The following is a 72,089-nucleotide window of genomic DNA, read 5'->3' as shown; positions in this document are numbered from 1 at the left end:
CTATGACGCCACGCTAGGGATTTAGCCAATGCACGAGCTACACGCAACACATTACACTACACAAGGCATTGTTTTTTATGCTTTGGTGTGGATGCAAGGATTCTGGCTGACACTTCCCCTACTAAAGCGTCACTTTTCCTACTAAAGTTTTATTTTTTCCAATGCACTGTGTGTGTTAAACACAACCCATGACAAAGTACAATGCATTGTTTTTGAGGTCTTTGGGGGTCATTCTGACCCCCGCCGGCGGCGGAAGCCGACGGCCTGCCGGGAACCGCCAGAAGACCGTACCGCGGTCAAAAGACCGCGGCGGTCATTCTGACTTTCCCGCTGGGCTGGCGGGCGACCGCCAAAAGGCCGCCCGCTTTCCCAGCGGGAAAGCAACGAGGATACCGGCTCTGAATGGAGCCGGCGGAGTTGCTGTTGTGCGACGGGTGCAGTTGCACCCGTCGCGATTTTCAGTGTCTGCCAAACAGACACTGAAAATCTCAATGGGGCCCTGTTAGGGGGCCCCTGCAGTGCCCATGCCAGTGGCATGGGCACTGCAGGGGCCCCCAGGGGCCCCACAACACCCATTCCCGCCATCCTGTTTCTGGTGGTGAAAACCGCCAGAAACAGGATGGCGTGAAGGGGGTCGGAATCCCCATGGCGGCGCTGCTTGCAGCGCCGCCGTGGAGGATTCCCTGGGGCAGCGGGAAACCGTCGGGAAACCGCCGGTTTCCCTTTTCTGACCGCGGCCTTACCGCCGCGGTCAGAATTGCCCCAGAAGCATCGCCAGCCTGTTGGCGGTGCTTCCGCGGCACTCTGCCCTGGCGGTTTTCAACCGCCAGGGTCAGAATGACCGCCTTAATCTTGATGGGTGACCTTCGAACTACGTTCCTTGTGTAATCCATTACACAATGGGCCAATGCATGTTTTTTCCTTGATGCAATTAGCCCTTTGTGTATGGTACAGTGGGGTGATTGGTGGAATTCAGTAAAAAAATATCCCTGGGTTCAGTTTTCTTGCTGAAAATCTCTCTGCTGACATGCATGTAGAATTGGAATGTGTGACATGTGTACGTTAACAGTGTGCATATGTGTAACTCTGTGCGCTCATGGTGTGGACAGTAAGGTAGGCAACATATTGCTATGAGTAACACAGACTTATTGTCAAGTGTGCACATCTTGACATTATTAACATGAATGCTAGCATTGATGAAGTTATCTGCGTAGCTGACATTTTGTGCTCCCAGATGCAGCACTTCTATACAAATGATGTCCACATTGTCAGACATAGTTGTGGGTATACTTATAGTTCATGCTATCTGTATGTACTTCTTACAAAGGATGCGCTGTGGGAATAAAACACATTTAGGAATGTACATACACTGGCTGCTTCAGCCTGTGTACATTGTTTGTGGCATCCAGCTCACAGACTGAATTTCTAGATGCGTATAGTATTTTGCTATGACAATAGGTAACTTGCTCATATGTGCATTACATCATATAGCAGACTATATTGTCCAACGACTTCCATATGATATACTGATCCACGCACATTTACTGTCTGGGCTTGGTGTCTAGCATTATATGTGTCCCACATGTAAATTAAACTTGCAGAAAAGGGTCAGCCAAGACTGTCACCCATTATCTTGTTCTTCAAAAGGCCTGTTTAATTGGGCCTAGCAAGTGTGATGTCTTCCAAGTAGAGATATGTTCGGCATTTCCATGCAGCACAGTTTTGTCAAACAGAGAGGGCTAACGTGAACTTAGAATGTGGGTTGCCATTCACACCAAATGGACACATGTGCAGTCACTGACAAGTTACACCACTATGACCTGAGATATGTCAGTTCATGCTACTTTGCCAGGAGTTACAGCACATGTAGTTAGACCTCGACATCAATTTGTCTATACGATTTGATGTGTGTCCTGGACTATTTGGACCACAAATATGGAGCTGTAGAAGCCACAGCATTGTTTGTTGAGTAAAGAGTGACATGGTCACATCTATCCCTGCATATGACAGGTGCCTCCTTCCCTACTGGGTCAAGTGTGGCTGCCTTGTGGCTAGGTAGCCAATTTAACACTGACACAGGTTAGGAATCCACATTTGTGTGTGGCATGTGAGATGAGACACTGGAATATACGATGGAACAACGCATGCTGAAAACACACATGCCTGAACAACGCGGTCTGAACAACAACCGTGTTGTTACCACGAATGACTTTACCACACATCCCTTAACAATGATTTTTTGTTGTAAATGCATGCCCTGTAAAGGCATGCATGGAATGGCATGAGTTGTTCCAGCATGTGACCCTCACCCCGCCCTTAAACCAATCCTACCCCTACCCCACCCTGCCCCTAAAACAATCCTACCCTGACCCATCACCCCGCCCCTAAAAACTAAAACTACCCCATCTCCCCACCCCACCCCTAAAACTACAGCTACCCTTCGCCCCACCCCTAAAACTTAAACTACCCTGACCCCTGCCCCTAAAACTACCGCTACCCCTCACCCTGCCCCTAAAAACTACAACTACCCCGACTCCCCACCTCCAACCCGAAAAACTAGAACTACCACAACCCACCATCCCGCCCCTAAAAACTAAAACTACCCTGACCTCCCGCCCAGCCCCAAAAACTAAAACTACCCTGACCCCTCCACCCCTGCCCCTAAAACTACCATGACCCTCCACCCCACCCCCTGAACCCCCACCCTGCCCCTAAAAACAATCCTACCCTGACCCCCCCACCCTGCCCCTAAAAACTGAAACTACCCCAACCCCCCATCCTTGCCCCTAAAACTACTGTGACCCCCACCCTGCCCTTAAAAGTGAAACTACCCCGACCTCCCACTCCCGCCCCTAAAACCACTGCAACCCCCCACCCTGCCCTTAAAACTTAAACTGCCCGACGCCCCACCCCGCCCCTAAAAACTAAAATTACCCTGACCCCCCACCCCATTCCTAAAAACTAAAACTACCCCAATCTCCCACCCCGCCCCTAAAAATAAAACTACCCTGACCCTCCACCCCGCCCCTAAAACTACTGTGACCTACCACCCTGCCCCTAAAACTTAAACTACTGCAACCCCTGCCCCTAAAAACTGAAATTACTTCAACCCCCACTGCTAAAAAACAAAAACTACCCCGACTCCGCCCCTAAAACTAAACCCCCACCCTATCTCAACCCCAATTACTTGACCACGTCCTCTCCTGATCTTGAGTCTGTTTTCTTCTGCCTTAACCACGCATGTTCATTGTTCAAGACATGTGTGGTTAAGGCATTGAAAAACAGAATCGTTGTTCACGAAAGGGTTGTTCCACTTTCGTGGACAACGCACCTCATTGTTTAGGAGTCGTTCTTTAGACTGTTTCCCGTGACACTGATGTAGGTATGTGTTGGCAAATGTTTGAGTAGCATATGTGGACTAAATGGGTTGCACTTTGTGCCCATGTACATCATATGGACCTCTGTTCACAGTAATGGGACAATCAGGTCACTATACTGCCCTCTGCGAGTATGATACAGTAAAGATATGTAAATATGGACAATACACACACATTCCGTCATTGCACACTGTTGGTGTTTACCCTCCCTTTGAATTGTGATGGGATATCTGGCAGTAAGCACACAATTGCACCACACATACTTGGTACATGTGCACAATGTCATACATTTCTTCCTTCATTTATTGTGATTGTTCCACCCACATGTATTTGGCACATGTTGTTAATATGGACACATGTTTTGGAACAAATAAGAATGGGAATGACACCTAGCTATAGAACTTTGTGATAGTCCAAATTCACATGGGTAAGATGTCAATGATTGGATGTTTACAATGACTGTTAAATCAAAATCTGACACAAAGGAAGTCTTCATTAATTTATTTACATTTGTTAAGCCTTTTATTGGATAAGAATTTAGGACTGGCATTTTGGGCCATCAAACAAAATCAGTCTTCCGTGAAGAAATTTTGCACTATGGTTCCTGCAGCTGTGCCAATATTTACCACTCTGTCCTCATATTCATTGACATCCTCCTGGTTTCTGCTCCTCATGGGTCATTTGTTTGAACAGATATATTGTGCAAAATACAGCACACAAGTTTGATTTTGCAAACGGCTGGTGGGGAATATAGAAGTCGGGCACTTGACATATCCGGGCAGCAGAAGCGTGACTTTAGTAGGCTGAAGGTAGGTTCTACAATACCCCTGGTCTTGCACAGTGCATTGTTGAAGGTGCACTAGGATTCGGTCTGGGGATGTGCATATGGGATCATTACTCAGGTCCGCAGACCATATCTTTGGTCAGCTGAAAGACAGACAGTGCTCATTGTGGATGATTGTTAGAAATGGGGTCTTTGGTTGACAGTCAGGTTGCCCCCTGTTCAAGCAAGGACCCTCACTCTAGTCAGGGTAAAAGAGAATCACCCTCAGCTAATCCCTGCTTACCCCCTTGGTAGCTTGGCAGAGCAGTAGGCTTAACTTCAGAGTGCTAGTTGTAAAGTATTTGTACCAACACACACAGTAACTTAATGAAAACACTACAAAATGACACAACACAGTTTAAAAAAAATATAGAATATTTATCTAAACAAAACAAGACCAAAACAAAAATCCACAATACACAAGTCAAGTTATCAATTAAAAAGCAAAAACAGTCTTTATGTAGGTTAAAATACACGCTGTTAGCGTGAAAAAGTACCTTGGGTGCATCAAAAATAACTCCACACGGGCGAGTGTGCGTCAAAAAGGGCTTGTGATGCGTCAATTTCACTCACAAGCAAGACCTTTCATTGGCTCGGGCGCGTCGTTTCCTCTCTCCGCAGGAGAGCAATGCGTCGATCCAGTCAGCACTCTCAGGTCCGGGCAGGCCTTGAGTTGTTTTTACATGCCCAGCGGTACTTGCGTCGGAAATCCAGCCGCACAATGATTCAAAAACCACGCAGCGCGGGTTTCGATCTCCGAGTCTCCGTCAGCGATGCTGTGCATCGTTTCTCCAGCTCCGTGCGTCGATTCTTCGGTTGCGTTTCCGGCGAGCGTCGATTTTCAGTCGCAAAGCCGGTGGCGCGTCGATTTCCCAGCTGCAGATCGGAGTCGCATCAATCTTTTCCCCACACGGAGCTCCCTGCGTGGATTTCCTCCTCTTAGGCTGCCAGCTTCTCCTTTCAGGGTCCCAGGAACTGGATGAGCACCACAGGGCAGAGTAGGAGTCTCCCCAGAGACTCCAGGTGCTGTCAGAGAGAAGTCTTTGCTGTCCCTGAGACTTCAAACAATAAGAGGCAAGCTCTAAATCAAGCCCTTGGAGATTTCTTCTCAAGATGGAAGGCACACAAAGTCCAGTCTTTGCCCTCTTACTCTGGCAGAAGCAGCAACTGCAGGATAGCTCCACAAAGCACAGTCACAGGCAGGGCAGCTTTTGTTCCTCAGCTCTTCAGTTCTTCTCCAGGCAGAGATTCCTCTTGGTTAACAGAAGTGTTCTAAAGTCTGTGGTTTTGGGTTCCCTTGTTATACCCAGTTTCTCCTTTGAAGTAGGCCTACTTCAAAGTAAAGTCTCTTTTGAATGTGAAATCCCACCTTGCCCAGGCCAGGCCCCAGACACTCACCAGGGGGTTGGAGACTGCATTGTGTGAAGGCAGGCACAGCCCTTTCAGGTGTGAGTGACCACTCCTCCCCACCCTCCTAGCACAGATGACTCATCAGGAAATGCAGACTACACCCCAGGTCCCTTTGTGTCACTGTCTAGTGTGAGGTGCATCCAGGCCAACTGTCAAACTGACCCAGACAGGGAATCCACAAACAGGCAGAGTCACAGAAATAGTATAAGCAAGAAAATGCTCACTTTCTAAAAGTGGCATTTTCAAACACACAATCTTAAAATCAACTTTACTAAAAGATGTATTTTTAAATTGTGAGCTCAGAGACCCCAAACTCCACATGTCCATCCGCTCCCAAAGGGAATCTACACTTCAATCAGATTTAAACATAGCCCCCATGTTAACCTATGAGGAGGACTGGTCTTGCAACAGTGAAAAACGAATTTAGCAATCTTTCACTGTTAAGACATATAAAACACATTACTAAATGTCCTACCTTAACCATACACTGCACCCTGCCCTTGGGGCTACCTAGGGTCTACCTTAGGGGTGTCTTACATGTACGAAAAGGGAAGGTTTAGGCCTGGCAAGTGGGTACACTTGCCAAGTCGAATTTACAGTTAAAACTGCACACACAGACATTGCAGTGGCAGGTCTGAGACATGATTACAGAGCTACTTATGTGGGTGGTCCAACCAGTGCTGCAGGCCCACTAGTAGCAATTGATTTTCAGGCCCTGGCACCTTTAGTGCACTTTACTAGGGACTCACTAGTAAATCAAATATGCCAATCATGGATACACCAATTACATAAAATTTACACAGAGATCATATGCACTTTAGCACTGGTTAGCAGTGGTAAAGTGCTCAGAGTTCAAAAGCCAACAGCAACAGGTCATACAAAATAGGAGGCAGGAGGCAAAAAGATTGAGGATGACCCTGCATAAGCAAAAAAGTCCAACTATGATCAACCCATTTTCCAGTTCATGTCCTAAAAGCAAAAAAGTCCAACAATGATCAACCCATTTTCCAGTTCATGTCCTAAAATGTGTACTGAAGGACTCGTACACATTTCTCCCACTATTGTACACTGTCAACAACAGTATGACTGGCACATTTCATTCCACCTGTGTAGTATTGTCTGTGTCAGATTGGAACATGTGCATGTCTTGCTAATTTTGTCAGTATGCTGATCACAAATTGAGGTTTGTTGTCATCTATAGGCAGTCTGTACCAGTATGAACCTGTTTCACATGCACATATATATGAGTCTCTGTGGAACCACTGATGTACTAGCTGTAGTACCTACCAAGGACATAGACTTATATTTGTTTACTTTCTATAGGATGTGTAATCTAGTGAGTGCATGTGGTGCATTCCACACAGGCATCCTTGTATGGGTATCATGACATACCTCACGTACCAAGGGGATTACATTTGGTCACACAGATAAGATCCATGGCTGACATTCCTTGTGCACAGTGTTGCATTATGGATTTTATTACAAGCATAGCCTTGCACTATTGATAGACAAACAGAGTGGCTTAGCATGTCTCAAAATGTGTGACTTTGAGGTTTGCATTGCAGATGTGCCCAGATGAATGGTGCAAGTGTGAGGTACACTCCTCCTGCATATGCACTGTCTTAGGTACCACACACTGATATACCCATTGGGTCTTTCTTCATTGTCTGGTATTAGGTTTGTCATGTACTTCAGTTATACTTTCCAACCAGTAGGCCTTTCCCTTATTGGCCTTACTGAAATCTCTTTTTTATGATGAGTGGTGGAAGATGTATGCGTCATGCACACTCCCAAGATATTTAGAAAGGACATTGGTGAACATGCCCCAATGTTCCACAATGGGCTGGACATATATGGAGTGCATGTGTTTCTGGTTCCTGTAGAGTGGGGATGTAAATGCGTGCGAAAACAGTTGCACATGTGTGCAGTCCATGGCACTCAGCACATGTGGAAACCTGGTGATGGCATCGATGCCTTTCTTGATCTTCAGCTGCAGCTGTTGTGTGTTAGGAAAGAGGAGGTACTGCAGTGTTAGGCGCATGATGGTATCTAGAACAGTGTTGAGGTAAGCCGAGAAAGATGGCTGGGAGATACCAGTCACTCTGGCTGTTGCAATCTGGAGTGACCATGACACCTACATGTGGAGTACAGCCATAAGCTTTACCTATGGTGGGATGTTGGTGGACCTCACAGTTGGTGGCTGGAACCATGGCGCTATCTGGTGCAGCAGTTGGACAACTGATTCCCTCCGCAGCCAGAGGTGTATGATGATCTCATCCTCCTTGAGGTCAATGAGGGTAATCCGCTGCCAATAAATGCACTCCCTTCTCCTATGCTGCCTTTGCCAAGGTGAGTGGGGGAGGTTTGTGTGGTTGATGTGGTGGTGGTTGTGGTCTTGTCCTTGCAACTCCCAGCTGCAAAATGAGAAGATCCATGTTGTAGTTGAGCTTATCAGACTGTACTGTCTGGCTTCTCTTTATATGCCAAAGTCAATTTGTTATTTCCTACGCGTGGGTTACCTATACGCAGAAATTTTTATGCATTTGGAAACTTGTACAACATTTACCAGTGATGTGTCACTTTTCCATTGACTTGTAAATATCTCGGAGTCGGTTTTGCAGTGGAACTTATGCAGGAATATCTCCCTTGCATACATTAATGCTTATGTGACACAGTCAGTTCAAATACAGGAACGTTTGAGGAAAGTCTACTACAAGTGACGCATCTGTCTAGATGAGTCACCATGTAAATGTGGAGTACTGACTGAGGCGCCAATGTGTCAAACATTTTGTTGCATTGGCGGTGCAAGCTCCTTGTAAATAAGTCCCTCAAATTCTTTCTGAATTGCTGAAGGGTAGGAGCAGTTTGGAAATCGACTGGGAGGTTGTTTCACATCCTGTGATCTTGTGATGATTTTCTCTGGCTTATTTGCATATACCTAAAGTAAGCCCTGTGTAATAAAGAGTGTGTTTTCACTCTTTTCTACTAGTTAAGAATATGTGGCTAGTGAATCATTGACAGATAGATTGACCAAGGAAACTCAAGAGCTGCTGGGTATATCCAGGAGCACATCCACCGCACCATCAGCATATGATCTTTGAAATGTTAATTTACTTTCAGTTTTCCTGCCTGTAAGTTGAAGGCAATTGGGGAAATCTGTAGACTCTACTCACGTTTTGTTACGGTATCAAAAGGCGGCTTCCTGCAAGAATCAGAAGCTCTGTCAATGTCCTATGGAAGGCATTTCTCATGATCAAATTCATTGAGCTGAAAATGGTCGCCAGAGGCTCCAGCATGATCTATCTAAATGGATATAGAAGAATCTGAAATGAAGAAGTAACATTCTGTAATTTTATGGAGAAGTATTAATTTAACACATTAACAACCAGGTTAAGTTCCACTGGGCAGTATCACAGTCACACCTTCGTGAATCAACTCAAAAAGAGAAGCTGTTCGCTAAGATTGGTGCTATTGAAATTAAAAATCTTTTTCTTTATTTGAAATGTTGCCATCATGAATATAGTATTTCTGATGCCCGTCCAATACATTTTTCAGAAACTGAGCCAGAAAGAAGCAGAAAGAAAGAGAGAGCTCATATAATCACCCCTCCTTCTTCATACAAAGGACATACTCTGAACGAAACAGACGAGCACTGGAAGGGCCCAAAACAGGTGTGTAGCTCCTGGGAGGAAGGGGGAGGATTCTAAACTAAATAGTCAGGTACAAGTGCTTTCAGTTGGGTAACGTGAAGTGCCTCTCAGATTTCACCTCTGATTTTTACATGCCACACTGCCAAAAAACACACACACTCTATCTCCTCTATGTTTTGAAGGCCTTAAAAATATGAATTTAGTTTGAAAATTATTGCATTTTAGGTACCCCTAACAATCCGCACTTGCACTCCTCTCTCTTCCCACTCCCCCTTAATCCCCTTCATGTCCTGCTTCTCATATGTTTTTTAATAAGATGTCCCAGGGAGATTGTTGGAAAATCTCAAACTCACATCCCTCCAATTATACAGACCAAGCTATGCCCCTGCTCCAAATAGTAAAGCTGAAGGCTGTCCTTCTTTTGGGGGGACTGAGAGTAACACCACTGTGACCCCAGAAAGACCCTGTATGGACACAAGTTCATGAAACGTGGTAGTTCTAGAAAACTCCATTCACTCTGTTTATTGATTAAGGGTGTGTGAAATGTCATATTTTGCCGAGAGGTATAAATAAATTATACTGGGTTCACATTGGGCTATCTTGAGTCAAAATTGAAATCAATGGCACAGCTCCCTGTAAAAAAACACCTGAGATGTTGCCAAGGTAACTGGTAAGTAGAGTTAGTGGACTGTAATGACACATTTTTCTGCTTGAACCTTTCTCTCACAAAACATTTTCTACACGAACAAGTCAGCCGTGGGGTAATTTCCATTATCTCTCGTACCTTGTGTGACATGAAATGCCATGACTTATGGATCTTACATAAGCACAATGTAGAATTTTGACTGGGCTTCGCATTGACGTGGTCTCTATTTCCTCAATTAGCTTCAATAAAAATGTTGATTGTGCAAAAGATTATGGGGGTCATTCTGACTTCCGCCGGCCGCGGTATCCGCGGGGCCGGCGGGAGCCGCCAGAATACCGCTGCGCGGTCACAAGACCGCCGCGGGTATTCTGGGTTTCCCGCTGGGCTGGCGGGCGACCGCCAGGAGGCCGCCCGCCAGCCCAGCGGGAAACACCCTTCCACAAGGATGCCGGCTCCGAATGGAGCCGGCGGAGTGGAAGGGGTGCGAAGGGTGCAGTTGCACCCGTCGCGATTTTCAGTGTCAGCATGGCAGACACTGAAAATCTTGGTGGGGCCCTGTTACGGGGGCCCCTGCAGTGCCCATGCCATTGGCATGGGCACTGCAGGGGCCCCCAGGGGCCCCACGACACCCCATACCGCCATCCTGTTCCTGGCGGCCGAAACCGCCAGGAACAGGATGGCGGTATGGGGGTCGGAATCCCCATGGCGGCGCAGCAAGCTGCGCCGCCATGGAGGATTCCCGAGGGCAGCGGAAAACCGGCGGTACACCGCCGGTTTTCCATTTCTGACCGCGGCTGTACCGCCGCGGTCAGAATGCCCTTGGGAGCACCGCCAGCCTGTTGGCGGTGCTCCCGCGGTCCCCGGCCCTGGCGGTCCATGACCACCAGGGTCGGAATGACCGCCTATATGTATGTGTTTTGGGGTGACAACTTTCAATATTGTAGACATTTGAGAGTACAGTAACTCTATATTCCATGTCATTTAAGGGTGTCAAGATGATGTGCTCAGAGAAGAGTGGAGAGTCAATAGTGCATTGAGTGACTGGAGGGTCTGGAGTAGGCATTAGAAGAGTCTGTTCTGATTGTTAGTACCTCAAGTGGCCTGATAGCCTCCATTCTTATCGAGGCACCAGCAGTGAACTTGAAGTTTGAAGAAATCTAGTCAACTAGATAAATCAAGTCAGAGTTAAAAATTGAAGCATGCCACTGAGTGTAGGGACATTTATTTGCTAATGTCTCACAAGTGATTAGGAACGAGAGTGATGATTCCCTCTTGGACCACAGCCTGGGACGAGACATCATCAAAGATGAGGCCTGACATGTGCAAACCTCCTCTTCTGCCAGGCAGTTCCAGATCCCTAGGTTATATCTGAAACACTAGCCAGGCCTGGAGAACCGAACAGTACCATTTTGATTCATCTGATTCCTGCAAGTCTGTAAGCATGTGAATCATTAGCAGACCTGCCAACTCACACTGTGCCATTGTGTGACATACGACATTGGCTTCCCTCACAGTCTCCCCTAAGGATCCAATATCACACAGAGGCATTAAAAACAAGCTGTAAACAGTGGTTTTCAGCTCGTTTTCCGAGACTTTTAACTGCTGATGTCCATTAAAGGGCGTGAAAATACCCCAGGGCCAGGATGGGGGCAAAAGTGCCTCTGAGATGCTTCTTGGAACAAGGCCATGCACCCCTCAAAGCCCTGCACCCTCATCATACTGCGAGGTTTTTAGTGAAGTTGGCAGGTCTGCATTAGGGATCACTACCATAGTTGAACCATCCCAAATGGGTGAGACAAAATGTAGTTGGGATCCCACTGCAAGTTCTAATTGATTGTACCAGCCCACACTTTGCACACAGCTAGGCATAAAGACAATATTTCCCTAAAAGGATGTTACTTCTTCCAAATGCATTGCAATAATTCAGAAAAGGGCCTATGAAGGCCAACCCCTCATAACCACTCATATGACTTTTTGTTGACAATTGACTGCATTGTAAGCAACTTGGAAAGGTGAGTGAAACCCTTGAGTATCTTTGGTTGGTGAAGTGGAGGAACCCTGGTCTCAGTGATTTTCACGGGACTTTGATCTCTTTGTTGGTAGATTGTTGCTAATATAAGGCACGATTTACTGAAATATATTCTAGTATGTGTGTTATATGTTCTTGTAACCAAGCTAACCAGATAACTGTCAACCTTTCCCGTGATGTAAGTATATAGATTTATTCCATTTAGCCAGTGGGATGGCCTATGCTGGCTGCCTCTGTATCAAAGAGTGTGTTCCACAATGAACCCGAGTGTGGCACATTGCCTTCCATGTGGGAGTACTTATTAGTTTATGAGAACATCGTGAAACTGAAACATCTGGGTGGAAGTACTAATAAATTGTTGCATTTCGAAGATGAACGCTAGTAGAAAGACCTAGGAGGCAGGTAGGTATAGCTTCAGGTACTTTATTAAGGAACAAGTTACACTTAAGGGAATCCCATCATGAGTTAGTATGCAACCAGATCAGCCTCTATTTGTAGAAAGAAACTGCAAATGACAGGGATGGAACACTCACAATAATGATGGTACAAATTCCACTTGACTCCATACATTCTACACCAGACAATAGCGTGGCGCAGGCATATATTTTAGAGCCCCTAGTGCCATTCCTATGTCACATTAGCATCATTTGTTTACGCTAATGTGGCGCTTGAAGGCCAAAAACGCTGCACAATATTTACAGAGTGGCACAATGCCTGCATTGCACCACTTTGTAACCCTTTGCGCTACATTATGCCTGTGCTAGGCATAATGTATGCAAAGGAGACGTTCCTCCATTGGGGGGACCGAAAAAATGGTGCAAGGAAATCTAAGAGATTTCCCTGCGCCATTTCTTTTGGCACTTTTAACGCTTGCTCAGAGCAGAGGAGCACATTAATATGGGCTTGAAGACTGAGGATCTTGTCAAGTATAAAGTCCGAAGATTATGCACATAAAACAATGGATTACTTATAGATGAGCAGATTAGTTGCAGTTAGCCAGGAGCATGCTGGCATAAAGCACGGAGTGGAAAAGATCAGAAGGAATTTTGTTTTGATTGGATTTAGTTTGAAATGATGGAGTATCGTACGGGCGTGGAGGTCAGGAAGAGCATTTGCCAAGGAAATTAGGTCTTTCAGTGAAGAGACTTTTTTTTTGTAAAAATATTTTTAATTGAGATTTTCTTAACATCAGCAGGACAACAGCAATTGCAATATAGCAACACATCGGTTATCGCTATTATCGGAGGCTAATAATAATTACATTGTCAAAAAGAGAGGTTAGCCAAGTTGCATAGAAAACAGTAGTAAGGGTGAAAAGAAAAGAAAGAAAGAACTGGAAATAAGAAGAGATACAGTGCAACAATAAGCATTTATAGAGTCCACATTGTCAACCTTTACACTATTCACATAGTTTTGTATTATCACAAATTATCACGAGGGGATGATGTGATACTCTAAACCCATTCAGGGAGAGTGCCAGGGGCGGGCACGAGCGGGGGTAGAGAGTGTCATCCTTGGTAGGAGGAGGACATGTCTGCTTGTAAGCTTCAGCAGAAGCGAATAGGCCCAAAAGGGGGAAGAGCTCTCAGATCTTAAAGAGGTGTAGCGATCTAGACTGAGTAGGGCAAGAAAAAAGTGGGAGTCCCCTAGACACGTAGGAAATGTGGGCCCCAAATGTACTCAAAACTGGTCATAGTATCCGAGAGAATGTCTGATATGATTTCCATAGTTAGGGTGTGCCACAAGCAAGCTTTCCATTGTGAGGTAGCCTTCTTTGCCTTGCAAGCATTGCCAGGTAACAGACCTTTCTCCCAAGGTTTAAAGTTTAAGAGAAGGATCTCGCAGTCCCAGTAGCGCAAACTGAGGAATGGAGGGAATGGGGCAGCTAAGATGGATTTAATTTGGGCCAAGATTTCACTCCAGTAGGGTCTAATAGTGGGACAGTCCCACCAGATATGGCGAAAGTCCCCCTGAAGCCCAGACCCCCTCCAGCCTAGGTCAGAGGTTTTGGGGGGTAATTTCTTTAGTTTAACTGGGTACAAGTAGCATTCACAGAGCACTTGATAGTGCTCTTCGCAAACCCCTTGGGAACGGTTGAATTTGGTAATGCCCCTCCACAGTGACTGCCATTGTTTATCTGTAATCGTGGGACCGAGTACGTGTTCCCTGAAGGTATTATGGTGAGGAATGTGGTTGTGTTGCGTGGATAACAGTAGTGTGTATAGGAAGGAGATGTTCCCTGTAGGGGAGCCTGCATGTTGCACAAATGGTTCTATAGGCAGGAGGTCTCCAGAGGCTGCCAGCTTCACAAAAGGTTGTGAGAACCAATGTCTTAATTGGGTGTAGTAACAGTATTCAGAGGGGGTAGGTTGAAGTTGCGACAGCAATTATCAAAATTGAGAATTTCCTCCTCTTGAAATAGGTCAGAGATCATCAGGCATCTGCCTTCACGCCACCGATCAAAGGGCTCTAATTGGAGTGCCAGAGGAAAATCCACGTTGTAGTGAATTGGCGTATACGGAGAGGGGAGGGGAAAGTTGTAATGGAATGTGATGTCGTTATCTGGCTCCATGTTTTACGGATAGTCACAGTTTGGGGTGCTTAAATAGGTGTTGGGCAGTTGGGCATGTCTGAGTCCCCACAAAACACCCTATATTGTCCTACCTACCACTGCTCTATCCATATGGAGCCAAAATCTGTCCGATTCTTTAAGGAACTATTCAGATATCACTCTGAGTTGAGTCGTTCTATAATAGGTAATCAAGTCTGGTAATGTCTGACCAATGGCCTCCTTGGAAAGTGTCAACAATTTGTGGGAGAGACGAGCTCTTCCATTTTGCCAAATAAAGTTGGTTAGCATCGCACAGGTAGTGGAAAAGAAATCTATAGGTATTTCTACAGGTAGGCCCTGAAAAAGATATTGCAGACATGGAAGCACTTTAATTTTGATTGTGTTAATATGCCTTGCCTCACCCCCGAAATATATAGTGGGGCCCAGTGTTTGAGATCTAAACGTAATTGCTTAAGTAGGAGTTGGTAATTTGCTTTATATAGATCGGATATATTTGGGGTAATCTGTATGTCCAAAATGTAATTTTCGTTCATTGCCCATTGAAAGGGGAAGGAGGTAGCCAGCTGCTCCATCTGCGCAGTGCGACTTCTAAGGTTAAGCACATAGGACTTCTAGAGTTTCACTTTAAAGCAGGCCATTGCTTCAAATAGCTGGAGTATTTCATGCAAAGCAAGTTGAGAAGTCTGGGGAGAGGTCAGAGTCAGAAGGACATCATCTGCAAACAGGGATATCTTGTATAGAACTGAGCCAAACATGAAGCACAAATGAGGATTCATTGCATATCTTAGCTGCCAACCGCTGTATGCTGAGTGCAAAGAGTAACAGCGACAAAGGGCATCTTTGTCGCGTACACTGAGTCAGCTCAGAACTGTGCGAAATAAAACCATTTACCAGCACTCGAGACCAAGGGTGGGCATAGCTTGTCTGGATCATAGATACGGACCGGTCTCCGAATCCATAACAGTGCAGCGCGTGGAACAGGAAGTTCCAATCAACATGGTATAAGGCCTTTTTCGGCAACGAGTGATAGCAGGAGTGACGGGATGTTCTTTTCGGTAGCTTTTTCAATGAAGTGAATTATCCTGAGTAGGATATAGTTGGTCTGTCTACCCTTAACGAAGCCTGATTGATCTGGATGGATGAAGTCAGGCATAGTATCCTCTAATCCATTCGCCAAGATTTTGGTGTGGAATTTGGGATCAAGATGCAACAAAGCTATTGGTCTATATGAGGAGCTCAAATGAGGATCCTTCCCGGCTTGGGAAATACAGTTATGAGTGCCTCCCCCATAGAGGAGTGGTGTCATGGGTACATGAAATGTGGTTAAATAGGGTCATGAGGTAGGGGACAAGGTCAAAACTGAAGGCTCTATAAAACTGGGCAGCCAGTCTGCACAGGCCGGGGGCCTTAAGTGAGTCTATTGTGGGTTGGACATCCTCTCTGTTGATTGGGCTATCTGATGTTTCCTGGGTAGCTAGGGAGACTCATGGAAGTGTAATATCATTTAAGTATGCCAAATGGTCGTCAGTATTAATTGGATCTGAAGTATATAGTTGTTTATAGAAATGTTGAAATGCATCAGCCTTTCCAGTCTCAAGGTCATGTTCTTCTCTTGATGTGTCCCGTATTGGGGGGACATATTCTCACTCTTGTTTGACCCTTAGCTGTCTCGCCAACAGGAAGCCCACTTTAATGCCCTGAACATATGTGGTCTTTTTAAGCCTTATGAGTGCCAATTCAGCTTTATTGGAGTAAATGGCTTTAAGCCTGCTTTGCAGGGAAGTGACTTTCCTTTGCAAGGCAGGAGAGGAATTAGCTCTGTGAGATGTCTCAAGTTGAGAGTATTCACCTTCTAATAGAAGCCGTCCTTAGTTTTGTGCTGCATTAGAGTGGTCTTCAAAGGTATACATTTCCTCCAATTTAAATGCATCCCAATTAGTAGAATTGGGAGTATCTTGAGATTTGTTTAAGGTAAAGTATTCTTTGATTGTTTTGAGTAGTTCATTTCTGGAGGTTTGATCTGGTGTTAGGATGTTAGGGAAGAACTAGCGGGTGGGCCAGAATTTGGAGTATGCCATCGAAGTACTACATGATCAGATATGGCAATCGGATGAATAGTAGCTGAGTGAATATCATGTTGCATCCCTTGACTAACAAATGCGTGGTCGATCCTAGAGTACGTACCATGAACATGGGAGAAAAATATATAGTCTTGTGTATTGGGGTTGGCGGATCTCCAGACATCTTGCAGGCCTAATTGGCAAAGCAGCACCTTTTGTAGATTTATAAAATGTACCTGTTGAGGCCCTATGTTTGTATGAGCTACCCAAGGGGGAGTTCCATATCAGATTGAGGTCTCCCATCAGGATTATCCACCCCTCAGCAAAGCTATCCAAAATTGAGAAGAAGGAGTGGAGGTACTCAGCTTGTCCTGTGTTGGGAGCATTGAGCGTAGCAGTAGGGCATATTTGCCCTTTGATAAATCCCTTGTCCAATACGTAACGCCCCTCCCTGTCGCATTTGTGGCCTGAAATTGCAGTGATGAATGAAACAGTTGGGCCACGCCATTTTGTTTGGTTGTGGCAGATGATTTGTAAATCAAGTGACATATTCTGTGACGTGATTTGTGATCCTCACTTGGTTTTAAGTGAGTCTCTTTTAGGGCTATTATATCCAGGCATCGGTGTAGGATATATCTCCAGAGCTGCTGTTTCTTGTTGGAAGAGTTAAGACCTTTGACATTCCATGTCAAAAGATTAAGTACTGAGGCGTAAAACTACAGGGTTTAAGACAGAATAACCTCCCTCTATTAGACTGGGTAGCAGGATAGGCAGTATTGACAACATGTATGTGTCCCCAAGTCCCCCAATCAACCCAAAGCCCTCCTTCATCTGGCAATCAAATAAATGGCTGTTAAACCGGAACAGAGATTCAAACAAGTATAACAAAGTGTTACAAATTTTTACGGTCCATTGAAAGAATACAATGGATGGGTATGTGAAGACCTTGCCTCATTCAGAGCTGCAACAGCCACCCACCGACGAAAAATTAAGAAAGCTATGAAGGATGTGTTCTGGGAGCGAATCAACACCTCTGCACACAGCTCTAAGGAACTCTTCTCAGTCATCGAGTTCATAGATCCCCCCTCTGAATGCACCAGCATCCCCGTCACAGGACCTCTGCAACAAATTTGCCTCCTATTTCCACCACAAGATCCAGGTCATCAACAACAGCTTCTTATGGAACATCCTGGCACATTAAACCTGTAATCGACCCACCCCCCAAGAACCCAACCAGACCATCCACAGCTGGTCCACACTCACCACAGAGGAAACAGTCAACATCATGAAAAGCACTCACTCCAGAACCCCCTCAAACCCCTGCCTGCACAACATATACATCAGAGCCAGCGCATCCATTGCCCCCATGCTCCGGAAAACAATCAACTGCTCCATCAACATGGGCACCTTCCCCAAGGACTGGAAACAAGCCGAAATACGCCTTCTTCTGAAGAAACCTTCGGCCAACTCATCAGAGCTAAAGAATTTCCGGCCTATCTCACTGCTACCCTACCCCGCCAAAATACTGGAAAAAGCAATCAACGCACAACTACGGAATTTAGTTGAGACCAATAACTCCCTGGACAGCTCCCATTCCGGCTTCCCCAGCAGCCACACCATAGAGACAGCCCTCCTGGCAGCCACTGACAACATCAGATTACTCCTAAACCGTGGCCACACCACAGAACTCATAGTCCTCAACTTCTCAGCAGCATTCAACACGGTCTCCCACAGCACCCGTCAGGTAAACTCTGTCACCTCCTCCTGCTGGCACACAGTCCACAAACTTTGGAAGATCTTCAGATGGATCCCAGCAGACTGTCCCAGGACAGTCACCCACGCCTTAGTCACTAGCAAGCTTGACTACGGCACTGCCCTCTATGCCGGCACCTCAACCAGGAACATCAGAACGCTGTCACCAGACTCATTCTGGATGTCCCTCGCCGAGAGCACCTGAGGACCCTCCTCTGGCTACTGGTCAAGAAGTGAATCACCTTCAAGCTTCTAACCCACTCCAACAAGGCTATACACAACCCGGGACCAGCCTACGTGAACCACTGGGTCTCCTTCCCCACCCGCCACATCCCTCCGCTCAACCCAGATGGCACGGGCCACCATCCCTCGCATCTGCATAACCACCGCCGGAGGACGATCCTTCACCTACACTGCAGCGTAGAGCTGAAATAACCTCCCCTGCACCACAGACAAAGCCTGTTGCTCACCATCTTCAGGAAAAACCTCAAGACGTGACTCTTCCGGTGAGGCCCCTCCCTCCCCCAGCGCCTTGAGTTCCTCATGGGTGAGTTGCTGTGCTTCACAAATACTGATAGATTGATTGATTGATTAAGTCCAACAAACATCCATCCATCCCATCAACTGCCTTTGTATGTTTGGAGTAATCAAAATATCTGGTGCTCATATTCAGCCCACCCCCTCAAAAACCCCGGGTGGGGGGGTGAGGACACCAGAGCTGCCTGCTAATTCAAAATTCGATGACGTCTCATTGTGGGTGTTCCGGAATGCCAGGGTGTAGCCTGGACCTCGTGGGGGTCCTCTGCTGATATTGCCTCAGAATTATAGTCTTAAGCCTTGTTATAGATGGCAGCTGTGAGACGAGAGAGTGAGTGAGTAGTGAGTGGGAGAGATTCATCTCTTGTTGTCTCGGTGTCCCTCTTGCGTGGGACCAAGTTGCCTGGTCTGGGGCCGGCTCCGGTGTCTGTGCAAGGTTCACCTGCCTTTTTTTTGAGACCTGAGGGTGTTGCTAGCTATAGGCCCAGCAAGGATGCTACCTCTTCGAGTGACATGAAATGATGAGGTTTATTATGCCATTTTAATATTATGTCAAATAGGTATGTCCATCTACATTTGACATGTTCTTTGCGTAGAGTTTTTGTTATTGGCTTGAAATGCAGTCATCTCTCCAAGGTGGCAGGTGCTGTATCCTGGTAAAGGGCACAAGTTGCCCCCTGAATGGTGACTGAGTCCTTTCTCCGCACTGCTTGAAGGATCAGCTCATTCATTTTGAAGAAGTATACTTTGGCTAGTATGTCTCTGGGTTGTCTGCCTTCAGTAGTTTGCGGTAGACCAACTCTGTGGCCCTTCTCCAGGCGCACCTCCAGATGGTCATCATCTAAATGGTTTGAAAATAGGCCAACTATGAATGCCTTGAGATCAGATTGGGGCCTTCCGCTCCTTCTGCCAGGCCTCTCACGCAAACCTTGTTTCTTCTAGATCTATTTTGCAGGTCTTCACATTTGAGAAGGGCTGCTTGTAGTTATGATTGTAGCCGTTTCGAGATGAGCTCTATCGGGCTCAGGCAGCCTTCAATCTCCCGGTGTTTTGTTTCTAGATCCAATGTTCGTGCTCACAGAGTCAACATCATCATGGAGGGAACTGAACCTTAAGGTGAATTTCGATTTGGGGTAGTCCAGCAAAGTGGCAATATCAGCTTTCAATTCTGCTCTGATTTAGTTCTTGAAGTCTCTCAATGATGAGAGGAAGTCCTATTTAGTTAGAGCCATCCTTGTGTCCCTGTAGTAGTTTTGCCTGAGTTTTTTGAGTTTTTTGGAGAAAAGTATTTGGCTACTCGATTGTTCTGTGCTTTTTTCAGAGGCATAGAGGTACCCAGAGTATATCGTTTCTAGCATTAAAGGCTGGTGAAATTCAGGGTTATCAAAACTCCCCCCGATCCCAACGTACTTTCCGTTGTCAAAGGTAAACAATTGCAACTCAAATGTCACACTGGAGCATATCCAGGATTTTCCTCTAATTTTTTAGTGATATCACAGTAGACCACTGTCCCAGCCTCTTTCAGTGATTATTCCTCTCCTTGGGGAATATCAGTGTATCCGGCGGATTCATCGTTTGAAGCACAGGAAGGGGCCCTCCCCCGATCAGCTCAGTCTCCTTTCTAAAGTGTCTCATTATGCACAGTTGCTGGTCTATAGAGTTTGTCACATTTAAGTAGGAACATCTCTTTTTAAACTGTTTTGCATTGATCTCATGGCTCAGCAACCGTAGGGTACCTAATAAAGTCAGGCATCTCTTGGGCCGGTGTGTGGTGTTGAATTGCCACCATTCTTCTCCCAGAGCAGAGGTCCTGTTCTCTCTGTTGACAAAAGTGGGGTGCGGACACTGGCCTCCATGTGTGGCCCCAAGTGAGGAGGCAGCAATGTTGTGTCAATTTCTCACCACTTGTAAGGCTCCAGGCCACATCATTCTGAGCATCATAGCGGTCGCTATGTCTGGGTCAGGCACTGCTCCAGGCCAGGCCTCAAAAAGTGTTGGAGTGCTATTCTGACCCCTCCCTCTAGATTCCTCAATAAGTCTGGTTGTGGGTGGTGTGTAAGAAGATGCGGCAGAAGAGTCCGCCAGGTGCTTGTCTGGTCCCCACAGTAGTGGTTGCCCGTCACCCCAGCACTGCCCGATGCAGCGAAAGGCCTTGGCCTCCAAAAGTACCACTTACGGTGCATTCTCCCCTGTCAGTAGTGGCCCGGGAAGTCTATCCGATTTTGTTAGGGGGATCAGGGGAGCATACTCACCTGCAGTCCTCCCACCTCAAATGGTAGGACCGTGCTGCTGCCATGATGTCGAGAAACTTGGGAAGTAGAAACTCAGAATCTCAACTCGTCTCCACCTCCACAGTGGCCACTATTGAGTCACCACTTACTCCCTGGGGTCAGCACTCCTTTACATCCCGCCGGCCATGATGGCTGGCCACGCCCTCAGTGAAGAGAATTTTATGTGACCAGGTCACAGTCTATTTGCAGGGTGGCATCTATTCTTGTTAGCTACAAAGGGAATATCTGTTATTTTCAGTTGACGTGTTATGGAAATAAAGGTTTGCCCCATCTTATTGTTATTTTGTTATTTAAGATTAGGAAGAATATCTTATAGCTTTCAATGGTATTTGGGACATTGATTATGGTTAGTGGGTTAGTGTTTTTGGTATTTGGGACATTGATTATGGTTAGTGGGTTAGTGTTTTTTCTAACAATGTTAAATAGCCCCTTTGGATGATTTTTAGCCTTCTTTATCTAATTTCTGATAGATCCTTATGTAGTTTCTATTCTTTTTTTTTATAGCTTCTACACATTCAGTGTAGATGGTCCTAGTTCTCCTTGGAGAGTGGGAGAGGGGGTGGGTGGTAGTGCCAAATGAGCTCTGTAGGGCAGATTGATTTGCGTCCATCATAGAGATCTTCTGAGAACCAATATGTTGGATTTTTGTTTTTAATTACTTTTAAATTTATCAGAACAAGTTTATCAGACACAGTCTGGATGACTGCATTGTGGTTGGGCTAGAGCCTGTTCATTTATTGGACTGCATCATTTTTCTGTCAGTGAGAGGCGATCATCAATTTCAGATTGTATATATTTCTATTTTTGTAGTCTCTAACTGTTGGAAATTTGCCCTTTCAGAAGGGTAACCCTGCATTTTTTTGCCGTTTTGCTGAACACTATTTTTGTTGGCTAAATAACTCTGCACACTTTACTACTGTTAACCAGTAGTAATGTTTGTGCTCACCATTTTAGCATGTTGAAATTTGTATGCATCTGATCAGCAGATTTAACTTACATATTAAACCCCCTAGTGTATTGGACAGAGTGTACCAAGGACCTGTAACGTAAATGTCAAGATTATGCCAACCCTGCAATGTCCCAGCAAACCTATCGCCAACCCTACTTTTGTAGCCTGGCTACATGTCCTTATGGTGAAAAAGGCCCAAAGGCTAATTTCACTTCAACAAGGTTGGCTGCTGCATATGAACACAATGGGTTATGTTATTAGATCTAATTATCCTGGTTACGGTTTGGAAGCAGCTAAAAAAATAATTCATGGCATCTTTTTAATAGTTATTCAAAATCCAATGTAATTTTAAAATTGAATTTAGTATAACTATTAATAAAATGTACAAAGCTACCATTTCCCTTCCTAGCGTCACTGGGAGCTAATGTGCATTTTTGTTCTGCACTGCTACCCGCTACTAATTAGCAGTTGAATAGGTGTGAATGAGGTGTGAACTTGCCCCAGGACAGGTACATATAGTCTTGGTTGTAGGGAGGTGGTATTATGTCCTTGAGAGAAGGGTCTGTGAGCTTGGCCCAGGAACTTGATTAAGATCAAAGAGGCGTACCCTGTTACAAGTAAATGTAGCTAACACCCAGGCCTGCATCCTTCTTTTATCTCCCCAGCCAGACCAGCCCTAATCACAGTGGAACTCTTGTTGACATCACAGTATCAGATGCTGCTGGGATGTCAAGACCTGCTTGACATGCGTTCTGGGGTTTTACATATCACACTTGGGGTGCATTTCAAATAGCAAGAGCCGGATACTAAAACAATTCTTGTTATCCCACTGTCTGGTTGCTGATGAACCACCCTTGGTTCCAACAGGCTTCTGTGTCTGGGTTTCTTGGGGGAATAAGGGCTGCTTCAACCTGGAATTTGGAGTTAGACATTGGAAGATACTAGAATGCCAGTGTACACTCCCCACACACACACAAGCCCAGGTTTAGAGTGGTGAAGACTGCTACCACCTTGAAAATGTCCAAAGTAAGTAAGGTTAGATCTTTCCGCTTGGTGATTGATTAGTTCTTTGACAAATTTCAAGTTTTACTGGTAGGCAGATAGATACTGTGAAATAAAGTGGGAATTACAACCAGTGTTTTCACGTCAGTTGATACATGTTAAAAGGGAAAAAATTGTCATTCCCTATTTCAGTGCACTTTATGTAGTTCTCTGCTCTACTGCATCTTCTCTACTAATAGTAGCCTCTCTTTGAGGGTGTATAATTGAGTAATTCTATTAGATATCTTGCTTCCACTCATTGAAAGGAAGCAGGAGGTCTAATACTGGGTAAGATATGTCCGTTAGAATGGTTTCAATAACAATTAGCAAATCAAGGTTATCAGCGTGTATTAAATCTGAGAGTTCAGGATGGTGCATAATCACTGGCCTTCAGGTCTTGAGTATACAGTTGAGGGAAGAGTACATGTTTTTAGTACCAGTAGTTGATGAGATTGGGGCCTAAATAAAATTGATACAGTTAATCACTTTTTTGTGTGTTAAGAGTTATTAATTGTTTTATTATTTTGAGTTTTTTGTTTTCTAGTAGTTTTGATGACTGTGATGTGAGATGGGACTGAAGTTTTCACTATACTCATTCTATTGTACAATACTATCACTTCACTGATGTGATCATTTAATAGCCAATCAGAAGCTCTTTGGGACAAAGTTCTGTGTGTTGGGTGTTATGTATCTGTTAGAGATCCATATAATAGAGGAAGGTGTTAGAAATCTGGTTTCTGATTGGCAGACGTGTGCACCCTGTCTAAGCGGAAACCACAATCCTAGCCAGGCTAAGTCACAAACACATCCTAGGCTAACCTGTGCTCACCCTTGGAAAGCTTGACACAGAGCAGGCAGGCTTAACTTTAGAGGCAATGTGTTAAATAATTGTACAACACTTCAAACAGTAAAAGAGCGAAAACACCAAACAAAAAGATACCACACCTGGTTAGAAAAATAAAACAATTTATTAAACAAAACAAGCCCAAGGCGGTCATAATGAATATGGTGGTCCGGACCGCCATGCCGGCGGTGGCGGAAATTACCGGCGCCATATTATGTTCATGGCGAGACCGACAAAGGTGGAACTCGGCCCCTGCCAGGCTACTGCTGCCTGGTAGCCTGACAATGCTGAAGTTCTTTATCCAACAGGGCAGCGCCGCAAGCAGCGCTGCCCGCCGGATAAAGGACCTGTATCCACCAGCCTTTCCCAGTTAGTTTCCCCCACCAGGAAAAGGCTGGGGGAATGGCATGGGCAGTGCAGGGGTCCCCATGCACTGCCCAGTTGTGCATGTCACTGCCCAATTTACGGGCAGTGATATGCAAGACGGGTGCTGCTGTATCCGCCGCACCGCTTCAGTGACGACCGCTCCATGTGGAGCCGTCGGCAATGTCCAGGCCCAGCATTCCATTGGACCAGCTGGTGGAAACACTGATTCCACCCGCTGGCCCAGCAGAATGTTGTTTATTGGGCCGGCGGGGTCCTCAACGGGCTGGTGGTCTGTGTTTAGACCGCCAACCTGAACACAGCGGGAAATCCTGCTGTGTTCATAATGAGGGCCCAAAACAACAAAAATCCATTAGGTAGATCATGAGATATGAACTTTTAAAGAATGAACTGTAACATAGCGCTTAAAAGCAATATGCGCCTACGTGGGTATCTGGTTGTGCTGGACCAGGGCAAAGTCAAATGTTCAGGCTGACTGCAATGGAGCCATGGCCCACTGTACAAAACTACCTTGATCTCGGTTGCATTGCCATCAAGGAGATGCATGGTGCAGTTGCAGTGATGCATTGGTGTTTGGCTACGCAGTGGAGGGCATGCTTCGATGTTCTCTGTGCAATGGTGGCGATGTGTCATGTCAGAGTGCAATGCCTTAGTTCTGAATGTGATGCGCTGCTATGGCTCTTGTATCTGAGGATGCATCAATTCCCAGTGTGAAGGGCTGGTGCTGAGTATGATGCGCTGGATTGGATCCACACAATGGAGTTGATGCACCGGTTCCATATCCAGCAAAAGTGTAGATGCACCGGTTCCGACTCTCGCAATAGCATTGATGCCTGGATTTCTACTGGATCAGCACTTTATACCCACAGGGTAGAGGTCGAGGAGCCCCTATTGATTCCAATAGGGAAAGGATGTTAATAGTTTGGAAAGGTCAACCTTGTGTCACATCTGTAATAAGCTGAGACATTGGATTGGGAATGGCATTTGACTCCAGCTAATAAGTTCCAAAATCTGGGGTTTGTGCTTTCTCAGAATAATAAATCTGCACATATGCAGAATATGCAGAAACTAAAGAGTCAAAATGTTATTGTGCCCCAAGCTCCAGTGATGCAGGTCCCACAACCTCTGATGCCACAGGAGAATGCTGTAGAACCTAGACAAAATCTGAATGAGAGCTATGGCTCTGATCCGTCAGCCTGATGGTGCCTGAGAGGGAATGAAGACTGCGTGCTTGGCGCAGACTTGGATGTAGACCAGAGCGGATCATTCATAGAATGTGAGGTAGATGGCCGCCTTGTAACATTTCTGGTTGACACTGGTACTTCCCGTTCTACTTTAAGAACAGTAGAAGTCCCAAACCTACCCTCCTTGTGAAAAGTAGTCCAAGTTGTAGGTGTAGCAAGCAAACAAATGATGACTCAGGAAACTGCATCAATTTCAACGAAAATGGGGTCTTTTGAGGATCATCATAAGTTTGTGAAAAGTGATTCCAGGCCACTGAACCTCTTAGGCTAGGCAGGGATCTGCTTTGCAAATTAAACTGCATCATCCTTTATACGCCGGCAGGCTTAGAGATGCAAATAATGAGGATGCTACTTTCAAATTCACTAATAATGGTTCAAGCTAACTTTGCTGACAGTTGATGATTTACATCCGCATTTGAAAGAGACAGTTAAAACCGAAGTGTGATTTTTTTTCCAGGAAATGATATCAGAGTGATTAAAGGTGCTGAGTCTGTCCAAATGTCTATCAAGCCAAATGCTAAATTCCCGAAAACATCAAAAAATTAGGCTCCAGAGATGATTTCTAGGATAACTCCTATAATCGAGTCTAGGATTCAACAGGGAATACTAAAAGAAAGGATGGCCAGTCCTTGTAACTCTCCCTTTAAAGGCTTACCGAAACCGAGTGGGAACTACAGGACTGTGCAAGACCTTCAAATGGTAAACAACATTTTTATTGTTTGTTACCCTGTAGTACCAAATCCAACTGTGATATTGTTTCAAATGCAATGTGAGGCTGAGTGGTTCACTGTCCTCAATTTGTGCCAAGCAGTTTTCTTGATACCATTGGACAAGGATAGCCAATTACTGTTTGCATTTTGGTTCAGAAGTCAGGTTTTGGCATGGTGCCGAGTCCCACACAGGTATACTGAGAGCACTTCCATTTTTAATGAGATTCTTAAGAAAAATCTGTAGTCCCTGGTCATGTCTTGTAATTCAGTTTGGATACAATACATCGATGACCTATTAATGGCATTGAATACTCGGGACGCTTGCAGACGACACCATTGCGAACAACTTAGCAGAGAACGGACATAAAATATCCCCAAGAAAATTTCAATATTGTCAGAAAGAGATTCAATACCTTGGACACCACGTTGAGAAAGGAACGAGGAAAGTGCCACAAGAGAGAATTTCAGCCATTTGAGAATGAGTCAGCCAACCACACAGAGAGAAGTCAGGATGTTTCTGGAAATGGTGGGCTACTGTTGTCAGTGGATCCTCAACGTTGCCCTACCGTCCAAGCATTTACAGAAACTGACACAGAAAGATGTGTCCAATCTAGTGCCATAGAGTAACACGTTTCTCATTCCCTTCCGAGACCTGAGAGAAAGTCTCTGTCATGCCCCAGCACTGGGAATACCTGATTATAACAAGTCAATTGCACATTTCTGCAGTGAAAGGGAGGGCTGCATGCTCTCAGTGTTTACACAAACCCATAGAAATGCCAAGAGACTTGTGGCCTATTTCTCAGCTGGGTTAGATCCTGTAGCTTCTGTGCTGTCTGGTTGTCTTAAAGCGGTAGCAGTAGTCAGCACAAGTATCGAGAGATATGAAAATATAGTTATGGGCCACTGATTAACTGTTTATGTTCAACACTCTGTAAAGTCATTGTTAACAAGGACCAGAACCTAGCACTTGACAAGCATCTGTCTTACCAAATATAAACAGGTCACATTGGCTACCTTACTACCCTTACCTGTTCATGAAAGTGACGATGAATATGAAGTAGACCATGATTGTCTCGATGCTACTGGACTATGTACCAATCTGAGACCAGACATTCAAAATGAACCATTACTCGAATCTGATTTTGATCTCTTTGTTGATGGTTCATGTTTATGAGACAGTGAAAGAAGCCTGAGAGTGGCTTATATTGTCCGTACCCTTCTAGTAGTTGTTGAAGCCTCCAGGATTCAAGGAGTATACTCCGCACAAGTGGCTGAATTGATTGCTTTTTCTAGGGCATGCTGTGTGTCTGATCAATTGAAATTGACAATTTTACTGATTGTCAATACAGCTTTGACAAGTTGTTCATGACTTTGGACAACAACAGTCCCAGAGGGGATTTTTGATGTCCTCTGGATTGCTGATTCAGAATGGTGAGCAAGTGAGAACCCTCCTTGATGCATTGCAGTAGCCTGAACAAGTTGCAGTGGTCAAGTGACATGAACATGATTCTTGAAATGAAGATGTGACCTTAGGCAACTATTATGCAGACAAAATTGCTAAGGATTGTGCCCACAATGTCTACACGGTTAATGGGTAATATAATAATGAAGGGATGAAGCAGAGTAGCTACAACCTTTTGTTGACTGGCACTTAGGAGAAGGTGAAGAGGCTTCAAGAGGAAGTGTCGGAGAAGGAACAGCAGAGTTGGGTCAGAGCAGGTTGTGTCAAGAGAGGCAATGACATTTGGGTTTCAATGGATCGAAGACCATCATTGCCAAATAGATTGTTACCCCCTATGGCAAGACATTTTCATGGTTGGGCTCATGTTGGTAGAGACACCGTAGTGAGATTGTACAGACAGACCTGGTTCAATCCTAGTGAAAACTGATGGCCAAACCGTTGTCTCACATGTGCATTGTATGCCAACAAAACAATGTTGGGACAAGAACTGCAGTTACATTGAGTCACATAGGAAGATCAGGAGGGCCTTTTAACAGTATGCAGTTGGATTTCATTGGGATGACTGTGTGCAATGAGGTATGTTTTGTTCGCCGTGTGCATCTTCTCATGTTGGGTTGAAGCATACCCAACCACAAGGAACAATAGTATCACTGTAGCAAAATTGCTGTTGATAGAGCTCATACCCAGATTCGACTTTCCAACTTCTTTGGAATCAGATCGTGGGACTCTTTTTAATATTGAAGTCCTGAAATTGTTGTGTACAGCATTGCAAATGAAACAGAGTTTGCACTGCAGCTATAGACCTGAGGCTTTGGGTCTTGTCTAGCAGGTGAGTGGAACGCTGAAATTTAGACCGGCAAAAGTGTGTGCTTCAATATCTTTGAAATGGCCTGATGCTTTGCCTCTTGTGTTGATGAGTCTAGGAGTGTACTTGATCAAAACACTGGATTGTCACCCCTTGAAATCTCATTGGGGAGTGATGAGGTTGCCAGTGATGCCTGCAAATGTACTTGTGAACCCTACAGATGATAATTGTCCTCAATTATTGCAAAGGAGTATCTGGTGTCGTTCGCTTTGTGTCTCATCAGATTGGAACAGTTACAATCTCTCCACAGCAAGAACAGAGCCATAATCTCAGTCCCGGTGATTGAGTCTTGGTAAAGAAATGCGTAAGGAAAATGTGTCAGGAACCCCGATGGGGTGGGCTGTGCCAAGTCATCCTGGTCACAACGACTGCTGTGAAGTGTGGAGGTCTCCCCAACTGGATTCATGCTTCTCATACTCGCAGAGTCATCTGTTCCCTTGATATAACAGCACCTCTACCAGAAGTACCAGTACTTAGAGAAAGGGAACAGGAAGTCAATCTGAGGGGGGTCTTGAACAAGCCACAAATTAAGCTGAATTAGGAGCCACTGACTCTTGTCCTGTGGTGGTAAATGAATCAAGTTCAGAGTCAGAAGAAAGTGAGTAGAAGAAGGAAGGGCACCAATGGCTGAGAAGACATGAAAGAGAGAAGCTGAGCTTGCCTAAAGAGCGTGTGTCACAGGTAATTCCAGAGCATAATGAGAACTCTGATTTAATTGAAAATGAAGACAAGTATGTAGCCCTAAGGAGGTCAAGGAGAAAGAGAGACCTGTCAGAGATACTCTTCACCTGAATGTACATACTTTACTTCAAATGACAGGGATGCAGAGTTTTGGGAGTATTGGACTGACAATACAAATTTGATTGAACCTCCATGAACTGTGCATCTTGTTTGAATTATATCTTGAATTATTGTTGCCTTTGATGTATTTGAACTGCATAGTTATTAGATACATTCACTTTGACTTTGATAGGGAATTAAGAAGAATACCTAGGCCAGAGTAGAAGAAGAAAAGAGGTTTACTTTTTAGAAGAACAAAAGAGCAGGGCTAAAGAAGTCTCACAAAGATTGTACATACCTGTTATTCATTGCTTGATCTTTGTTTTGCCATTTTGCACAGGTGGAATTTACAGAAAAGAAAAGCTTTGTTGCTGCTAAATTTCACCCTCAGTAGATCTGGTTGTAGAGAAGTCATGGAAGTGAATCAGAAAAGTAGATGCAAATACATGATAGGCACAGTATTGCTTATTTCTTTTTAAAGTCTTGGTAGTGCTATCAATAGGAGCATTTTTATCTCCCCCTGCAGTAGTGGAGACATTATCTTCTAGTGTCCCCCGTACACATTAAGCTCTAGAATTAGCAACACCTACGAGTTAGATGAAAAGACTTTACATGTAGATGATTCAAGAGGTGATTATTCGTAAAATGTATATTTTACGTTACTTTACGAATACGTTGATACTGTGGATGCGAGGTATTGCTATGTGTTTACGCAATTGCCTGCGTCAGCTGTGATTTATGGGATTACCTGTAGTCTTTTGTTGAGTTTGTTTTATTGGACAGGACTTTATCAATGTTATTTCTCAAATTTTTATTTTGTTCTTTCAAAGACTCCTAAATTTGAACACTTAAATCATCGTCCAGTCACTCTGGAGTTGAAAATAGCTGTAATATTATTTAAACATTAGACACAGTTTATGCACACCAACACAGTTTGACATGGATTTTGACAGGGGTTGAGCAGAAATTTCTAAATTAAGTTGAGGACAGAAGAAGAGAATTAGAAGCTAGTTCAAAAAAAGGAAAAAAGCTTTATGAGCCAACATAAATTGACTAAAGAGGAGATTGGACATCAATAGCTGGAAATTTGGCTGTCTTCTGAAGCATAAGAGAAGGTTGTGTATTTTGTTGGGGAGATCTGGGGTGGACAATATATTTATAGGAAAGAGTGAATGTGATAATACTTTTGAGGTGTGAGGAAATTATAAGAGGGACTTGGATGGGGAGGATTCTGTTATTCCTGGAGTTCATTTTATCTGTGGAGAAAGTGATATTTTAAGCTGCCAAGCAATGCTATGGTACATGTTATTTAGGTGCAGTTGTCCACAAGATTTATCATGTAGAACATCTTCATGATCCTGTTTCGACAAAAGGTTCTAGACCTAAGCAAGGTGTTAGTGCTGGAGAAGTAATAGGGGTATATTTGGTGCATTGATTCCATCTGTGGGAGTGATTTTAAATGATCTAAAGATTAGAACGCTGTCTATCAGAGTTGTTGAGTTGGCTACTAGGTTGTATACTCTGAAACGGTCGCTGTAAGATCTATAGTTTTGCAGAATTGTCTTGCATTAGACATCTTACTTGGAAAGGGGGGCGGAATCTGCCAGATGTTGAATGTTCCGCCATGCTGTACTTACATACCAGACGAGAGTAAGGACTTGGAGAACTATATTCAGAATTTTTCTGGGTTGAGGAAAGATTTTAAGAACTTGGAGTCGACTGGTGCATGTAAAGCCATTGAAGATGGATTTGCTGCTATCGGCAGGTGGTTTGGAAAGCTAGGAATTGGAGCTGTGGGGTTTGTTTTAAAGCCTTTGCTGGTTATTGCCCAATGTGCAATAGTCCTGCTAGTAGGATTCTGAACTTTCCAGTGAATGAGGATTGGGAAGTCAAGGAAGAGGAAGAGAGCAGATCTTGAGATGGAGGATAGCCACTGTAAATATCATGATGACATGAAACGTCTGGAGGAATTTAGACGAAAAGCGACCTTGAAAACGGCAAGGTTCTAGAGAGTCTCATTTGAAAAGGAAATAGGTTTATGATGACTTACTACGTCATCTGGAAGGGTTCGGGGAGCATAAGCTGGCTGTGCCATTATGCACTCCAGAAGGAGAAATTAAAATTACTCAATGATATATAATGCCTGCTTAAATGAATTTATGCAAATGAAGAGAGCTGAAAGTCGTGAACTAAAGTGCACTTATGAGTAAAAATGTAGAATGATCATATGCAAATGACATGTCTGCAGTATTATTTGATGTATGAATAACCTAGATAATCGACATTTCCACAGTTATTCCCCATTTATAGCAATTATGTGAAATGCATTTACAACCACATATTTGAATGTAGATTGAGGTCTATGTTAAGTTGGCTGGAGTTAAGGCTAGAAATGTTTTTTCTGTGTTTAACCTTTGAAGGTTTTGGTCTCATGGTGTATTTCTTTATTTACAGGTGCGTCTCCAGAAGTCTTAAATTAATAAAAAGCTTAGGCCCATATTTATACTTTTTGACACAAACCAGCGCCGGCGCTGGTTTCCGTCAAAACATTTACCGCCGGCTAACGCCATTCCAACGTACCAGGCGGGCGCCCTATTTATGGATTGACATTAGCCAACGTTGTGGGCTGGTCAGAGTAAAAAAAATTACTCTAACCAGGCAACGCCGGCGTAGGGGAAAATAGGGGTTGTGCATCAAAAAATGGTCAGGTTACAGTAAAAAATCATGGGTCTAACTGGACTTACGCCATTTTTTGACGCAGAACCCCATTGAAATGACTCCTGTCTTAGCAAAGACAGGAGTCATGCCCCCCTGCCCAATGGCCATGCCCAGGGGACTTCTGTTGTTGTGCCATTGGGCACAGTGGCATGTAGGGGGGCCCAAGTTAGGCCCCCATATGCCACTAAAAAACATTAAAAAAAATACTTACCTCAACTTACCTGTACTTACCTGAGATGGGTTCCCCCATGCATGGGTTTCCTCCAGGGGTGGGTGGGGGTGGCAGGGGGTGCCCCTGGGTGCAGGGAAGGGCACCTGTGGACTGCTTCCGTGGTCAGAGACTATGGAAATGAGCCCACAGGTAACCTTAATGCCTGCCCTCACCCAGGCGTTAAAAAACGGCGCACATCAGGCTGGGCGACGTTTTTTAAGGCCCGCCCCCTCCTGTGCGTCAAAATGACGCAGGAGTATAAATAAGGCGCACAGGCCTTAAAGTCATTTTTTGGATGGGAATGTCTACCTTGCATGTCATTAACGCAAGGAGGTTTCCCGCATCCAGAAAATGACGCACACAGAGGAATTTTGATGTTCGTAGGGTCGGGCGTCATAGTATAAATATGGTGTAAGGTTTGCGCTGAATGTGCATCAAAATTTGTTACGCACATTTGGCGCAAACAGAGTATAAATATGCCCCATATTGTTCGTTGTAAATAAAGAGGTATGGGAAGACAGGTTGCCAAGTACGGGAGTCTTAACGAGGAGCTGTGAAGAAGCACTCCCCTCCAGATTCCTGAAGAGAAGACCGAACCAAGGTCATCCTGATGCTTGGACCATGAGATGAAATTCTAGTGAGAACTTATCTCATTACGCCTCATTATTATTCATGTTCCTGTACAGACTATGGAATGTTACTGGCAGTGGCATCAGCTGTCTGAGTTTCGATGGGATAACAGTGTTTTAGCCAGTTAGAGATTCAGATTCCCTTTGCCTTTTGACTAGAGTTGACTTTTAGAGACTTAGGGATGTATAGACCTGTTTTTCCTTGCTTTGGCTGATGTGGCTTTATGCTACGCACATCTCTCTTACAGGAACGTCTATCGAGTTTTCTGTAGTGCTGACATTCTTCATTAATTACTTATTACCTAGAGCATTCTTGGGGTTCCTACCGTCAATTAAAGTAGTTAGACTTCTATAGATTCAATGGTCAGGCAGGAGAATCAAAGCTTAAATTCTGAGAACCAAACCTTGTTTCTTATCACGTGTATTGCTGCTACTGATGTTTTGGTATGTCTCATGTTAGTACGCTTTAACCTGTAATTCTGTATTTGCATAGTATGTTTTGATACTCGTTTATGTAAGTTTGGCTCTTAACTTATAATAAATGTTTTGAACTTTGATTTCGCCTTCGAAATTAAATTCAATGTACAACCAAATAGGTTGCACTGTAAATTGATTTTATTGGTTTAATATGTTTCTCCTCATCCCTCTGAACTTTCATAAAGATCTAGAAAACTAGTACGAGTGAGCGACAGATGCTAGATCACTGTACTCAAATATTGTGGCATTTATGTACATAAACAAGCCACTGCAATTTCAACTATTTCCACAAAGAACCATCCATGCAGTCAAAGCACCATGAAAGGCCCTAGGTCTGCTGAAAGCATTGATAAGCAGTGTCAGGGTCTAAATTGTGAAGACTAACCAGACTCTTGGTGTACTCTCCTCTCTCCAATACGACAGCTTTGGACCTTTTGGCCAATATTTATACTTTTTTAGCGCTGCATTTGCGCCGCGTTTTGACGCAAAAACGGCGCAAACTTACAAAATACAATTGTATTTTGTAAGTTTGTGCCAATTTTGCGTCAAAAAACATCGCAAAAGCGGTGCTAAAAAAGTATAAATATGGGCCTTTAAATCTGCTAAAGATAAAATGAGGAATTGCCTTGGACTGAGAGGTTCTTATTTCACCAAGCGCTGGGCAGCACTTCAAAATCCGGTCCATAAGCAGCGAGACACTCTAGCACACACAATATATGAATTGTCTCCTTGGCTCTTGGACAGTTTAAATGTTCGCTTTAATGCTTCTGTATTTTATAGGACATGTCTCGGCAACCTCTTTCTACAGGATCCTGACCAATGCCTGCTCTGTTGAGTGTAAAAAGGGACCAGGTACTACCTCAGGCACTACTTACCTTGAGAATGTTTTTGAAAGAATGCACCCTCTGCAGATATTCAGCATGCTGTGGGTCATCAGAGATGAAATGCATTATTCTCTTCCAGAACCATTCCAGACTGATCTAGAAAATATCTATGTATCTTTTTCATTAGACTTCAGTACACTGATAGGATTACAGAACTGCACTGAAGCTACCTTCATCTCGACATTGCATATAGTATCGTTTTTCTTTCTTTTTTTGTAGCGCGTCAGCATTGATTCACAAAATATCAAGGGCAGTAAAAGTGACATCACACCCCCATTACATCCTGATCACGTGACAGGAATGGTCTCTTAACTCTCTCTTAGCACCCCACCAGTCTTCAGTTTGCAACAGAGGAGTTAAAAAAAGAGCAAGGAGTCAAAACAACGGAAAGTAAACAACTCGTTTAGAGCCGTATTCACTTTCTGTTCCTACTACTGTCGCCTTAAATCAGGATACCAGTGTACTAAGGTTTGTTTCATGGGTAAGAAAGGGCAAATCTCTGGTTTCAGAAGCTTCCCTTGGCTCCAGCCACTCAGTGTCAATGTTCTATGGAGCTAGTACTGCGTTGCAGCAGCTAAATTAATCGAGGCGTATTTATCAAAGAGTTGCTTTGTTCTTTCGCCACACAACGGGGAGCGAGAGTGACACAACTCTTGAGTTAGATTTATCAAGCCAGGCAAGTCCACTTGCATAGCCTTGCCTGGCTTGATTAATCCAGAGGAACGCAACTCAGCACAAATCACTGCGTTGCGTTACTCTGCCCTGGGAAGCGTTCTATGGGTGGAGAGTGGGTGTTCCCACACATACCCATTGATTTTGACAAATTTCTGCATTTACCACTACTGGTAGACCTGACAATGCATCAAAATCCTACACCTTCTTATGTGAGACATAACGAGGAGAAATATCTTCATGTCTGTTTCCTCGTTGCTTCCTCTTTCTGGGTGTGCTGTATTCTGCAGCAAAAATAGAAAGAGAAAATGCCTCTCAGGATTGTTTTTGTGCAGGAAGGGGCACAAAAACAATCCTGCCTGCAACGCAGGCACTATTGCACTACAGTGCAAGTTTGCCTGTGTTGGTGCTATGCATCACATTGTGCGCCGGCGCAGTGAATAGATAGGAAAGCACCTTACAATGTGAAGTCTCTATCATGCAGCGAATTTGCTGCGCCTTTTGATTTATTCATAAATATGCCTCATTGTTCGTAATCAAACTTCGAACACTGAATTGTGCTGCTAAAAAACTATTAACTGCAGCCACAAAAAGAATTGGAACATGCTAGCATACTTTTCCAGTGTTTAATATAGTGCTAAATAGCATCTCGATGCCAATAAACTTTACTCGTCTAGTGTAGGAATTTTGCAGTAATCCAGCAATCCAGGAAACGTTTCCTTGAAGCATATTTTTGTGGAGTCAGGCCATTCATTCTTTCTTCTTAAACCCTTCACTACAGTTACTCCCATCCAAATTAATCGCCTCTCCTTTACCTTGTGCCTGCTTCCTTTCTCCCCCTCTTGGATTCCATTTCTTTGTTTTGATTCTATTATTCACTCTCCTCCCACTGATCACTTCGTCAGTTCTACTTCCCATGCACACCTTCCCATGCACTTCTTTCTATTTTTCCTACCTTCTCGCTTTTATCGTCCTCCCTCGATGTTTATTTCAAATCCTCTCTTTTCAGTTTTCCTTTGTTCTCTTATTTTACCACGCCTAGGGGAGTATGTTGTTAATAAGACACTGACTTATACAGAAGCTGCCACGTCTTGATTCGCATTGTAGACAGCCACACAGTCATGCAGAACATGCAGTGCTTAAATTTGAAGAAAAATAAGGACAACATTTTTCTTAGCAGCCTTCCGCTGGTACTGCCAAATGCTAGGTTGCCAAATAACAAGGCTGACTAGTCTTGAATCAAATTCATGTCTCTTTCTTCCATCACGCTACACTTCTTATGTCTTTATCACAATCTTGCAGGTTGTTTTCCATTCCTGCTTTCTGCCCTGTCATAGTTTTGCTCTTTTTCTCTTCTAGCTCCATTGCCTCCAATTATCTTTCACTGGGCCAAATTCTGGTGATGAAAAGTAATTCTGTCCCCAAAAAAGAGTACTAGCGCCCACCCAGGGCCACCACTAGTACAAATTAAGTGCAGAGGCCATCCCACTTTGGTCACATGAGAGGCCTGAGTGTCCAAGCTAATTCTACAACTTTATATATTAAAAATGCCTCTATTTAGTTCTTTGGGTCCAAGAATCTAAGACATCTAAACTTATTTTTCTCAACTAGATACTCTCACTCTACTACTAGGTGGCATATTATGTTTTTCGTTCTCAGGAAAAAGAGGGCCCTTTAAGCAGATAGGGTTCTAAGGCAATCTCATACGCTACACTGAATATGCTGAATAAACTAGTTTCATGAGTAAGACCCTATGGACAGCCTGGTGACAAATAGAATAACCTAGACTGTTAGGGAAACATATAGCATCACATACACTCATCTTGGTCTTTGTGGTCCTGTGTCACTTCTGGTTAATGATAAATGACTTCTGAAGCTCCTCCTCCTTGCTTAGGGACTGGGACACTTCTACCTTGCTAGTTAAATTCTAGGGGTTTCATTCTCTCCATCCAAGATGAGCATTCACTACAAGTATTGTGGTGATAGCAGCAGCTTGTAGGTTGGTCTGAGAGTATTTCCCTTCTTAATCTGCTAGGAGCACAATGAGTGTCAGCGTGAGACAAGTCTCTTGTGGGGAAGTGTGTTCTTGTATGTCACAGAGGGTGAACTATGGAGCAGGGTCATGTCTGGCCAATAGTTCAAGGAGTCATCTATGTCCTGCCTCACCAACCATGGTTGGTAGCCATAAGAGAGGTGACCAGAGTGTATCACCCAATTACTAGTGCTTCGGAGTATTTGTATCTTGGCTTCCCAGCAAAACTTTGTTGCTTTATGTACACCTCTGTGAAGGTGGTCTGGGGCATAAGAAGGTCCAGGGAATCTGCCTGTTGGTGGCTCACACCTAGCCATGTGCTAAGTGTGAGCCCTTTGGTCTCTGTGGATCGGGTTCCACTTCCTGAAGAGACCCACCTATGCTTGGAACCTAACAAAGATCTTATGCTGAGGGCAGAACCAGAGCCACTCATTGATAACTTGCTGGCAATTCACCTGTGAGGTCTTCCTTCTAAAGCACAACTACAACTGACTCAAATTTACTGGAACATATGCCCTTATTACATAATCTGGCATTCTTCTGCAGGCATTCATCAAATGGTGCTCTGGAAAACACAATTACTTTAGTCTCTACTCAGGTGCGCCTCATGACTCATTCTTTCTTCCTGGAAGAGATAGAGGCGGTCATTCTGACCGCGGGGGCGGCGGTAGCCGGCCGCCACGCGGTTACCCCCATATGGCCGCTCCGCGGTCAAAAGACCGCGGCGGCCATTCTGGCTTTCCCGCTGGGCCGGCGGGCGCCCGCCAAAAGAGCGCCCGCCGGCCCAGCGGGAAAGGCCCTGCAACAAGGAAGCCGGCTCCGAATGGAGCCGGCGGAGTTGCAGGGGTGCGACGGGTGCGGTTGTACCTGTCGCGATTTTCACTGTCTGCTAAGCAGACAGTGAAAATCTTTATGGGGCCCTGTTAGGGGGCCCCTGCACTGCCCATGCCAGTGGCATGGGCAGTGCAGGGGCTCCCAGGGGCCCCACGACACCCGTTCCTGCCATCCTGTTCCTGGCGGTAAAAACCGCCAGAAACAGGATGGCGGGAAGGGGGTCGGAATCTCCATGGCGGCGCTGCTTGCAGCGCCGCCATAGAGATTCAGCCCATGCAGGGGAAATCCGGCGGGAAACCGCCGGATCCCCTTTTCTGACCGCGGCTTAACCGCCGCGGTCAGAATGGGCTGGGAAGCACCGCCAGCCTGTTGGCGGTGCTTCCGTGGTCCCCGGCCCTGGCGGTCTTGGACCGCCAGGGTCGGAACGACCCCCAGAATGTTCATCTAAATCTCCTGGGCACATCTCTCTGACAGCTCAGGAGGGATTGCATGAACACCACAAAGACATGTGCAAACATGTCACCTTATCTCTTTCATACCAGTAGAGAAGAAGTCCCTTGAACCCCAAAATAGTCGGATTCCATGACTGTGATGAAAGTGGTTTATTATATGATGTGGTTGTGTGACCTCAATGTGTAATAAAATCACAATCCCATATCAGATCCTGGCAGGATTGTTTGTAAAACCTTAGCTCAGTCTTGAGTAACTTTTGTTCAGAGCAGTCAGGCTTTATCAAAGGAACATGTGTAAAGCATTTAGAAGTACAAAAATAGTTGAATAAAATGAAAATGCAACACAATAAAAACACGAAACCAATTTATAAAAATAGGTTGAATTTTAAAGTTTTAATAGACACCTCAATAACAAAAATCCACTTGAGGTGTCTGGAGATATGAATTTTTAAGGAAACAATAAATTGCAGATTTTTATTTGGCACAATAATTCATTGTAATCTACCAGGACTTGCAGTTCAGTGTTAGCCATGACTAGTAACTTAAAAAACAGCTAGAAAGGCACTCTTGTGGCAACAATCTCTGACAAGGAGACAGTCAAAGGGCCCAATATGATTCAGTGGAGCAGTTACCTTGCAATTAAAGCAGTCTCCAGTCTAGTTCCAGGGTCTATGAGCAAATTGCCATAGGACTCAATGAAGTGGTCCTGATGCAAGTGATGCAGCATGCTGAAGATGCTGAAGGATACTGAGGACACTGAGTCAGTGTCAAGGGTCTTCCTATGGCCACCCTATGGCCACCCTGAGGCTTTAGCCTCATGGATCAATGTCCTTTGATGTCTGTGTGAAATCCAGCCAAAAACCAGTTGTCATTGGTCTACTAGTCTTCAGATATAGTGAAACCAGTGGTTCACTTTAACAGGTGGTAAATTCCTTGTTGGGCAACCAAACTGCACTTCAATTACTCTGTCAGGTCAAGCAGACTTGGGTGCAACTTTTGAGGTCGGGACTCAATCTCCCAGGCTGCACTTCAGTGGTCAGCGGTGATTGTGAATTCTTGGCTACCAACGAGCCAAGGCAGGCTCCTTCAGCTTTCATGGCCCAGTTGCTGTTACAGGGAGTCAGACAACTGACTCTGTACTCAACAATGGACTACTTCCACAGTGAAAACAACAATGTTAGTTTTTTACTGCCTGGATATCTAAAGTTACCAAAGTTTATGTCCATCTTTTTAATATAATGCACCTTGCCCTTAGAGCTCAGTGGCCTCCCATAAGGGTGACTTACGAATATTAAAAAGGAAGGTTTGGGCTTTGCTATTACTTTAAATAGCAAAGTCGCATTCGCAGTGTAACACTGCTCTGCCGGCCATCAATGGTGGGCTCAATGACATGCTTTGCTTTTCTGCACTGGTAGTAGCATAATAAGTGCTGCATTCCACAAGGGTCTCTTCACCTTAGAGGGTATGGGTACTTCTGTACAATACACCAGGAGCTTATAAGTAAGTTATTGTATGCAAATTGTGGGTGAGCCAATTAGACATATCCTTTCAAGGATTAAAGCACTGTCACTGAGGCCTGCTAGGCAGGACTCAGTGCATCTTCATAGTCAAAAAGCAAATAGTATCAGTCCAAATATTTGGGGGTGATCATGCAAAACGAGACATTTCCGTACAATGACCAAATGTAAACTTAGACTTTTTCTATCATGAAAATAAGTATTCTCAGCCCAAAACTCTTCATTATGCACCTAAAGGACTGAATATGCCATGCATGTTGCTGAACACTGACCTAACATTTCTCCAAATATTAAGAATCCATATTAGAAAGAGCACTGTGATGCATCCTTATCACACCACAAAGGAAAAAGGGTATTCCCAATAGTTTAGTAAAAGTTAAACATGTTTCCCAAAATGATATTGGATGCCATGTAAATGGACTCTGAAGCTGAAGGAGGCACAACACTTCTCTTTATGGTACATACTCTCTGTGATTATTTGAACATCCTGACACCTCGTTTTCTAAGAATTCAGCAATTAATTTTGAGCTGCCAGAGGATTAGTAACATCTATTTCAGGAGGATTAACTATATGGCCAGATTGCGTGGGCTCTCCTTCCTAGTGGATTAGACAATGGGCAGCGTTCCCATGGATATATTATTCTTTAGACTAAAGGTCATTAGTGACACAAACATAACAATCAGAAGTACAACCATGTGGTCGAAGGCATGCACATCTGATCAGAGTATGGTCAATGGCTTAGGTAAATACAAATGAGCACAGCTCAACAGTTTACACTGTTGGGATCCAAATGACTGCAGTTTGAACAAAAATGGAGGGGAAGTCCTGAGTTCTGCATATTGAGCATTGGTTTGTGTAATGTATTTTCACACATACACATACATTTCCAGTAACCACCTGTTAGGCTTGGCATCATTGCCATGGTTGCCCCTAACCTTTTGCTTCTACTTCCCAGGTTGTCGTTGTGTGCTGGACTCTGTTTTTGCTGTTTTGTTTGCTCGGGACACATTATTACTGCTCACAAGTGCTAAAGTGTAAGTGTGCCCTGTATAAATTATATGTGTACATCAGCTTATCCATGATTGGCATGTTTGATTTACAAGTAAGTCCCTAGTTAAGTGCCCAGGGCCTGTAAATCAAATGCTACTAGTGGGGCTGCAGCACTTGTTGTGCCACCCACATTAGTGGCCCTGTAAACATGGCTCAGACCTGCCACTACAGTGTAGTCTTAAACTACCAATTCGACTTGGCAAGTGTACCCACTTGCCAGGCCTAAACCTCCACTTTTTATACATGTGAGACACCCCTACGGTAGGCCCTAGGTAGCCCCATGGGCAGGATGCAGTGTATGTTAAAGGCGGGACATTTCTTGACAGTGAAATACTGCCAAATCTGCTTTTCACTGTTGCAAGGCCTATCTCCCTCATAGGTTAACATGGGGGCTGCCTTTAAATGTTATTAAAGCACAGATTCCCTTAGGAGCAGATAGACGTGGAGTTTGGGGTCTCTGAACTCACAATTTAAAAATACATATTTTAGTGAAGTTGGTTTTTAGATTGTGTGTTTAAAAATGTCCCTTTTAAAAAGTAGGACTTTTCTTGCTTAAACCATCCTGTGACTCTGCTTGTTTGTGGATTCCCTGTCTGGGTCAGTTTGCCAGTTGGGCTGTTTGCACCTCTCCTCTAGACAGTGACATAAAAGGAGCTGGGGTGTATCCTGCATATCCTGATGAGCCGCATGGGCTGAGGGGAGGGGAGGAGTGGTCACTCACACCTGAAAGGGCTGTGCCTGCCCTCACACAATGCAGTCTCCAGCCCCCTGGCATGTCTGGGGTCTGGCCTGGGCAAGGCAGGATCTTGAAAACAACAGAGACTTCTCTTTGAAGTAGGCCTACTTCAAAGGAAAAAGGGTATAATAAGAGCATCCAAAACACCTGAAAATCAGATTACTTCTGGAACCAAGAGGAACCTCTGCGAAGGAGAAGAGCTAGAGAAGCTTGAGGAGGAGTCCTGCATCTTTGCCTGTGACTGTGCTTTGCTGGGTTGACCTGCAGTAGCTGCTTCTACCTGAGATAGGACAAAGACTGACTTTTGTGTGACTTCCCACTAGTGAAGAATCTCCAAGGGCTTGAAACTGAGCTTGCCTCCTGTAGTTGAAGTTTCAGGGACAGCAAAGACTTCTCTCTACTAGCACTTGGGCTTTCTGCTGAGAGTCCTGTCTGCCAAGTGGTGCCCTAACCTGTCTCAGGGCCCTTGAAAGGTGCAGCTGGTGGAAATGCACAGAAATCCACGCAACATGGCTGGAGAAACGATGCGCAACACCCGCAGTGGCAGCTGTTAATGACATAAGCCCCCACGCAGTGCAGATTTTGACGCAACATCGCTGGGCACAGAAAATCAATGGAAAGCCTGCCCGGACCCGAGGTGCCCACCTGGATCGAGGGCATCGCTCTCTTGAGGGAGAGAAGAAACGAGGCACGCCATCCCGATCGGAGAAGGAACAACGCACGCTCTCGCTTGCAAGTGAGAAGTCGATGCATCGCTGGCCTTTTTTGACGCACGCTCATCCGTGCGGCATTATTTTGATGCTACACAGGTACTTTTGTTCACTAACAACGTTCTCACTGTTTTCGAAAGGATTTAAGACTCTGTTGCATTTTAACTTTATAACTTGACTTGTGTATGTTGGACTTTTGTCATTTTGGTCTTGTTTCGTTTAGATAAATATTATCTATTTTTCTAAACCTGTGTTGTGTAATTTTGTAGTGTTTTCACTGAATTACTGTGTGTGTTAGGACAAATACTTTACACCTTGGTTTTGAAGTTATGCTTGCTTGCTCGTGCCAAGCTACCAAGGGGGTGAGCGGGGATTAACTGAGGGTGATTCTCCTTTACCCTGACTAGAGTGAGGGTCCTTGCTTGGATAGGGGGGGTAACCTTACTGCCAACCAAAGACCCCATTTCTAACACCACCACAGCCAAAAAAACAACAATGTCCATGGACATCATAGAAATTTTACTTATCTCCATCTTCAAAACTCTTCTGGATGCCACTTTCAGATGGTACGGTATAGTCTGAGACCATTTCTATTAATTGTTCTGCTGAAGGTTTGCTGCTTGATTTTATGATATCGCTGACATAGTCTCTCACTACCTTAGATTCTTCATAAAGGTGGTAACCATGACAGTAGCTCTCACCCAGGTTCTCCTTGCTACCTCTTGACACTGCGATTAATGCAGATGGTGCTTTGATCATCTCACCTTTGTGCAGATAGGCAGCTTGAGTCATCTAGTCTACAGTCTCTGCAATAACCTAAATTTACCTATTTTGCTACTATCATCATCCTCATCATAATCATAATATTTATGTACCACTAACTACCAACGGGTGGCTCTTACCACTGTCTTGGCACTGTAGACATAAAAGGAGTGTGACTTTCATGCTTTTCTAAAAGGAAGATAGCTGAGTGAATACCTTAAAGTATGTGGGCAAGAGTTCTCGATTAAAGACCCATTGACAGAGAAATCTCTACCACCCTTGTATTTCAGTTTTACATATTTTGTCAGAAGCTTCTTTTATCTCGACTATGGCGTAATCACACAGGGTGAAGTAGTGAGACGCAGCTCAACAGATGAAGAGGAGCAAGATGATTCGCAAATTTATGCATCCACTTGGCAATTTTAAAGAAATTTCTGTCACAGACCAGCATCCAGTGGAGTGGAGTGGCTTGACCTAGACTGCAACAAATGTTTTATCCTGCCTAGGCCAGTAAGGAGTCAAAATGACAATTCTGCACTCTATGCAGGTAGAGGTAGCTAAAGTAATGAAATATTCGTTCGATGGGCGAGCCAAACACTCAAGATTTATGTGTGAGGGCAGAAGTGTCAGGCTACTGCTCAGTTTGGCCATTTGATGAAAGCAGCTGTCTAGCACGGAATCCACCTCATGAGAAAATATTCCTAAAACGTGTTAAATGCTGAAATTTGCAATACAAATTTCACATAAATGTACTAAAAATCCAAAAGTTCTGAAGAGGTACTAATTAAAAAAAACAGCACATTTTTATGTACAATGCTTATCATACCTATATTGGCAGCAAAAGAGTGTGTTTTTTAGCATGATTTTCACACAAAATATTTAAGCACATTTTTACGTACAATGCTTATCATACCTATATTGGCAGCAAAAGAGTGTGTTTTTAGCATGATTTTTACACAAAATATTTAAGCAATTGTCTTCAAAAGGCATGTAAAAAGAGTGAGATAGTATATCGCACCTTCACTTTTTCTATTCTGACACTTAGAAGTATATTCTGAAAATCTACCATAGACTGTAGTACAAGACCAACAGAAATGCAACTGCACAGTAGCATACAGCTTACCGGGTCTAAGAGCAGACATGTTACATCTGTCTTACATGCTCAGGCCCTAGACACCAGTAGTGATAGCATAGAAAGTGTTGTCAGTACAGATTACGAAATGCTTTCGGACAACGCAGGACAAAACTGCCATCGCAGTCATCATCTCCCTTTTCTCTTCCTTTCTGCTGTCTCTCCCCTCTTCACTCTCAGTCTCTCTCTTATCTCAACAGTCACTTGCACCCTTCAATGTCTTCTGTCTCTCTAATGGCACCTTCACATCTCAATCACTCTCCTCGACCTCCTGGACCTCACCTCTATAAATCTCAATCCGACCTACAGAGCCTGTGACAGTGATGCAATGTTTTGGCCAAGCATTAACTGCAGCAGTTATTAAAAAGGTGTTGGTGATGTACTCTTCCTCAACTAGGTCCCTTACCCTTTCCTTTGTACCTACAGACGTGTCCGTTACACAATACATTGCTACATTGTAGCAGTAGCTGACATGAGGCCTTAGTCATGCTAGAATCCTGCGATCTGGTGGTCATTACGTTCAATAAATAAGGTGCATTTGATGTGCATGTTTGGTTTGTGTATTCTCAAACTACGATTTAATAGTAACCTTATGACTGCAGAGTCGGCAGTCTGGGTGGAAAACTTTACACCTAAAAAGATAGGACAGGCTATCTTTTTATGTGCAGCGTAACCCCAGCTGAAAAGTCTTCTCAGTCAGAAAGTTACTAACAAGCAATAGTTTGTGAATACTGTTAAAAGAGTTATCTTACACAAAATTGTAAGTTTACCTTTGTGAATTGGACTCAGTCATAAATCATGGTGCTACCCCCACACAAGAAAAGCTCATAGCAGCTCTTGCAGCAACCTTCTACAAGTCACCTTCTCTTAGCTACGGTGCTGGTTTTTAGAATCACACCAAGGTTTCAAATCCAGTACATTTATTTCATGCATTCTTCCTGAATCATGTCCAAAATCCTATTGAATGGTTTGTTAGGATGTAATCTACGCTACCCTTTAGACCCTCACTGGGTGACCATGAACATTGGTAGCATGATGACAAGATCATCCTACCTTACTGCATGTCCAGTAGTGTAACGCTAAATGCCTCCCCCCCTCACTGCAGTTTGTGATGAGGGGCCCCCAAATCTCCCACCTCTCACAGATATTCATAGGTCTTGAGCTCAATAGGCCCCCCTTATAGGTTAGGGTCCTCCTTCACGTGAAGGGCTGCAGGAGCCTACATTATGCCTGTGTAAATGGCCAAGCCTGATTGCAGGTAGGATCTCCTTCATCACTAATGGACTAAAGTGCCCTCTGCACAAAGTTCGCAAACTTCTAGCCCGATACTAGAAATATGGATGTGGCAAGTGCTTAGTCTGTGCCGGTGTTTGCAGCTGGTGAGGCCATATGTAGGAACCATATTTTTCAGGATCAGACTTTGACAGTGCAAAAGAGAGAAAGGCAGAAAGCGAGGAAGTAGTGAGAAAGAGGAAAGCAGTAAATTTGTTACAAAGGTACTACTAGAGTAGGAAGAGAAATGTAAGAAAATAATTACAAAGGAAAAAAGCAAGGATGAAAAAGAAACTGCAAAAGTGATATAAGGATACAAGAAGTGGAAGGTGGTGGAAAAAGAGGCATACAATAAAATTATATGAGGAAGTCTTGGTATTCAGGAACCTCCATAATTGAACTGCGCTCTAGGAGGCTCCAAAAAGAATTAGGATTTTGCCCTTATACCTATCATTTTCTTCTTTTATATATTAGACACTGATAAGGAAAGGTTGAGCAACTGGTGCCCATGCTTTATTTGTTCTGTGTCTTAAGGAACTTTGCTATGCTCTGTCCTCGGTAGCCAGTCTTGAAATTCTCCACCTTCAGCATTCGACAGGCCACACGCCTGTTTGTTTTTCCAAATTAAGCACTGTTTATAGCTGATCCCATCGCTAGCATCACAGTCCTCTTGATTACCCATGGAAAAGAAAGAGATGGAATTCTATCTCATTTTCGGCCTTTAAACTTCTCACTCAAAGCTCTTCAAAAATGCTGACAGGGCCTGCCGGTTCATGAAGTATTCTAGATATGCCCTCTTGACATGCCTTTGTGTTCATAAAATGGCGTGTCTTTCAAGTTCCTGCCAGTTGCCCCTTGGTCAGGTTTCAAATGATAATGTCCAGGGATCTTTGCACATAGCAAGGCAAACAACTCAAGGAGGCAGAAGTGGAGAAAAGTTCAATGTGCATTATTAGATTTTAAAATAAACATGCATGACCATCATAACTCATGACAGCCACATGACCAGCAGCATGCGAATGTGAACATTCAATGCCCATCTACATCATAGATAATAAAAATATATTGTATAAACGCAAAAAGACAAACAAAAAGTAGATCTTATATATTATGCAACTGAAAAACTCAAAATACCTTTGTATTTCAAAGAAAAAATAGATTTACTTTTTAGGGTGGAAAGGAATAAAAAAAAACATTGTGATGTGTTAAACAAATTGATCCCTGCCTTTATTATTTGAATAATTACATTATCTGATGTTTTGAGAATAAAGGAATCCAAATCCCCTTATTTATGGGGAATTGTCACAGAGCAGCACCGCAAGTCTTCTTGCTGCGCTGCACTATGACAAAGTGAAAGTTCAGAAATGCAAAGTATTTATGCAATACGGTGCATAGCTGTCCTTTTCCCCTGCACTAGCACACAATTGGCTGCCTAGCTCCAACACAGGCACACTTGCACCATGGTGCAAGGGTGTCTGCATGCAGGATTGTTTTTGTGCACGAATGGGCACCTTCCTGCACAAAAACTGTCCAGAGAGGAGATTCCCTCTTTCCATATGTACTGAACAATGCAGCACACATTGAAAGAGGAAAAAATGAGAAATAAAAACATTTCCCCTCGTTACACCTCACATGACAAGGCATATGGTTTTGGCCCTATCCCAGGTTTACATGATTAAGCAAATCTGGGGAAGTATCAAAATCCCTGTCACAAAGTAAGGCAACGCAGAGACTTCCACTGCTTTGTCTTACTCCATATCTATGAGGCCATTCAAAGTCACACAAAGTGGCTTAAGGTGGTCTCATTGATAAGTATGAGAGGTTTGCACTGCTGGAGCATCTGAAAATTGACACTCTGACAGCGCAAGCCTCTCATAAACAATCCCCTCTGTGCCCAAGCTTGTTAGATCTGGCTTGACTGCAGAGCTGCCTACCAGAGCTCATGGAATTGCAAAAAGAGTTTAAAAAGCAGTATGGGAACAGGCTTTGGCTCCTCCTCCTTGTTGTTCTTCTCCCTTACAGTATCTTTTCTGCAGTGACCATTGTTTCCATTACTTCTCCCAACATGGAGAAGTGTCTGCTCACTGCCCAACCCAACACTGGTTCCTTGTGGCAAGTGAATCCTCCCTCATGCCTCCTGCATCTCCAAATTGCCCACCGGCCCCTACCTACCAGGTTGTCTGCTGCTGCTCTGCCCTCTGCACACCTTGCGCTTGCACTGTAGGGAACCTAAAACCAAGTCAAGGGACACTGCATGGAATTTCTTACTGCATGATACCTTACAGCAGTCCATATTATTGTGCCTTTGGAGAAGTTGGGGAAGGGTGGCAAACTCCACAGGCAAATCTCAAACTATCTCCATCTCTTTAAATATTTGCCCAAATTGCAACAAGTGCATTAGCAAAGTAAACATACCCAGATTTCTTGAGGGCATATGAGGGGGCTTCCACAAAGAATGTGTTGTAACATTTAGGCCAAACTGTGCATTTAACAGCATAGCATTTCCCTAATTAGGCCACAGGTTTGAATGGGCCCTGGTGAAATAGTTTAATTTTTCATAGTGTGCTTTGCAGTCCTGGCCATCCCCAGAAGTGTTGCGGGCAAGAAAATTTAAAAAATAAGGTGACATTTTTCACTACAGTTTCACAAAAATGCTGTAGGTATTGAAGCTCCACAAAAGGATGATGGACAGAATGCTGAATATTGTCAAATGCTCACCCCTAGTAACAGATCTCGGTTTAATCCATCATTTTTCAGCTCACTATGCCATCCCAGTTTGTACCAGCCATATGCAAATCAGTCTTGACCCTGCTCCCTATGGGAACAGTCCAGCACAAACTGCCAGGTCAGGGCCTCCCTGGACCAGTAACAAGCATCCTGGGACCAGTTTTGGGGTATCATCCCTCATCAGCCAGGCTAATTTGAATCCAGTGACGCAGTGAGCACAAACCCACATCCAGGCCTGGGCCCCTATAAACAATAGTAATCCAAAGCTTACAGGAGGCCCTCATCCCAGATAAAACTGCCTGTGTTTCTGTAATCGATTCCTGTCTCGATGGTATTGGCACAAGGCACAACACAGTGATCCCTGTCCATCACTGCCCATGTGATCAAACAAAAAGCACAGCCGCAGAGGTTCTGAACATAACAGAAGGCTTTCCTTAGTATAACATCAAGGAGGGCTGCATAGGCAGTGCAATATATCTAAATAGAAGGGGGGCTTACACAGACATAACCAGCCATAAAGACTGTGCTCCTGATGAGAGCTGGAATGGGAAGAACTAAAATAAAAAATGGCAGCCCTGATCCACAGGCTCGCTTATGTTATTACTCATCTGAATACTCTCTGGCACGCATCCCGGTGACCAGTATCCCCCCATGGATTAAAGACCCCAAACAGATAAAATGAATCTTATACTTCAAGAGATCAGAGAATCGCATCTTGCAATTGTACAGAGACTTGGAGTTATAACCGCAGACATCTCAATCCTTAAGGGTGAACACCGCAAATTAGCAGAGAAGGTCAAGGCTAACAAGTCAACCATTGGTGCGTAAATACCTGCTATGATGGAGGGCACTATACAAAAAAACAAGCTCACCCAACCCAAAGTGAAGATCCTTCAAGGGCATGGGGAAGATGCAGAAGGCCGTGCTAGTAGAAATAACATCTGAATAATAGGTATGCTGGAAGGAATAGAAGGCACCATGCAACATAATATATTGCAAATTGGTTGAAGACGGCGGTGGCCCCAGATGGATTATAAGACTTCTTTGTGGTTGAGAGGGCGCACAGGGTCCCTAGTAAAAAACCAATTCCAGGGGGCACCTTCCCGGCCCATAGTGTCCAAAATACTGAATTTTAGAGTCTGCAATGCACTTCTCAGGGTGGCCCGGAAGAAAGCCCCTCTACTTCTGACAAATACAGAGCTTTCAGTACTTCCTGATTATACTGCGACTGTGCAACAACATGCCTCTTTTCTGGGAATGAAACAGAAGCTCTGTCCAGCTGGCCTATCCTACACCCTCTTGTTCCCAGCCAAACTCATAGTCCTTCATAACCAACGTACACAGTTTTTTGAGTTATGGCAAGGGAATGGTTAGAAAAGACTATTCCTGATCTTGCAGTTGCACGTCAAGAAGAGCATGCATGCCCAAAGCCCTGCTGAAAGCTGTGACAATGGCGCCCAATGGCTGTCCTGCAAGAACACCAAAGTGAACTCCTGCTCACTTCAGCAGGCGTTAATGGGTCAACTCAAGGCGATTAGATCCGCCTTTCAGCTCTGTGCGGAGAAAGTACCAGATAGCTCCAGTACTTCGGGAGCCAGTGGGACTGTGTCAGAGTCTTCTGGCAGTATGGCTCTCTTTCCCTCTTTCACTCCCCAGTCAACCCAGGATCTCTGACGGCAGCTAGACAGTAATACTTGAGTGTGGCAGTGAAAGGACTTGGAAGTGGTAAAAGTAGATATATGAAAATAACTATTTGTATACTATGACCGTTCAAGTAGATGTGCATGTCATGTCTCCTACAACAACACAATTGGGTCTCGGAACCCCCCCTCCAAAGTACTGTACTCTTACAGACTGTAGTAGATGTCCCTCCTCTCTTCCTCTACCTGCTGTGGGTTCCAGGCCCATGTGGCCTCCTGCAGCTCCTCGCTGCTAGGTACCCAAAGGGGAACGAGATTTGGCTACTCTCTCCTTTCTACGTCACTCAAATGTGTGAAGGCAAAAGTTTAAAGTTCTACATGTTGTCTATGTTTACTGTTCAGTTTGGTTGAATGCCCAATAAGCACTGGAGAAAGAATTGGGTACTTCAGCTTTTTGACCAATCTCAGTCACCCCACTGGGCTTGCATACTAGATACCCTAGGTCTGAGACAATCAATGTCCCTTAGATTTACTCACAAATGATGGTAACAATTTCCAAATCATATACATGAGGGGGTTGGGCACAATATATAAGCACCACAGGGTATTGGCTGTATTATACAGGAGGCATGCTCACATAAGAAATGCATCTTATTTCCACTAAGGCCATTAAACTCCTGAAGAAAATGGAGAGGGAAACTTTTCTACATGTCTTACTCTGCTTGTGCTCGAAGTGTGGTGATCTGGCTCAGGACTGGGGTTCTTTTGAGGTGCACAATACCTGACTAGATATTCAGGGCAGATATGTACTAGTGAAGGGTGACTTAATGAGGAGCCAGTTGTGCTCAGAATCATATATGCACCCAAAACAGGACAGGAAAAATATTCGTTACATTTAACAACTGTGTTAATAGACTGGTTACAATGCCCCTGGATACTGGGGGGGGGGCGGATTGCAACACTGTGTTAGATATTGCTCTTGATTGTTACCATCCTCCTTTGCCGCTGCGGTGTGGCAAGCTAAAGCTCTGTGGCAGTGGGTGGTGAATTGGTTGCTTGCAGATCCATTGCGGGACCGCAATATAGGCATACAATAGTACTCTTTATACTCCTACCCTCACCAACTTCAACCCCGCTTAGACAGGTTCCTCGGTTCCGATCATCTCTTACCAAACATTACACACCACGTATATTGCCAAAACATTGTATGACCATAATCCATCAGAGGTGACAATAACATGGGCAAGATACCTGCACCTATCCCAACCTGACAGTTGCAGGCCTTTAACCTTCAAGATGCCCTATACCGTGGCCCAAATCATTGATAATGACTTTACTGAAAATGCAGGGTCATCCTCCTCAAAATTACAAGAATGGGAGGCATTCAAGGTAGTTATACATGGCACCTCCATAAACACCCTAGTAAGAGCACATAGGGAGGTACAGAAAACGTTGGTGCATATAGAAAACAAATTGACACAACCGGAACAAGCAGACGTGGAGAAAGAGAAAGACCCATATTTGCTCCAAGTAGACAGAATTGCACATGCAGAGCACCTAGAGTGACTTAAACTAATGCACTATAACGCATATCAACAACGAATATATACAGAAGGAGACAGGGCGGGCGCATTACTGGCCCGGCTTGTTTGCCCCACTCCGGCCCCTACCCACATCCTTTCAATAAACTCCCTATTGCCTGGGAGAGTATCCATGCAATCAGTGATAAGCACAGCATTCCATGAATTTTACACTGAGCTTTACACAGCCCCTGCCTCCACACCTCCAGATGCAGTGACAACCTACCTTAATAGTCTCCAGCTGCCCTCGATTTTGGCAGTACACCGCATATCTTAGGGGCTCCAATCATAGTGGGAGAGATCAGAGGGGTCATTAGAGAAATGGCCTGGAACCAAACTCCTGGCTCCGATGAACTTCCCATTGAGTTCTGCTTGCTATTTGTTGATAAATTGGTCCCTCACCTAGAAAAACTTTATAATGCACTGTTACTAACCGTCTGTCTCCCCTCTACTACCCGGCAGGCACTAGTCACAGCCCTCTTAAAGCTGGACAGACCACCAGGGGAACTTGCTTCCTACGGGCCACTATCCATATTAAACACGGGAATAATAAATATTAAGTAAAATCCTGGTGCACCATCTGCTTCCTCTGCTACCTTGCCTCCTACACATAGATCAGAGGAGCTTTGTCCCAAAACGGAGCACATCACTAAACATCTGTTGCTTGTTTTAGGTGAAGGCTGTAGCTCAAGTCAACTACCTCAACTCTGGATGCCTGTCATTGGATATTTGGCAGGCATTCGATACACTCACCTGTGACTCCATGCTTGCAGTTCTGGCCAGATACAACATACCAGCGGTCTATGTCGAGTGGGTCAAGCTCCTTTATACTGATCCCACAGCGAGAACAAAAACAGGGGCCTGCATTTCCTCATCCTACACAATCTCCAGGGTTACACGACAGGGTTGCCCCCTGTCTCTGTTGCTATTTGTGCTAACAGTTCAGCCCATCGCACAGTGGTTGCAGAGGGGGTGGCAGATTGGGGTATCCCAATGAATGGGATGATTCAGGCTGTCTCCCTATACGATGGAAATATGTTTTTATTTCTGAAGCACATGAGGCTGCAACTGAGAAGCATAGCTGAAACACTAGCTGAATTCGGTCGACTCTGGGGCGTACAAATAAACATTAGGAAATCCTGTGCCTTCTTTTTTGTGCCCCAACGAATACACATGCCCTTAGTGTTTGGATCAGCAACAATTCCAATAGCCCCTTATACATTTTGATGCCTGGGTATTCACGTGTCTCGGGATCCACATGACCTACTGGATGATAACCTCATGCAAACAGTCAGCGCTCTTAGATCCCAAGTAAAATTCTGGGTTACCCTACTTCTACCGGTGGCTGGAAGGCTAGCAAAGGCGAAGATGGCCATGCTCCCCAGTTTATTGTACCATTTTGTGAATCTACCGGCTGTGATCCCAGCACCATTGTTCCATGTGCTGAGCACACTATTGACGGAGTTGGCATGGGGCTGCGGGCGCCGCAGGGTCGGCTTTACGAAACCACAATTACAAGTGTTGGGAGGGCTTGGGTGCTCCAGATTTTAAGGCATATTGTATTGCTGGATAACTGCAGCGGCTTTCGTACTGGTACTGGCTTGCCGGACACAACATGTGGGAAATAAGTTGCACACCTGCACAAGTCCAAAACAGACACCTGCATAGACTGCTGCGTATCGGGACCCAGTGCCCCTGCCCCACTCTGTTGTTGTTACAGGTAGGATGACAATATTGTCAGACAGCCCTGTGATATATGCACATGTCCTCTCCCTATGCACCCAATATACCACTGCATGGCCTACCAAATGCTTTAGGCACAGTAACTTCACAGCGACTGAAGCCCTGGGAGCAGTCAGGGATGCTAACGTTTACTGCACTATTTACCAGTAGCACTCTGATGGCACACTGTGATATCATCCACTTTCATGGGTTCCCAGACAGTCTATTCCTCCTGCATGCAAGTATCCTGTGTTATGTCCGGCGACATTGGGCACCAGAGGGAAAGACCCGAACACATTTGCACTTCTTCAAACATTGCATACCATGGGGCCTGGTCGTCACTTGGTCTGCTGGCTGTATCAGGGCCTTAGATCACATTTAGGGATATCCATAGAGCCTCTGCGCCTGAAGTGATAGGCAGACTTATCCCATGCCTTTACTGAGAAAGAGTGTAATCTTTTACTAGCATCCCCCAAGAAAGTGTTGCACAACACTAGATTTAGATTCATTCATTTCTCAATCTTACAAAGAGCAAATCTTACTCCACATTGGCTAAATAAAATGTTTCCTGGGGCAGTGGCAGAATGCCCCAGATGTCATCAAGTGGCGGCTGATCTACTACAGATGTTATGGCAATGTCCAGTGTTGACTAACTATTGGGCAGTGATAGCACAGTCACTGACGGCTTTGACGGGACAATCACACTGGGAGACGCCTGACTCCTACCTCCTGGGCCTCTATCCACAACTAACTAGGGCCAGGGTGATAGCCTGCTTTATTGATTTGGCCCTCCTGTTGGCCAAACGCTTAATAACAAGACAATGGAAGTCCCCGAAACCTCCACAAGTGTATCAATGGTGGGATGTGGTCACTGGTTGGGGGTTGGCTGAGTGGTGTGCTGCGGAAAGAGGAATACAGGGGGCCCCCAAGACACGAATTTCCCTAGAATGCGTTATCCTGCTTGAGAGTTTCAAAGGGCAATCAAACAATAACGCCGAAGACCATAATTAACCCCATAGCATGCTGGTTGAGCAATCCTACACTGATTGGATGCATTGACCCTTGGTCCCCATTAATAGCTGCATGTGTAAACATGAGGCATCTGCCAATCTAACACCCAAACAAGATGAAACAACGCCTGCACCGCCTTCACATCCTGATATATACTGCTGTGAATGGACAATACGCAATTACCTAGCACATTCTGCACAACTTAAGTTGTAGTCGCAGATCTAGCTCCTACTGTAATTCGTTTTTTTTGGGTGACGCACTTAAGGGTTAGATAGTAGTAGAGGGTGAGGGGGGAACTCTGTTAAAACCCATCAATAACATTATAACAATACTGGAAATGTCTATGTTTTTGCGAATTATTTGTAAAATGTAACTCATCTTGCATTGTGTGAATGAGTAACATTGTTGCTATACCAAATTTAATAAAATGTGTGTTAAAAAAAGGAACTGATGCCTCCCCTCCCCTACCTCCCAGTAAGGAACCAACAAATGCCTCCCTGGTTGCAGTAGGAAACTAACACCGCACTAGCTCCAGCGTCGCCTCACCTCTCCGACTCCATGCGACTTCTTTTTCTCCTCATCGTTTTCAAAGGTACTGTGCCTGGAGTCCTTGCAGCTCTGTTGAACTTCGTGATTGGTCAACATTCCTTCATGAGACGGACTGTTGGGAATGGCTCCATCAAGACGTCATGATAGCCCCAATTGGAGCTATTGTGTTTCTAAGCACTTTACAGAGATTTAGGGGGTGATTCCGATAGAGGCGGGCGGCGGTAGCCGCCCGCCTCGCGGGAACCGCCATATGGCCGCTCCGCGGTCGAAAGACCGCGGAGGCCATTCAGGCTTTCCCGCTGGGCTGGTGGGCGACCGCTAGGAGGCCGCCGCCAGCCCAGCGGGAAACCCCTCCCCACGAGGAAGCCGGCTCCGAATGGAGCCGGCGGAGTGGGTGTGTTCGACGGGTGCAGTTTTCACCCGTCTTGTATTTCAGTGTCTGCATTGCAGACACTGAAATACACAGTGGGGCCCTCTTACGGGGGCCCCTGCAGTGCCCATGCCATTGGCATGGGCACTGCAGGGGCCCTCAGGGGCCCCGCGGCACCCCCTACCGCCATCCTGTTCCTGGCGGGCAAACCGCCAGGAACAGGATGGCGGTAGGGGGTGTCAGAATCCCCCATGGCGGCGCAGCAAGCTGCGCCGCCATGGGGGATTCCAAGGGCAGCGGGAAACCAGCGGGAAACCAGCGGGAAACCAGCGGGAGACCGCCGGTTTTCCTTGTCTGACCGCGGCCAAACCGCCGCGGTCAGAATGCCCTGCGGGGCACCGCCGGTCTGTCGGCGGTGCTCCCGCCGACCCTGGCCCCGGCGGTCTGAGACCGCCGGGGTCAGAAGGACCCCCTTAGTCTTTGAAAATTCACACCTTTGCTTGTGTATGTTGGATTTTGTTCTTTCAGTCTTGTTTTACTCAGATAAATATTGGCTGTTTTTCTAAACTGGTGTGGAGTACTTTTGTGGTGTTTTCACTGTGTTACTGTGTGTGTGAGTAATACTTTACACAAGGCCCCTGAGATAAACCTGACTGCTCGTGCCAAGGTACCAAGGGGGTGAGCAGGGGTTATTTTAGCTGTGTGACTCCCTTACTCTGACCAGAGTGATGGTCTCTACTAGGACAGGTTGAAAAACACTGCCAACCCCATTTCTAACAGACAGGATACTGAAAATGGTCAAACATTCAACTCCAGTCACAGGTCTAGGTATAATCTATCATTTTTTTGGCTCAATATTCTACCCCAGTCATATGCAAATCAGTCTTGGCCCTGTTCCCCATGGGAACATTATAGACTGAACTACCAGGCCAGGTCCTATCCGGGACCGAAACAAGCATTTTGAGACAGGTTCTAGGGTATAACCCCTCATCAGCCAGGCGAGCTTGAATCCAGTGGCACAGTAGGCACAAGGCGCACATCTGGGCATACCTTTCCCACCTAGGGCATCTATGGCAACACAAAAAGATGATAGAATGCTGAACATTGTCAAACATTCACCTCCAGTCACAGGTCTCGGTTGAATCCATTGTTTTTTCTGCTCACTCTGCCACTCCAGTTTGGACTCAGTCATATGCAAACTAGTGTCAACGTGCTCCCCATGAGAACAGTCCAGTCCCAACTGCCGGGTCAGGTATTCCCTGGAACAGAAACCAGCATCCTTTGGCCTGTTTCGGGACATTGCTACTCATCAGCCAGACTAGCTTGAATCCTGTGGCACAGTGAGTATGGGACCCAGGTCTGAGCATACCCTTGCCACTTATGGCAACTATAGCAACACAAAAAGATGATGGATGGAATACTGAACATTGTCAAAATGCATCCCCAGTTACAGATCTGGGTTTAAGCCATAGTTGTTTTTTGCTCACTATGACATCCCAGTCTGGATCAGCTGTAGGAAAGTACCATCTTGCCTGGCATGTTACCCCCATTTTTCACTGTATATATGTTGTTTAAGTTGTATGTGTCACTGGGACCCTGGTAACCCAGGGCCCCAGTGCTCATAAGTGTGCCTGAATGTGTTACCTGTGTAGTGACTAACTGTCTCACTGAGGCTCTGCTAATCAGAACCTCAGTGGTTATGCTCTCTCATTTCTTTCCAAATTGTCACTAACAGGCTAGTGACCATTTTTACCAATTTACATTGGCTTACTGGAACACCCTTATAATTCCCTAGTATATGGTACTGAGGTACCCAGGGTATTGGGGTTCTAGGAGATCCCTATGGGCTGCAGCATTTCTTTTGCCACCCATAGGGAGCTCTGACAATTCTTACACAGGCCTGCCACTGCAGCCTGAGTGAAATAACGTCCACGTTATTTCACAGCCATTTTACACTGCACTTAAGTAACTTATAAGTCACCTATATGTCTAACCTTTACCTGGTAAAGGTTAGGTGCAAAGTTACTTAGTGTGAGGGCACCCTGGCACTAGCCAAGGTGCCCCCACATTGTTCAGAGCCAATTCCCTGAACTTTGTGAGTGCGGGGACACCATTACACGCGTGCACTACATATAGGTCACTACCTATATGTAGCTTCACAATGGTAACTCCGAATATGGCCATGTAACATGTCTATGATCATGGAATTGCCCCCTCTATGCCATCCTGGCATAGTTGGCACAATCCCATGATCCCAGTGGTCTGTAGCACAGACCCTGGTACTGCCAAACTGCCCTTCCTGGGGTTTCACTGCAGCTGCTGCTGCTGCCAACCCCTCAGACAGGCATCTGCCCTCCTGGGGTCCAGCCAGGCCTGGCCCAGGATGGCAGAACAAAGAACTTCCTCTGAGAGAGGGTGTGACACCCTCTCCCTTTGGAAAATGGTGTGAAGGCAGGGGAGGAGTAGCCTCCCCCAGCCTCTGGAAATGCTTTGTTGGGCACAGAGGTGCCCAATTCTGCATAAGCCAGTCTACACCGGTTCAGGGGACCCCTTAGCCCTGCTCTGGCGCGAAACTGGACAAAGGAAAGGGGAGTGACCACTCCCCTGACCTGCACCTCCCCTGGGAGGTGTCCAGAGCTCCTCCAGTGTGCTCCAGACCTCTGCCATCTTGGAAACAGAGGTGCTGCTGGCACACTGGACTGCTCTGAGTGGCCAGTGCCACCAGGTGACGTCAGAGACTCCTTGTGATAGGCTCCTTCAGGTGTTGCTAGCCTATCCTCTCTCCTAGGTAGCCAAACCCTCTTTTCTGGCTATTTAGGGTCTCTGTCTCTGGGGAACCTTTAGATAACGAATGCAAGAGCTCATCCGAGTTCCTCTGCATCTCTCTCTTCACCTTCTGCCAAGGAATCGACTGCTGACCGCGCTGGAAACCTGCAAACCTGCAACATAGTAGCAAAGACGACTACTGCAACTCTGTAACGCTGATCCTGCCGCCTTCTTGACTGTTTTCTTGCTTGTGCATGCTGTGGGGGTAGTCTGCCTCCTCTCTGCACCAGAAGCTCCGAAGAAATCTCCCGTGGGTCGACGGAATCTTCCCCCTGCAAACGCAGGCACCAAAAAGCTGCATTACCGGTCCCTTGGGTCTCCTCTCAGCACGACGAGCGAGGTCCCTCGAATCCAGCGACTCTGTCCAAGTGACCCCCACAGTCCAGTGACTCTTCAGTCCAAGTTTGGTGGAGATAAGTCCTTGCCTCACCTCGCTGGGCTGCATTGCTGGGAACCGCAACTTTTGCAGCTACTCCGGCCCCTGTGCACTTCCGGCGGAAATCCTTTGTGCACAGCCAAGCCTGGGTCCACGGCACTCTAACCTGCATTGCACGACTTTCTAAGTTGGTCTCCGGCGACGTGGGACTCCTTTGTGCAACTTCGGCGAGCACTGTTTCATGCATCGTTGTAGTGCCTGTTTCTGGCACTTCTCCGGGAGCTACTGGCTTCAGAGAGGGCTCCTTGTTTTGCTCGACGACTCCTCTCTCTGCTGGTCCAATTTGCGACCTCCTGGTCCCTCCTGGGCCTCAGTAGCGTCCAAAAACGCTAACCGCATGATTTGCAGCTAGCAAGGCTTGTTGGCGTTCTTTCGGCGGGAAAATACTTCTACACGACTCACCACGGCGAGTAGGATCCGTCCACTAAAGGGGAAGTCTCTAGCCTTTCTCGTTCCTGCAGAAACCTCAGCTTCTTCTGTCCAGTAGAAGCTTCTTTGCACCCGCAGCTGGCATTTCCTGGGCATTTGCCCATCTCTGACTTGCTTGTGACTTTTGGACTTGGTCCCCTTGTTCCACAGGTACCCTAGATTGGAAATCCACAGTTGTTGCATTGTTGGTTTGTGTCTTTCCTGCATTATTCCTCTAACACGACTTCTTTGTCCTTAGGGGAACTTTAGTGCACTTTGCACTCACTTTTCAGGGTCTTGGGGAGGGTTATTTTTCTAACTCTCACTATTTTCTAATAGTCCCAGCGACCCTCTACAAGGTCACATAGGTTTGGGGTCCATTCGTGGTTCGCATTCCACTTTTGGAGTATATGGTTTGTGTTGCCCCTATCCCTATGTTTCCCCATTGCATCCTATTGTAACTATACATTGTTTGCACTGTTTTCTAAGACTATACTGCATATTTTTGCTATTGTGTATATATATCTTGTGTATATTTCCTATCCTCTCACTGAGGGTACACTCTAAGATACTTTGGCATATTGTCATAAAAATAAAGTACCTTTATTTTTAGTATAACTGTGTATTGTGTTTTCTTATGATATTGTGCATATGACACTAAGTGGTACTGTAGTAGCTTCACACGTCTCCTAGTTTAGCCTAAGCTGCTCTGCTAAGCTACCATTATCTATCAGCCTAAGCTGCTAGACACCCTATACACTAATAAGGGATAACTGGGCCTGGTGCAAGGTGCAAGTACCCCTTGGTACTCACTACAAACCAGTCCAGCCTCCTACATTGGTTGTGCAGCGGTGGGATAAGTGCTTTGAGACTACTTACCACTCTTGTCATTGTACTTTTCATAAGAGAAAAATATACAAAACAAGGTCAGTGTATATACACATAGCCAAAAAGTTTTGCATTTCCTCTTTTCACTCTTTTCTAAGTGCTGAAAAGTACTTCTAACTTTCTAAAAAGTTCTAAAAAGTTTAAAAAGTTTTTTTTCTCTGTCTTTCTAAAAGCTCTGACAAACTTTTTATCTTTTACTATCACTTTAACTCTCTCTAAAAATGTCTGGCACAGGCCAAAATGTTGATCTGTCCAAACTTGCATATGATCACCTTAGCTGGAAAGGAGCAAGGAATCTCTGCATAGAGAGAGGTTTGAGTGTAGGGAAGAATCCTTCCTTAGAACTGTTAATTAACATGCTTAGAGAACAAGATAAGGCCATAAGTGCCCAATCTGGTGAAAAAGTAGCTAATGGTTCTCAATCTGATCCAGGGACTCCCCCAGGAAAAGATTCAGGAAAGAAACTTCCTAGCCTGCCCATTACTAGACAGTCTAGCATAGTTGGTAATGATGATGAGCCACATCATAGTGTTGTCTCACATCATAGCAAAAGCATTTATTCTCACCATACTGGTAGTAATGTTTCTGTTAGCCAAGCTGTTAGGGTGGCTTCTGTAAGGGACAGGTCTCCTTCTGTCCATTCTCACCATACTTCTGTTTCAAGGCATGTCCCTCCCACCCACCCTGATGACAGATTGTTAGAAAGGGAGCTCAATAGATTGAAAGTGGAACAAACCAGACTGAAGCTCAAGAAGCAACAGCTGGATTTGGATAGGCAGACTTTAGAAGTAGTGAAGGAGAGACAGAAACTGGGTTTAGAAACCCATGGTGGTAGCAGCAGTATTCCTCATAGTCATCCTGCAAAAGAGCATGATTCCAGGAATCTGCATAAGATAGTTCCCCCTTATATGGAGGGGGATGACATTAACAAGTAGTTTGCTGCACTTGAGAGGGCCTGTGTTGTACAGGATGTCCCTCAAAGGCAGTGGGCTGCTATCCTATGGCTATCATTTAGTGGAAAAGGTAGGGATAGGCTCCTTACTGTGAAAGAAAATGATGCTAATAATTTCCAAGTTCTTAAGAATGCACTCCTGGATGGTTATGGCTTAACCACTGAACAATACAGGATAAAGTTCAGAGAGACCAAAAAGGAGTCTTCACAAGACTGGGTTGATTTCATTGACCATTCAGTGAAGGCCTTGGAGGGGTGGTTACATGGCAGTAAAGTTACTGATTATGACAGCCTGTATAACTTGATCCTGAGAGAGCATATTCTTAATAATTGTGTGTCTGATTTGTTGCACCAGTACTTGGTGGACTCTGATCTGACCTCTCCCCAAGAATTGGGAAAGAAGGCAGACAAATGGGTCAGAACAAGGGTGAACAGAAAAGTTCATACAGGGGGTGACAAAGATGGATGGTAAGTCTTCTGACAAGGGTGGGGACAAATCTAAAAATGAGTCTTCATCAGGCCCACAAAAACACTCTGGTGGGGGTGGTGGGCCCAAATCCTCTTTTAATCAGAACAAGGAAAAGAAACCATGGTGCTATTTATGTAAAATAAAAGGCCATTGGACAACAGATCCCAGTTGTCCAAAGAAAGGCACCAAGCCTCCTACCACTACAACCCCTACTGCTACACCTAGTGTCCCTACTAATAGCAGTGGTGGTGGGAGCAAACCTACTAATAACCAATCCAAGGGAGTAGCTGGGCTCACTATTGGTAACTTAGTTGGGGTTGGCCTTGTTAGGGAGGCCACAGAGGCTGTGTTAGTCTCTGAGGGGGCTATTGATTTAGCCACCTTAGTTGCTTGTCCCCTTAATATGGATAAGTACAAGCAGCTACCCCTAATAAATGGTGTTGACGTTCAGGCCTACAGGGACACTGGTGCCAGTGTGACTATGGTCATAGAGAAACTGGTCCACCCTGAACAACACCTACTTGGTCACCAGTACCAAGTAACCGATGCTCACAACAACACACTTAACCACCCCATGGCTGTTGTTAATCTCAACTGGGGGGGGGGGGTTACTGGTCCAAAGAAAGTTGTGGTAGCTTCAGATTTACCTGTAGACTGTCTATTAGGGAATGATTTGGAGACATCAGCATGGTCAGATGTGGAGTTGGAGGCCCATGCAGCAATGCTGGGCATCCCAGGGCATATTTTTGGTTTGACAAGGGCTCAGGCCAAAAAGCAAAAAGGACAGGGAAGCTTGGATCCTGGAACAATGGACCAAGTGCTCCCTAAAGCTAGGGCTAGTAGAAGCAAACCACTTCCTACTATCCCTCCCTCTACAGTGGATTCTACTTCTGAGGAAGAAGAATTCCCTCCCTGTGCAGAACCTACACCAGAGGAGCTGGAAGCAGACACTGCTGAGCTTTTGGGTGAAGGGGGGCCTGCCAGAGAGGAGCTGAGTGTGGCACAGCAAACCTGTCCCACATTAGAGGGTCTCAGACAGCAAGCTGTCAAACAGGCTAATGGGGATGTCAGTGACTCTCACAGAGTTTACTGGGAGGACAACCTCTTGTACACTGAGCATAGGGATCCTAAACCTGGAGCTGCCAGGAGATTAGTGATTCCTCAGGAGTACAGAAAGTTCCTCCTAACCCTGGCAAATGACATTCCCCTAGCTGGGCACCTGGGTCAAATGAAACTTGGGACAGACTGGTTCCATTGTTTCATTGGCCTAGGATGTCTGAGGACACAAAGGAATTTTGTAAGTCCTGTGAAACCTGTGAAGCCAGTGGCAAGACAGGTGGCACCCCAAAGGCACCCCTTATTCCACTGCCTGTGGTTGGGGTTCCCTTTGAAAGGGTAGGGGTTGACATTGTTGGCCCTCTTGACCCTCCTACTGCTTCAGGCAATAGATTTATCTTGGTGGTAGTGGACCATGCCACAAGATACCCTGAAGCTATTCCTTTAAGGACCACTACAGCAACTGCAGTGGCAAAGGCCCTCCTAGGAATACTTTCCAGGGTGGGCTTCCCAAAGGAAGTAGTATCAGACAGGGGAAGCAATTTCATGTCTGCATACTTAAAGGCCATGTGGAAGGAGTGTGGTGTAACTTACAATTTCACAACACCCTATCATCCACAAACAAATGGACTGGTGGAGAGATTTAATAAAACTCTCAAAGGCATGATTATGGGTCTCCCTGAAAAACTCCGCAGGAGATGGGATATCCTTCTACCATGCCTCCTTTTTGCCTACAGGGAGGTACCCCAGAAAGGAGTGGGCTTCAGCCCCTTTGAACTTCTTTTTGGACACCCTGTTAGGGGTCCACTCACACTTGTAAAGGAGGGTTGGGAACAACCTTTAAAAGCTCCTAAGCAGGATATTGTGGATTATGTACTTGGCCTCAGATCAAGGATGGCTGAGTACATGAAAAAGGCCAGTAAAAACCTTCAGGCCAGCCAAGAGCTCCAGAAGCAATGGCATGATCAGAAGGCTGTTTTGGTTCAGTACCAACCAGGGCAGAAAGTGTGGGTCTTGGAGCCTGTGGCCCCAAGAGCACTCCAAGATAAATGGAGTGGACCCCACACAATTGTTGAAAAGAAGGGAGAAGTCACCTATTTAGTTGACTTAGGCACTGCCAGGAGTCCCCTTAGGGTGCTCCATGTCAACCACCTGAAACCCTACTATGACAGGGCTGATCTCACCCTGCTCATGGCAACTGATGAGGGACAGGAAGAAGACAGTGATCCTCTACCTGATCTCTTCTCTTCCACAGAACAAGATGCTCTTGTGGAAGGTGTAGTTTTGGCTGATTGTCTTACTGCTGAGCAGAAAGACAATTGCATAAATCTCCTAGATCAATTCTCTGAACTCTTCTCTACTGTGCCAGGTACCACTTCTTGGTGTGAGCACACTATAGATACTGGAGACAGCTTGCCTGTCAAAAGTAAGATCTATAGGCAGCCTGACCATGTCAGAGACTGCATAAAGCAAGAGGTCCAGAAAATGTTAGAACTAGGAGTGGTTGAGCACTCTGACAGTCCATGGGCTTCTCCTGTGGTACTGGTACCAAAACCCCATTCCAAAGATGGAAAGAAGGAAATGCGGTTTTGTGTAGACTATAGAGGTCTCAACTTGGTAACCAAAACTGATGCTCACCCTATACCCAGGGCAGATGAGCTCATAGATACACTGGCATCTGCCAAGTATCTAAGCACTTTTGATTTGACTGCAGGGTATTGGCAGATCAAATTATCAGAAGATGCTAAACCTAAGACTGCATTTTCTACCATTGGAGGACATTACCAGTTTACTGTAATGCCTTTTGGTTTGAAAAATGCACCTGCCACTTTTCAGAGGTTGGTGAACACAGTCCTGCAAGGGCTGGAAGCTTTCAGTGCAGCATATTTGGACGATATAGCTGTCTTTAGCTCCAGCTGGGATGATCACCTGGTCCACCTATGGAAAGTTTTGGAGGCCCTGCAAAAGGCAGGCTTCACTATCAAGGCTTCAAAGTGCCAGATAGGGCAGGGTAAGGTGGTTTATCTGGGACACCTTGTTGGTGGGGAACAGATTGCACCACTTCAGGGGAAAATCCAAACAATTATTGATTGGGTTCCCCCTACCACTCAGACTCAGGTGAGAGCCTTCCTAGGCCTCACTGGGTATTACAGGAGGTTCATTAAGAACTATGGCTCCATTGCAGCCCCTCTTAATGACCTCACATCCAAGAAAATGCCTAAAAAGGTATTATGGACAGCAAACTGTCAGAAAGCTTTTGAGGAGCTGAAGCAGGCCATGTGCTCTGCACCTGTCCTGAAAAGCCCTTGTTACTCTAAAAAATTCTATGTCCAAACTGATGCATCTGAATTAGGAGTAGGGGCAGTCCTATCACAACTTAATTCTGAGGGCCAGGATCAACCTGTTGCTTTTATTAGTAGGAGGTTGACCCCTAGAGAAAAGCGTTGGTCTGCCATTGAGAGGGAGGCCTTTGCTGTGGTCTGGGCACTGAAGAAGTTGAGGCCATACCTGTTTGGCACTCACTTCATTGTTCAGACAGACCACAAACCTCTACTTTGGCTAAAACAAATGAAAGGAGAAAATCCTAAATTGTTGAGGTGGTCCATATCCCTACAGGGAATGGACTATACAGTGGAACATAGACCTGGGAGTAGCCACTCCAATGCAGATGGACTCTCCAGATATTTCCACTTAGACAATGAAGACTCATCAGGTCATGGCTAGTCTTATTGTCCTTCGTTTGGGGGGGGGGGGGTTGTGTAGGAAAGTACCATCTTGCCTGGCATGTTACCCCCATTTTTCACTGTATATATGTTGTTTAAGTTGTATGTTACACTGGGACCCTGGTAACCCAGGGCCCCAGTGCTCATAAGTGTGCCTGAATGTGTTACCTGTGTAGTGACTAACTGTCTCACTGAGGCTCTGCTAATCAGAACCTCAGTGGTTATGCTCTCTCATTTCTTTCCAAATTGTCACTAACAGGCTAGTGACCATTTTTACCAATTTACATTGGCTTACTGGAACACCCTTATAATTCCCTAGTATATGGTACTGAGGTACCCAGGGTATTGGGGTTCAAGGAGATACCTATGGGCTGCAGCATTTCTTTTGCCACCCATAGGGAGCTCTGACAATTCTTACACAGGCCTGCCACTGCAGCCTGAGTGAAATAACGCCCACGTTATTTCACAGCCATTTTACACTGCACTTAAGTAACTTATCAGTCACCTATATGTCTAACCTTTACCTGGTAAAGGTTAGGTGCAAAGTTACTTAGTGTGAGGGCACCCTGGCACTAGCCAAGGTGCCCCCACATTGTTAAGAGCCAATTCCCTGAACTTTGTGAGTGCGGGGACACCATTACACGCGTGCACTACATATAGGTCACTACCTATATGTAGCTTCACAATGGTAACTCCGAATATGGCCATGTAACATGTCTATGATCATGGAATTGCCCCCTCTATGCCATCCTGGCATAGTTGGCACAATCCCATGATCCCAGTGGTCTGTAGCACAGACCCTGGTACTGCCAAACTGCCCTTCCTGGGGTTTCACTGCAGCTGCTGCTGCTGCCAACCCCTCAGACAGGCATCTGCCCTCCTGGGGTCCAGCCAGGCCTGGCCCAGGATGGCAGAACAAAGAACTTCCTCTGAGAGAGGGTGTGACACCCTCTCCCTTTGGAAAATGGTGTGAAGGCAGGGGAGGAGTAGCCTCCCCCAGCCTCTGGAAATGCTTTGTTGGGCACAGAGGTGCCCAATTCTGCATAAGCCAGTCTACACCGGTTCAGGGGACCCCTTAGCCCTGCTCTGGCGCGAAACTGGACAAAGGAAAGAAGAGTGACCACTCCCCTGACCTGCACCTCCCCTGGGAGGTGTCCAGAGCTCCTCCAGTGTGCTCCAGACCTCTGCCATCTTGGAAACAGAGGTGCTGCTGGCACACTGGACTGCTCTGAGTGGCCAGTGCCACCAGGTGACGTCAGAGACTCCTTGTGATAGGCTCCTTCAGGTGTTGCTAGCCTATCCTCTCTCCTAGGTAGCCAAACCCTCTTTTCTGGCTATTTAGGGTCTCTGTCTCTGGGGAACCTTTAGATAACGAATGCAAGAGCTCATCCGAGTTCCTCTGCATCTCTCTCTTCACCTTCTGCCAAGGAATCGACTGCTGACCGCGCTGGAAGCCTGCAAACCTGCAAAATAGTAGCAAAGACGACTACTGCAACTCTGTAACGCTGATCCTGCCGCCTTCTCGACTGTTTTCCTGCTTGTGCATGCTGTGGGGGTAGTCTGCCTCCTCTCTGCACCAGAAGCTCCGAAGAAATCTCCCGTGGGTCGACGGAATCTTCCCCCTGCAACCGCAGGCACCAAAAAGCTGCATTACCGGTCCCTTGGGTCTCCTCTCAGCACGACGAGCGAGGTCCCTCGAATCCAGCGACTCTGTCCAAGTGACCCCCACAGTCCAGTGACTCTTCAGTCCAAGTTTGGTGGAGGTAAGTCCTTGCCTCACCTCGCTGGGCTGCATTGCTGGGAACCGCGACTTTTGCAGCTACTCCGGCCCCTGTGCACTTCCGGCGGAAATCCTTTGTGCACACCCAAGCCTGGATCCACGGCACTCTAACCTGCATTGCACGACTTTCTAAGTTGGTCTCCGGCGACGTGGGACTCCTTTGTGCAACTTCGGCAAGCACTGTTTCACGCATCCTCGTAGTGCCTGTTTCTGGCTTTTCTCTGGGTGCTACCGGCTTCAGAGAGGGCTTCTTGTCTTGCTCGACGTCCCCTCTCTCTGCTGGGCCAATTTGCGACCTCCTGGTCCCTCCTGGGCCTCAGCAGCGTCCAAAAACGCTAACCACACGATTTGCAGCTAGCAAGGCTTGTTGGCGTTCTTTCGGCGGGAAAACACTTCTGCACAACTTTCCACGGCAAGAGGGATTCGTCCACCAAAGGGGAAGTCTCTAGCCCTTTTCGTTCCTGCAGAAACCTCAGCTTCTTCTGTCCAGTAGAAGCTTCTTTGCACCCGCAGCTGGCATTTCCTGGGCATTTGCCCATCTCCGACTTGCTTGTGACTTTTGGACTTGGTCCCCTTGTTCCACAGGTACCCTAGATTGGAAATCCACAGTTGTTGCATTGTTGGTTTGTGTCTTTCCTGCATTATTCCTCTAACACGACTTCTTTGTCCTTAGGGGAACTTTAGTGCACTTTGCACTCACTTTTCAGGGTCTTGGGGAGGGTTATTTTTCTAACTCTCACTATTTTCTAATAGTCCCAGCGACCCTCTACAAGGTCACATAGGTTTGGGGTCCATTCGTGGTTCGCATTCCACTTTTGGAGTATATGGTTTGTGTTGCCCCTATCCCTATGTTTCCCCATTGCATCCTATTGTAACTATACATTGTTTGCACTGTTTTCTAAGACTATACTGCATATTTTTGCTATTGTGTATATATATCTTGTGTATATTTCCTATCCTCTCACTGAGGGTACACTCTAAGATACTTTGGCATATTGTCATAAAAATAAAGTACCTTTATTTTTAGTATAACTGTGCATTGTGTTTTCTTATGATATTGTGCATATGACACTAAGTGGTACTGTAGTAGCTTCACACGTCTCCTAGTTCACCCTAAGCTGCTCTGCTAAGCTACCATTATCTATCAGCCTAAGCTGCTAGACACCCTATACACTAATAAGGGATAACTGGGCCTGGTGCAAGGTGCAAGTACCCCTTGGTACTCACTACAAACCAGTCCAGCCTCCTACATCAGCCATATGCAAACCAGTCTTTAGCCCCAAATGCCAGGTCAGGTATTCCCCGGACCAGAAACAAGCATCCTGGAACTGGGTTCAGAGTATCACCCCTCATCAGCCAGGATAGCTTGAATCCAGTGGCACAGTGAGCAGGGGACCAACGTCTGGGTACACCCTTCACATTTAGGGCAACTGTACCAACACTTCGTTTAACATTGTTCACCATTCTGTCCATCATCTGTTCTTTTTGTATTTGTTGTCTGAAGGCATTGAAGGCATTTTAAAATATGAATATGTAATATCACTTGGTCCATTTATTTTTTTTAAACGAATATAACATATTACCTCAGTTCTACATCTCATTCCTATTCAGTTTTCTCTACCTCAATTTCTGTTAAACATTCCTTCCTGTACAGCAACAATTATTACGAAAATGTTAAAAAAAATTAACCACAGCACTAAACAAAAATATATCATGACATCGATATAAAAATCTAGGTGAATAACAATGTTTGAGGGAATCTAATACAAAGGAAAACACCAGACAGCAAAGAGCCGCAGTGAGCAACGACTGAAGTAAACAGGTTGATATTTTTTTATAGAGTTCATTTAAGGACGAAGTCAGTAAAAGCAGTAAGGAATTCCAAAATTACAAAGTTAGGAAAGTGGAAATTAATCTTAATTGCTTGCCATAAAACATGTCGAATACTTGACATGGAAGACTAGCTCTTCACAAAGCACTAAGCCAAAGGGGAAAAAATGTCAACGTCTGTAAATATGTTTCAGCCAAGGGTGATACAGTTAGCAGTCAAGAATTTAAAAAGTTTTAAGGCAAGCAATCACTACATTTGGCTTTAGAGCGGATTCACTGTCCTCAGCTAGTATAAACTGGCATATACCAATTCCCCTCCGAGCTGAATTTAGGTAGAAACAAGCACACGTCGTCTTCTTGCTCCTAAGGGCTGGGAGGACTCGTTTGTCTTGTAAATGAGAGGTATCATTGTTTCTTTGTGTTTCTGCATTAGCCCTGATTCCACTGAAGACTTTGCGACCTTGTCGTCCTGCACAACCGTGAATTGAACACAAACATCACCTGAGCTTCTTTAGAAGTAACTAGGTTAGAAACTGATTGCACTTTCTCTAAGGCAATGTCACAACCTGTCTATGAAACACCTGTAATTTGTGAAAGTGACGAGGAAGGGGCGATGAGAATGAGGTGGCGGCTTTTCTGACAACAGCACAAGACCATTGTACTCAGTTTCCTGAATCACTTCAAGGAGGTCAGACTTGCCCTACGGCAAAGCAATGTTTAGTAGATCGCCACCCACCTCCTCCCCATCATATCACTCTAAGGTTGAAAGATGAATGAGGGAATTGAATGGATCATGACAATTGTTTCTAATTGCAGGTGTTATTAATTTGCTTTTGTATTCCTCTCCTAGGTTGTCATTAGCTTCAGCTAAACAAAACCCTTTGCTTTAGCTGGCCTTTGGTGACAGAGGCAGCAACACATACCATGTTAGTAAGTACAACGAGGAGAGAATATCTTGGGGGATTAGGGCGTCGGAAAGCTCAAGAAAATAACAGTTTTTAAGTGGTAATGAATTTAATTACATGGACTTACACACAGCAAAGACAAACAAGCAGGTATAAGTGGAACATATCATTGCTTACTTCCACCTAGTAGGGAGTAATGTGGAGACCATTAAACCTCCCTAGTACTAACCCTATCCTTAAACCTAATTCTCGCTCTATACTAAAATCTAAACGTATTATGAACTCCAAAACGTAAACTAATCAAACCATTATCTTACACCAAATACTTACCTTTAGCCTAGCCCCAGCCAGTATCCGAATAAAACCCCAAAATTACCTAACCTTACTTGAGCCTTGATCCTATCATGAGTCCAACTCTTACCATATCACATAGTGTAGACTAAACTATGATTTTCACTGAAAACCGAAACCCAATACTTACATTAATGCTAACCTCAAACTTTTTTAAACTGTTCTCTAAACCTAAACTCCATGTGAATCAAAGCATTCATCCTAGCCCTTTCTTTAATCCTATCACTAAAAACGATTTTACCCATAAGGACAATTTCACCCCAACATTAGCTTTAATTGACATGTTAACCAAATTCCTAAACTGTTTCAATACCACCCAGATATGAAAAATGAAACTTGTATTGGGAAGAGGACCTAGTGGTTATTCTGCTTCGTCATGTTCTGCATTTTTCTCAGAACATATTAGAAATCCCCTTAGAATATAGAATAGAGCAACAAATATGCAAAGTTATATGCAAAGTTATTTACAAAGACTCAGTTAAAAACCTCCACAAAAATGTAATTTTATGAAGATTTGGGCTAAGAAGACTTTAGTGTAAGTTCATGTTTTTTGGGAACTCACAAAGGAATTTTATGAGTAGTATCTTTGCAACTGCCTATCTCTTTATGTGCAGAGTCTCTGCCACGAGTGTGGAGACTCTGCACTTGTAAAGATACTGCTAGAAGCATTCCTTTGTGAATTCCCAAAAAACGTAAACTTACAATAAAGTGTATGTTTACCATTGTGAATCAGGCCCGGAGATTTCTGAAAAAAGTGTAGGTTCATATGGGAATAAAATAGTACCAATACATAGAAGATTGACAATTTTGTTAAAACACTCAAAGACATCAAACTAAACATTGGGCCTAAATCACTGAGCCATTTGTGGATAGCAGTCTGATTTGCATGTTCCAATGATTCAATTTACGATTCCAAAGATATTCTGAAAAGGTGACCTTGTTTTAATAAATCTTTTTGCTTATGCATGATATCACACAATAATTAAGTCATATTGCACCTGAGTAAATCCTACTCAAGGGGTGGGCATTGCAGGGTGGTGGGGTTTCCCAGCACTCTATGAGAGTTTGTGCCTCATCTTGAATGTGCATTGTGGAAATGTAAAAAAAACTACGCTGGTGAAATACACCTAGTTCTAGAATTTTCTATTGTGTACATTTTGAAACATTTTGCAATAAGCAAATTTGGATAATTGTGATCCAAAGACGACTCATTTGTGCAGAAAATATCTCGATGACTGAAGCAGTCTCCCGCCAATATTTTGCTCGACTGAAAAGTTTTTAAGGGAGAAATTGAAACACTCAATGTCATGTTAAAGGCATAATTTCACTTAATTTTGCATAATTTCATCGTTTTTCATTATAAATGCCCATTGAATTTTGAAAAGTTTTTTTTTTATTCTGCACCATTCTACACACCCTTATTCTTGAACTTGGCTTTGATCCCTTCCCACCTGAAAATACTTAGCGATTTACTGCTGCCAAGAGGAGAAGTTAGGGCCAGATGTAGCAAGTCGGCAATTTGCGACTTGCAAATTGCGAGTCCCTGCGACTCGCAATTTGCAAGTCGCAAATTGCTATGCAGTACGGTGTCTCAGACACCGACTGCAACTCGCAGTGGGGGTCGCAATGACCGACCTCATGAATATTCATGAGGTGGGTCGCAAATTGCGGCCCCATTGCAAGTATAGGCACTCGCTAACATGGAGGCCTGCTGACGTCAGCAGGCCTCCATGTTAGCGACCTGCTTTTCAATAAAGCAGTTTTTTTTTTTTTTGAAGTGTAGCCCGTTTTCCTAACAGGAAAACGAGCTGCACTTCAAAAAAAACGAAACCTTTAGTTTCGGTTTTTTTTCAGGGCAGGGAGTGGTCCCTTGGACCACTCCCTGCCCTGAAAAATAATTTGGGGTCCAGTCACAAACTGGAAGGGGTCCTATGGGGACCCCTTCCAATTTGCGAGTGGGTTACCATCCACTTGAAGTGGATGGTAACTGCGACTCCATTTGCGACCGCGTACGCGGTCGCAAATGGAATTGCATCCCACTGCGAGTCGCAAATAGGAAGGGAACACCCCTTCCTATTTGCGAGTCGGAAATGCATTTTGCGATTCGGAGCCGACTCGCAAAATGCATTTCTGAATGGCAAAGTGGCTTTTGCGCCTCGCAAACGGCGATTTTCGCCGTTTGCGAGGCGCAAACACTTTGCTACATCTGGCCCTAAATGTCTTTCCGTGGTGGGAAGTGGAAAGGAACTTCCTAAAATTGGGGGATGTGTAGGGAAAGGAATTTCTCCATTGGGAAAATATTTCACCAGAAAGGAAGAAAAAACTGAATAAAGTGTGACAGTGCATGAGGG

Source organism: Pleurodeles waltl, chromosome 11 (assembly GCF_031143425.1).
Source record: "Pleurodeles waltl isolate 20211129_DDA chromosome 11, aPleWal1.hap1.20221129, whole genome shotgun sequence".
Classification (NCBI taxonomy): Eukaryota; Metazoa; Chordata; class Amphibia; order Caudata; family Salamandridae; genus Pleurodeles; species Pleurodeles waltl.
This window is presented reverse-complemented; position numbering follows the sequence as displayed.